Source organism: Myxine glutinosa, chromosome 1 (genome assembly GCF_964187855.1).
Source record: "Myxine glutinosa chromosome 1, kmMyxGlut1.1, whole genome shotgun sequence".
Lineage (NCBI taxonomy): Eukaryota > Metazoa > Chordata > Myxini > Myxiniformes > Myxinidae > Myxine > Myxine glutinosa.
In genome coordinates, this window is record NC_136261.1 from 445,225,123 (window position 1) to 445,297,211 (window position 72,089).

At 48.7% G+C, this 72,089-nt stretch overlaps 1 protein-coding gene across 3 annotated transcripts; it reads left to right on the forward strand.

Annotated features, from left to right (window-relative positions):
• Positions 1–7,517: 7,517 nt before the first annotated feature.
• On the forward strand, positions 7,518–41,237 carry LOC144889673 (E3 ubiquitin/ISG15 ligase TRIM25-like). Of its 3 annotated transcripts, none has more exons than XM_078770825.1 (8): positions 7,518–7,590; positions 9,494–10,159; positions 17,484–17,579; positions 24,409–24,660; positions 25,594–25,616; positions 29,313–29,440; positions 34,682–34,741; positions 40,573–41,237. In XM_078770825.1, exons 2-8 carry the CDS (start codon positions 9,539–9,541, stop codon positions 41,097–41,099), a joined length of 1,707 nt encoding a protein of 568 aa, XP_078626951.1. In that variant the 5' UTR covers positions 7,518–7,590; positions 9,494–9,538; the 3' UTR covers positions 41,100–41,237. The 3 variants fall into 3 exon arrangements, with proteins under 3 accessions (XP_078626951.1, XP_078626952.1, XP_078626953.1); XM_078770826.1 differs by having other exon boundaries at positions 24,409–24,642; XM_078770827.1 differs by lacking the exon at positions 24,409–24,660.
• Positions 41,238–72,089: the final 30,852 nt, after the last annotated feature.

A 72,089-nucleotide genomic window follows, 5' to 3' on the forward strand; every position in this document is an offset into this window, starting at 1 on the left:
ACGTCGTGGCAGCGCTCGGTTCCGCCACCGCGGCCCACGCCCTGAGCCTCCTCGAGCACCCGCCGGCTGCCGACATGTATGACGCGCTGAAGACGCTCCTCCTCGACGCTTTCGCCCTCTCACCAGCGGCACGCGCACGGCGCCTGCTCGACCTGCCCGAGCTCGGTGACACACGCCCGTCCGAGCGCATGGACTATATGCTCTCGTTGCTCGGTGAGCACTCTCCGGATTTTCTGTTCCGCGAGCTGTTCCTTCGCCAGCTGCCTCACCCGGTATGCCTCGCCCTGGCTGGCACGTCGATCACCGATCCCCGCGCCCTCGCCAGGGAAGCCGATAAGATCTCCTCGGCGGGCCAACACATCGGCGCGGCTACCTGGAGCCTGCTGCCGTCTGAGGCGACGCCCACGACGCCCGAGCGCCCTGCGCGGTTGGAAGCCGAACTGCCGGTGCAACTGGCGGCCGCCACGCCGTGCCGACCGCTTCCGACACGACGGCCGGGGCCTCCACCTGACCAGGCGTGGTGTTATTACCATGCCAGGTTCGGACACAAGGCTCGGACGTGCCGACCCCTGTGCACTTTTGGCAAGTCGGGAAACGGCCGGCCCGGCGTTCATTCCCAGCCATGAGCGCCGGCCACTCGGGCAACTTGCTTTTTATTCGGGACAAAGCGTCCGGGCGGCGTTTCCTTTGTGACACCGGCGCCCAACTGAGCGTCATACCCGCCTCCGAGCAGGACAGGCGGGACGCCGTTTGCAGACCCTCTTTGGTCACTGCTAATGGCTCGGCCATACGCACTTTCGGCCCACGCGACGTCACCCTCTGCTTCGGCAGCCAGCGCTTTCAGTGGACCTTTGTGACCGCCTGCGTCCCCATGGCTTTGCTGGGCGCCGACTTCCTCTGCGCGCACGGGCTGCTGGTCGACGTCAAACGTCGTCGCCTTGTCAACGCTGAGACCTTCAGCTCCCTGGCGTGCACGATGAGAAGCTCCACGCCGACCGAACTGGCGTGTGCCCTCCCGATGGCGAATGAGTTCGCTCGCCTGCTCGCGGAATTCCCGGCCCTCACGCGGCCGACGTTTTCGGCCGTCGCAGTGCGGCATGGGATCGAGCACCACATACCCACTACGGGCCCACCGGTCTATGCCAGGGCCCGCCGCCTCTATCCAGCCAAGCTCGCCATGGCAAAGGCCGAGTTCGACGCGTTGGAGCACCTCGGCATCGTGCGGCGCTCCAATAGCGCGTGGGCCTCACCACTGCACATCGTGCCAAAGCCGGGGGGCGGATGGTGCCCGTGTGGCGACTACCGCCGCCTCAACGACGCTACCACCCCCGACAGGTACCCGATCCCGCACATCCAGGACTTTTCCGCCCGTTTGGCGGGATGGGTCATATTTTCCAAAATTGACCTGATACGGGGATACCACCAGGTACCTGTCCGGGCGGCCGACGTCCCGAAGACGGCCATCATCACGCCGTTCGGCCTGTTCGAATTTTTTAGGATGCCGTTTGGCCTCAAGAACGCGCGCGGCCCAGGCGTTCCAGCACTTAATGGACGGCGTGCTGCGCGACCTGCCATTTCTTTTCGTCTATCTGGACGACATCCTCGTCGCCAGCACGTCCCGCGCCGAGCACCTCCTCCACCTCCGAACACTGTTCGGTCGCCTCAGCTAGCACGGCTTAATTGTCAACCCGGCCAAATGCCACTTCGGCACGACGACCGTTGACTTTTTGGGCCACCGCATCACCAAGACCGGGGCCGTGCCGCTGCCGACCAAGGTCGAGGCCATCACCACGTTCCCGCGTCCCCGTTCCATCAAGGCCCTACAAGAGGTCCTCGGCATGGTGAATTTTTATCACCGATTCGTGCCCCGCACTGCTCAGCTCATGCGGCCGCTTTACGAGGCCCTCCGGGGCAAGCCGGCCAAGCATGACATCGTTTGGTCTGCCGCCATGGACGCGGCCTTCGCGAGCGCAAAACGGGCCCTCGCCGACGCAATGCTGCTGGCTCACCCGGTGCTCAATGCGCCCATCGCCCTCACTACGGACGCCTCCAACTACGCAGTGGGCGCCGTCCATGAACAATGGGTGGCCGGGGTTTGGCAGCCACTCGCTTTTTTCAGCCGGCAGCTCCGGCCGAACGAGTTAATATACAGCACGTTCGACCGCGAGCTGCTCGGTCTATTCCTGGCCGTTCGCCATTTCCGACACCTCCTGGAGGGCCGCCCGTTCACGGCTTTCGTCGACCACAAGCCGCTGGTCTACGCAATGGCCAAAGTCATGGAGCCGTGGTCCACCTCGGCGTGGACTTCGCGCCCATGGCGGCCGACCAGACCACCGACACCTCGGTGCAGGCCCTCCGGGCGGCGGACACGGGCCTCCGCCTGGCCGACATCCCCTTCGCGGGCACCGTCCTGCTCTGCGACGTCTGCCAGGGCCAGCCTCGCCCCATCCTGCCCGTTTCCTGGCAGCGCCGCATCTTCGCCTCCATCCACGGCCTTTCTCACCCGGGCCGGAAAGCTTCTGAGAAGCTGGTGTCGGCGCGTTTCGTCTGGCACGGCCTTCGACGGAACGTCCGCGACTGGGCCAACGCCTGCACGGCCTGCCAGCGGGCCAAGGTCCACCGCCACACCCAGGCCCCACTAGCACCTTTCACCGTGCCTGCACGGCGTTTCGACCACGTCCACGTGGACCTGGTGGGTCCCCTGCCCCCATCGCGGGGATTCACCCACCTGCTCACCATGGTGGACAGACCCACCAGGTGGCCGGAGGCCGTGCCCCTCACCTCCACCACCACCGCCAACGTGGCGCAGGCGTTCATCGCCACCTGGGTCGCGCGCTTCGGCGCACCGGAGGACATCTCATCCGACCGCGGCCCACAGTTCACGTCCGAACTTTGGGGCGCGGTCGCCCGCTCGTTGGGAGTCACGCTGCACCGCACCACAGCCTACCACCCCCAAGCCAACGGGTTGTGCGAGCGGTTTCACCGCTCCATGAAGGCCGCACTCATGGTCGGCCTTCAGGACGATGGTTGGACCGACCGGCTGCCGTGGGTCCTTTTGGGCCTCCACACGGCCCCCAAGGAGGACCTCCGGGCATCCGCCACTGAGCTCGTCTACGGCCAGCCGCTCCGCGTCCCGGGCGAGTTCGTGCCCGACGCTACCAGTCCCTGGTCCGCCGCACACCAGCGCTCAGACCTCCAGGAGGCCGCCCGACGATTTGCCCCCGTGCCAACGTCCCGCCACGGTGGCCCCCAGTCCTGCATCCCCCCGGCGCTTCGCACAGCGGAGTACGTCTTTGTGCGTCATGACGCGCACCGGGGGCCACTCCAGCCGCCGTACGACGGGCCCTTCCGGGTCCTGCGACGGGCGACAATTCCTTCGTCGTCGACGTCGGCGGCCGGTCGGACCGGATCTCTGTGGACCGCCTGAAACCGGTGCACGTGGACGTCGACCGACCACCACGGTTGGCCCTTCCTCCGTGGCGAGGCCGCCCCCTGTCCACAGTTCCCCCCGCTCGACCACCAACCACCGGATCGGACCCCCCCCCCCCCCACACGACCCTCCAGGGGTCGCTTCGGCCGGGTCATCCGGACCCCCCTTAAATTGACCCTGCCGGTGCAGGTCGATTCTGGAGGGGCGTGTGTAGCGGTTACCGCGGAATGTACACAATCGCCTTGCACCTGCCAGGACGCGGCCAGGGCGCGATCGCCATGCCGGGCTCGTCCGGACGGGCCCAGACGCGCCTCTCCTGGGCATGCCCTGACTCGCTGTTCCCGGGCACGACCCGAACCTCCCGGGCACGCCCGGTCTTGTCTTTCCCGGGCATGCCCGCTCTCGCCTTTCCAGGGCTCACCCAGAGCGCCCGGGCACGCCCAGCCTCGACTTGCCAGGCCGCGTCCAGGACGCCCGGGCATGTCCAGACTCGCCTTTCCAAGGCTCGCCCAGAGCGTCCGGGCATGCCCGCTCTCGCCTTTCCAGGGCTCGCCCAGAGCGCTCGGGCACGCCCAGCCTCGACTTGCCAGGCCGCGTCCAGGACGCCCCGGCATGTCCAGACTCGCCTTTCCAGGACTCGCTCTTGATACCCGGGCATGCCCGGTCTCGGTTTTCCCGGGCAAACGCCCCGGCATAAATGTGTATATATATTGCTGCCCGATAAACGGGCTTGTGAGAATACCTGAGCTGTTTTGTTTCAATAAAGCACCTCGGACGAATTCCGTCTTTGGTCGCGTCAATTCTTTCGACTCGCGTTGGAGCGCAGCTCCTTCAGGAGCATGAAAACGGTTTTTTGAGGGTGTAATTTGAGGCCCTATCCACTGTGCGCCTGGTGCGTCCTCCCCCTCCGCCGCCTCCTCCTCCCTTCCTCCTCCGCCTCCTTTCGCCCCCGCCTCCTCCTCCTCCTCTTCTTCCTCCCACCGCCTCCTCCTCTTCCCCCCACACTCCTCCTCCCCCTCCCACGTCCCCCTCCTCCCCTCCCACGTCCCCCTCCTCCCCCTCTCACGTCCCCCCCTCCCCCCTCCCCCTCCTCCCCTCCCACGTCCCCCTCCTCCCCCTCCCACGTCCCTTCCTCCCCCTCCCACGTCTCCCTCCTCCCCTCCCATGTCTTCCTCCTCTTTCCTCCTCCGCCTCCTCTTCGTCTTCCTCCCACCTCCTCCTCTTCCCCCCACCTCCTCCTCCGCCCCTCCCACATCCTCCTCCGCCCCTCCCACATCCTCCTCCTCCCCCCCACATCCTCCTCCTCCCCCCCCACATCCTCCTCCTCCCCCTCCCACATCCTCCTCCTCCCCCTCCCACAGCCTCCTCCTCCCCCTCCCACACCCTCCTCCTCCCCCTCCCACATCGTCCTCCTCCCCCTCCATCATCCTCCTCCTCCCCCTCCCACATCCTCCTCCTCCCCCTCACACATCGTCCTCCTCCCCCTCCCACATCCTCCTCCTCCCCCTCCCACATCCTCCTCCTCCCCCTCCCACATCCTCCTCCTCCCCCTCCCACATCCTCCTCCTCCCCCTCCCACATCCTCCTCCTCCCCCTCCCACAGCCTCCTCCTCCCCCTCCCACATCTTCCCCCTCCCCCTCCCACATCCTCCCCTCCCCCTCCCATATCCTCCCCTCCCCCTCCCATATCCTCTTCCTCCCCCTCCCACATCCTCTTCCTCCCCCTCCCACATCCCACATCCTTTTCCTCCCCCTCCCACATCCTCCTCCTCCCCCTCCCACATCCTCTTCCTCCCCTCCCACACCCTCTTCCTCCCCCTCCCACATCCTCTTCCTCCCCCTCCCACATCCTCTTCCTCCCCCTCCTCCCCCTCCCACATCCTCCTCCGCTCCTCCCACATCCTCCTCCTCCCCCTCCCACATCCTTCTCCTCCCCCTCCCACATCCTCCAAATCCCCCTCCCACATCCTCTTCCTCCCCCTCCCACATCCCACATCCTCTTCCTCTTCCTCTTCCTCCCCCTCCCACATCCTCTTCCTCCCCCTCCCACATCCTCTTCCTCCCACTCCCACATCCTCTTCCTCCCCCTCCCACAGCCTCCTCCTCCTCCTCCCACATCCTCCTCCTCCCCCTCCCACATCCTCCTCCTCCCCCTCCCACATCCTCCTCCTCCCCCCCACATCCTCCTCCTCCCCCTCCCAAATCCTCCTCCTCCCCCTCCCACATCCTCCTCCTCCCCCTCCCCCTCCCACATCCTCCTCCTCCCCCTCCCACAGCCTCCTCCTCCCCCTCCCACATCCTCCTCCTCCCCCTCCCACAGCCTCCTCCTCCTCCTCCCACACCCTCCTCCTCCTCCTCCTCCCACATCCTCCTCCTCCCCCCCACATCCTCCTCCTCCCCCTCCCAAATCCTCCTCCTCCCCCCCCACATCCTCCTCCTCCCCCTCCCACATCCTCCTCCTCCCCCTCCCACAGCCTCCTCCTCCCCCTCCCACATCCTCCTCCTCCCCCTCCCACATCGTCCTCCTCCCCCTCCATCATCCTCCTCCTCCCCCTCCCACATCCTCCTCCTCCCCCTCACACATCGTCCTCCTCCCCCTCCCACATCCTCCTCCTCCCCCTCCCACATCCTCCTCCTCCCCCTCCCACATCCTCCTCCACCCCTCCCACATCCTCCTCCTCCCCCTCCCACATCCTCCTCCTCCCCCTCCCACATCCTCCTCCTCCCCCTCCCACAGCCTCCTCCTCCCCCTCCCACATCTTCCCCCTCCCCCTCCCACATCCTCCCCTCCCCCTCCCATATCCTCCCCTCCCCCTCCCATATCCTCTTCCTCCCCCTCCCACATCCTCTTCCTCCCCCTCCCACATCCCACATCCTTTTCCTCCCCCTCCCACATCCTCCTCCTCCCCCTCCCACATCCTCTTCCTCCCCTCCCACACCCTCTTCCTCCCCATCCCACATCCTCTTCCTCCCCCTCCCACATCCTCTTCCTCCCCCTCCTCCCCCTCCCACATCCTCCTCCGCTCCTCCCACATCCTCCTCCTCCCCCTCCCACATCCTTCTCCTCCCCCTCCCACATCCTCCACATCCCCCTCCCACATCCTCTTCCTCCCCCTCCCACATCCCACATCCTCTTCCTCTTCCTCTTCCTCCCCCTCCCACATCCTCCTCCTCCCCCTCCCACATCGTCCTCCTCCCCTCCATCATCCTCTTCCTCCCACTCCCACATCCTCTTCCTCCCCCTCCCACATCCTCTTCCTCCTCCTCCCACATCCTCTTCCTCCCCCTCCCACATCCTCTTCCTCCCCCTCCCACATCCTCTTCCTCCCCCTCCTCCCCCTCCCACATCCTCCTCCGCTCCTCCCACAGCCTCCTCCGCCTCCTCCCACTTCCACATCCTCCGCCTCCTCCCACTCCCACATCCTCCTCCTCCTCCTCCCACATCCTCCTCCTCCCCCTCCCACATCCTCTTCCTCCCCCTCCCACATCCTTCTCCTCCCCCTCCCACATCCTTCTCCTCCCCCTCCCACATCCTTCTCCTCCCCCTCCCACATCCTTCTCCTCCCCCTCCCACATCCTTCTCCTCCCCCTCCCACATCCTTCTCCTCCCCCTCCCACATCCTTCTCCTCCCCTCCCACATCCTTCTCCTCCCCCTCCCACATCCTTCTCCTCCCCCTCCCACATCTTCCTCCTACTCCTCTCCTCCTCCCCTCCGCCTCCTCCCCTCCGCCTTCTCCTCCCCCTCGAACATCGATCGGAGAAATCCGTGGATCGGGATTCGGGAATGATGTTTGTTTTGATAAATGATAACGAGATGAGAACGAGTTTGTTTATTAAACGGGATAATCAGAGATAACGGGTTTAAAATAAACGTTATCATCACATGAAAGGGTTTGAACTCCCGCGGAATGTTCCCTCATTCGGTTATTCATTCACAAGAAAATAAACTTCAGGTGAAAAACAAGATGAAAAATCCAGCTTGTGTTATTAAATTAATCACGTGACCTGCTGGGAGACTCGAATGTGCGGGAGTTCACACGTTCATGCTACGAGGCTGCGTCATCACGTTGTTCATGACGTCACTGAACGAGGCTCCACCCCCTATGACCTCAGTTCGCGGAAGTTTTTACGCGATTCAAAATCTTCATCAGCAGGAGAGGTAACATGTCCGTACTCGTACCCGGGTTAAGGAGTTATCAAGTTATTAATGTTGAAATGTTGAACAATGATCGTGTTTGTTTCACTCTGCTAATGAAGGAGTGTGTGGAGAGTGCGATCGGGAAGATCCGTGTGGTTCGGCAGGATGACGTCAGTTTTAGGGAGTGAGAGGCAGACAGAGTTCCAGGTTCATTCGTTTCACCACCGTTAGATCGATGGAGGTTTTGTTTTCATGTCTGTTTATCTATTTGTGAACAAGATATCTGAAAGAGTTGTGGCCGGACACGGACGAAACATGGTGGAGACGCTGGGTGTCGGACAAGGACGAAACATGATGGAGACGCTGGGTGTGGGACACGGACGATTTTATTTTATTCCAAGTCGAGGCTCATGTAAGAGCTAACATATGGAACATATAATAAAGGGAGCGAGAGGGTTGAGGGGGAAGTTCAATAACAGTGGAAAAGAGGAATATCGGGAGATTTGTGGAAGAGAGAGGGAGGGCTGGGTGCGAGGTTAAAGGTTCGAATCCGGCAAACGTTTGAATCCGTTAACGGTTCGAATCAGGTGAAGATTCAAATCAATTCAAGGTTCGAACCTGGTAAACGTTTGAATCGGTTAAAGGTTCGATTTCGGTAAACCTTTGAATAAGCTGAAGGTTCGAATCCGGTAAACGTTTGAATCGGTTAAAGGTTCGATTTCGGTAAACCTTTGAATAAGCTAAAGGTTAGAATCCGGTAAACGTTTGAATCGGCGGTCAATGGTTCAAATCCGGTAAACGGTTGAATTGGGTAAAGGTTCGAATCCGGTAAACGTTTGAATCGGTTAATGGTTCGAATCCGGTAAACGTTTGAATCGGTTAAAGGTTCGAATCCGGTAAACGTTTGAGTCGGTTAAAGGTTCGAATCCGGTAAACGTTTGAATCAGTTAAAGGTTCGAATCCGGTAAACGTTTGAATCGGTTAATGGTTCGAATCCGGTAAACGTTTGAATCAGTTAATGGTTCGAATCCGGTAAACGTACATGGGATAAACAAGATGGACACTACAAGGGATTTTAGGAAAAAAACCACGGAATTTGAAGGAGGTGGGTTTGATGTAGGTTAACGGGGGTAGAAAAGATCAAGGTTTTGGATGGGGGAAGATAAGAGATGGTGGTGAACACCTGTTTTGCAGACCCGGAGGGAGGAGTGGGTCTAGTTATACTACTTATGCTAGTTAAACTAGTTATACACCAAAACAAACAACAAAAACGACCGGGAAACTTATTTTTGAGGAAGTTGGTAGAGGTGAAAATCGCACATCCACAGCTCAGAGACTGGAACCGGAAGTGATCAGTGATGATACCAGGTGAACCTTTCGAACTTCGTTTTACGAAAACTCCCATTGAGTGATGGAGCAGATGGTTCCCTCATGAAATCTTATTATAATCTCTGTTTATGTGTTTGTCGACACTAGTACATTGTCATGAGACACCTGGCACTCTGTTGTGTTACCTGTTTGTGATGATCGAGTGCACCTTCTGATGATCTTCTTATCCAGTTTGTCATTTCATTTAATACCCTGAATGATTATTCCGAACGTTAACACTCGGGGAATGTTCTTTATGTGAATACGCAAGGAAAATCCCATCAAATGATGGATTCACCCATTCAACACAACACACAGGATTACAACAGATACAAAGTTATCGATTACATCCGAAAAATTATTTGCAATAAATAATGCAGTTCAATAAATAAGACTCTCTGGGGAAGATTGGCGGTGACAGGAGAAATTTGTCAACACATTCCATATTGGAATGAGAGCGTTGTAATTTCAGCATGCTACATTAATTATTTACATGTATATATATACTTGCTCTTCCATGACTTAAATATTTATAATTTTCAATCTCCATTTGCAGGTTTCAATTCAACCCTGCTCCACACTCTTCTCTCACCCCAAGGAAATGGCTTCTTCTTCTTCTTCTTATTCTGATATTGGAGTTATTTTGAATGAACTCACATGCCCAGTGTGCTTTGAACTCTACAAGGAGCCCATTTGTTTGCCATGCGGCCACTCGTTTTGTCGGTTGTGCCTGGAGACATCCTGGGAGAACAGGGAAGCAGATGCAGGTTATGTTTGTCCAAATTGCCGTGAGGTTTTTCCACAAAAACCAAAGCTCATGAAGAATATGATCATTGCCAACTTGGTAGAAAATGTGAAGTTGAAAAAGGGAAAGTTTGGATTGGAGGTCCGAGATACAGAACATGGTGATGTGAATGTTAAGGAACGAATGAAATCAGGGGACAGTGAGAGTTTCTGTGAGGTTTGTAATAGAGAGGCAGCCAAGAGGTGTGTACCTTGTGAGATCCTCTGCTGTGCGAAACACCTGAAGCCTCATCAACAGAAAAGGCACAAACTGGTGGATCCTGGAGTGAAGATTGAGGAACTAAGATGCATTGAGCACGGAAAGCCAATCCAACTCTATTGTAAGGATGATGGGAGCTTGATGTGCGTCACGTGCACAGGTGGACAACATCGGGACCACGACGTTGTTGCTTTGGAGATTGCTCATGCTGAACTGAAGGTGAGTAAATCAGTGAAAAAATAGTTATTGGATGTGTTATATCGATACTATTTTGGTTATTTCCGTGAAATAAGCTCATAGAATGTGTCCAGGTGCCCAGCCGTCCGTCCGTGTGTATATATGTACATCTATCAACATTTGACGAAAATATCTCCTCACAAACTACCCGACCAATTATGGATCGAATGTGTAACGATTTATCAGGCCAGCAAGGTCCCACCCATTGTGCTCACCATCTGTATGAGTGCCCCCTTTAAAGGAGGTAATGAAGGAGCCGTGCTCCCACGTCGATCGGAAGAATGGACGCGACAAAAAGCTGGAATTCGTCCGAGTTGCTTTATTCAAACAAAACAGCTCAGGTACTCTGAAAAGCCCGTTTATCGGGCAGCAAGATATATACACACATTATCCCGGAGCGTTTGCCCGGGAACGGCGAGAGGGGGCGTGGCCACGGCCTGGCAAGTCGAGGGCGGGCATGCCCGGGCGTCCTGGACGAGCCCGGCATGGTGATCGCTCCGCGTCCTTGGTAGGTGCAAGGCGATTGTGAAAACCCAGCGGCAGCCGCTACACACGTCCCCCCAGAATCGACTTGCACCGGCAAGGTCAATTTGAGGGGGGTCCTGATGACCCGGCCGAAGCGACCCCTGGCGGGTCGTGGGGGGGGGGTCCAGTGTGGTGGTGGGCGGTCGAGTGGGGGGCACCGTGGATGGGGGGCGGCCTCGCCGCGGCAGAAGGTCCAACCGTGGCGGTTGGTGGATGTCCACGTGTGCCGGCTTGAGGCGGTCCACCGCAATCCGGTCCGACCTGCCGCTGATGTCGATGATGAACGACTTGTCGTCCCGTCGCAGGACCCGGAAGGGCCCATCGTACGGCCGCCGGAGTGGCCCCCGATGTGCGTCATGACGCACAAAAACATACTCCGCTGTGCGAAATGCTGGGGGGACGTAGGACTGGGGGTCACCGTGGTGGGATGTTGGCATGGGGGCAAACCGTCGGGCGGCCTCCTGGAGGTCCGAGCACTGGCGAGCTGCGGACCAGCGACTGGTAGCGTCGGGCACGAACTCGCCCGGGACGCGTAGCGCCTGGCCATAGACAAGCTCGGCGGTGGATGCCCGGAGGTCCTCCTTGGGGGCCGTGCGGAGGCCCAAAAGGACCCAAGGCAGCCAGTCGGCCCAACTGCCGTCCTGAAGGCAGGCCATGAGCGCGGCCTTCATGGAGTGGTAGAATCGCTCGCACAACCCGTTGGCTTGGGGGTGGTAGGCCGTAGTACGGTGGAGCTTGACCCCCAGGTTGCGGGTGACTGTGCCCCACAGCTCGGAGGTGAACTGTGGCCCGCGGTCTGACGAGATGTCCGCCGGTGCGCCGAAGTGGTCGACCCAGGTGGCGATGAAAGCCTGCGCCACGTCGGCGGTGGTGGTGGAGACGAGGGGAACGGCCTCCGGCCACCTGGTGGTCCTGTCCACCATGGTGAACAGGTGTGTGAACCCCCGTGACGGGGGGAGGGGGCCCACCAGATCCACGTTGACGTTGTCGAAACATCGTTCGGGCACGGTGAAAGGTGCCAGCGGGGCCTGGGTGTGTCGGTGGACCTTGGCCTGTTGGCAGGCTGTGCAGGTGCTGGTCCAATCGCGGACGTCCCGTTGAAGGCCGTGCCAGACGAATCGCGCCGACACTAGCTTCTGGGAAGCTTTCCGGCCCGGGTTGGAAAGGCCGCGGAGGGAGGCGAAGATGCGGCGTTGCCAGGTAACGGGCACGATGGGGCGAGGCTGGCCTTGGGAGACGTCGCAGAGCAGGACAGTGTCCGCGAAGGGGATGTCGGCCAGGCGGAGGCCCGTGTCCGCCGCCCGGAGGGCTTGCACCATGGTGTCGGTGGTTTGGTCCGCCGCCATAAGCATGAAGTCCACGCCGAGGTGGACCACGTTCACGCTGGCCCGAGAAAGACAGTCGGCCACGGCGTTGTTTTTGCCGGCGACGTGCCTGATGTCCGTGGTAAACTCCGACACGGCGGAGAGGGGGCACTGTTGGTGGGCCAACCACGGCTCTGTGACCTTGGCCATTGCGTAAACCAACGGCTTGTGGTCGACGAACACCGTGAAGGGTCGGCCCTCCAGGAGGTGGCGGAAATGGCGAACGGCCAGGTGTAGACTGAGGAGCTCACGGTCAAACGTACTGTATTTGAGCTCGTTTGGCCGGAGCTGCCGGCTGAAAAAAGCGAGTGGCTGCCAAACCCCGTTCACCCATTGCTCATGTACGGCGCCCACCGCGTAGTCGGAGGCATCCGTGGTGAGGGCGATGGGAGCGTTGAGCACCGGGTGAGCGAGCAGTGTTGCGTCGGCGAGGGCCCGCTTTGAGCTTTGGAAGGCCGCGTCCATTGCTGCGGACCAGACGATGTCGTGCTTGGCCGGCTTGCCCCGGAGGGCTTCGTAGAGGGGCCGCATGAGTTGAGCAGCGCGGGGCATGAAGCGGTGATAGAAATTCACCATTCCCAGGAATTCCTGCAGGGCCTTTATGGAGCGGGGACGCGGAAACGTGGTGATGGCCTCGACCTTGGTTGGCAGCGGCACGGCCCCGTTCTTGGTGATGTGGTGGCCCAAAAAATCAACAGCCATCGTGCCGAAGTGGCATTTGGCCGGGTTGACGATGAGGCCATGCTCGCTGAGGCACCCGAACAGTGTTCGGAGGTGGAGGAGGTGCTCGGCCCGGGACGTGCTGGCGACGAGGATGTCGTCCAGGTAAACGAAGAGGAACGGCAGGTCACGCAGCACGCCGTCCATCAAGTGCTGGAATGCCTGAGCCGCGTTCTTGAGACCAAAAGGCATCCGTAGGAATTCGAATAGGCCGAACGGCGTGATGACGGCCATTTTATGGACGTCGGCCGCCCTGACAGGTACCTGGTGATATCCCCGTATGAGGTCGATTTTTGAAAAAATGACCCGTCCCGCCAGACGGGCGGAGAAGTCTTGGATGTGCGGGATCGGATACCTGTCGGGGGGGGGGGGGGGTAGCGTCGTTAAGACGGCGGTAGTCGCCACATGGGCGCCAGCCGCTCCCTGGCTTTGGGACGATGTGTAGTGGCGAAGCCCACGCGCTATCGGAGCGCTGCACGATGCTGAGGGGTTCTAAAGCGTCGAACTCGGCTTTGGCCACGGCGAGCTTGGCTGGGTCGAGGCGGCGGGCTCTGGCGTAGACCGGCGGGCCCGTGGTTGGTATGTGGTGCTCGATCCCATGTCGTACTGCGACGGCCGAAAACGTCGGCCGCGTGAGGGCCGGGAACTCCGTGAGCAGGTGAGCAAACTCGTTCGCCGCCGGGAGGGCGCATGCCAGCTCGGTCGGAGCGGAGCTGCTCAATGTGCATACCAGGGAGCTGAAGGTTTCGGCGTTGATTAGGCGACGCCGTTGGACGTCCACCAGCAGTCCGTGTGCGCAGAGGAAGTCGGCGCCTAGCAGAGCCATGGGCACGTTTGCGGTTACAAACATCCAAGTAAAGCGTTGGCCGCCGAAGCAGAGGGTGACGTTGCGCGGGCCGAAGGTGCGGATGGCCGATCCGTTGGCCGCAACCAAGGAGGGGCTGCAAACCGCGGACTGCCTGTCCTGGTCAGAGGCGGGTATGACGCTCAGTTGGGCGCCGGTGTCGCACAGGAAGCGCCGTCCGGACACTTTGTCCGTGATGAACAGTAAGTTGCCCGTGTGGCCGGCGCTCATGGCTGGTAATGAACGCCGGCCCGGCCGTTTCCCGGCCTGCCGAAGGTGCACGGGGGTCGGCATGTCCGCGCCTTCTGTCCGAACCTGGCATGATAGTTACACCACACTTGGTCAGGTGGAGGCCCCGGTCGTCGTGCTGGAGGTGGTCGGCTCTGCGTAGCGGTCGCCGATTGCGTCGGCAGTTCAGTCGTCGACCGTGCCGGGTGCATGGGCATTGCGACGGACGGCGGTGGGCTCCAGGTCGCTGCTGCAATACGTTGGCCTGCCACGGAGATCTTGTCGGCTTCCCTGGCGAGGGCACGGGGATCCGCGATCGTCGTGCTTGCCAGGGCAAGGTGTACTGGGCTAGGCAGCTGACAGAGGAACAGCTCCCGGAACAGGAATGCCGGAGAGTGCTCGCCGAGCAGCGAAAGCATGTAGTCCATTCGCTCAGACGGGCGCGTGTCGCCGAGCTCGGGCAGGTCGAGTAGGCGCCGTGCGCGTTCCGCCGATGGGAGTGCAAAAGCGTCGAGGAGGAGCTTTTTAATCGCGCCGTATTTGTCAGCGGCTGGCGGGCTCTCGAGGAGGCTCAGGGCACGGGCCGCGGTGGCTGAACCGAGCGCTGCTACCACATGGTGGAAGCGGGTGTCGTCGGCCGTGATGCCTCGCAGGGCGAACAGGGAGTCCGCCCGGGCGAACCAAACCACCGCGTGAGCCTCCCAGAAGGTAGGCAGTTTAAGGGCAACTGCCGTGTCCATGTCGGTAGGTCACCAATGAAGGAGCCGTGCTCCCATGTCGATCGGAAGAATGGACGCGACAAAAAGCTGGAATTCGTCCGAGTTGCTTTATTCAAACAAAACAGCTCAGGTACTCTGAAAAGCCCGTTTATCGGGCAGCAATATATATACACACATTATCCCGGAGCGTTTGCCCGGGAACGGCGAGAGGGGGCGTGGCCGGGCGTACCGGACGTGGCCTGGCAAGTCGAGAGCGGGCGTGGCCGGGCGTGCCCGGGCATGCCCTGGCGTCCCGGCCGAGGCCTGGCAAGTTAAGCGCGGGCCTGCCCGGGCGTCCTGGACGAGCCCGGCATGGTGATCGCTCCGCGTCCTTGGTAGGTGCAAGGCGATTGTGAAAATCCAGCGGTAGCCGCTGCAGTAAAAAGGATCTGCCTTAAATATTGGTATTTTATTTAAAAATCATCTTTTCAGAAACAATGAGACAGATCCGGACCAAACTTGTCAAGAGGCATCGGGACCATGCCCTAACCATAGGTTGTGCTCCTTATGGGAAATCTCACCTGGAAAAGGGGCCATGGGCCCCTCCCAAATCCATCATTTTCACGAAAACATCTCCACAACTACCTCAACGATTATGGACCAAATTTGGTACAACGCATCAGGGCCTGTTGCTAGAATCTCAGATAAGCCTGTCCTGTGGTTAAACCGCATATCCGGAGCATTAAATGTGTCCGCTGGAAAGGTTCCAGTAAGTAGGCCTGGGAAAGTAATGTTACCTTTATAGGGTTATCTAGAAATGCCGTACCACAGGGCAATGAAATACCATAGGGCCAGGTAGAATTGTATAGATTACCATGCTCCATATGTTGCAATGAAGAAGAAGAAACCCCATGTACCATAAGTATGGAGCCATTGGACCATATGCCGTGTAAGAGTTTATCTTTGTTCCCATGATGAGGGGTGTGGTTATGTTAATTAGTTAGGGATTAATGGTAAATTCCCTGTATGTAAATGGCCTCTGTACTTTTCCCCTTGTTCCTTATGACGCACTAAAAACATACGCTACACCTAATATAAACAGTAAATGAAAACCAACCGGAACAGGACATTAAACAATACTGCTGGCGCTGTCAGCGGCCACATCACAACATCATGCAGGCAGGTCCGTGAGGCCACACCCTGAAGAGCAGTGATTGGTCTGGTATTGTCGAGTGATGAGAGGGACTCGCTGATGGGAGCAGGCAGAGATGTCATCGCGATGACATGAGAACCTTGAGAACGAAAGAACGGGGTCCAGACATTTGTCCCTCTCTTGGTCCTGGCTTTGGTCATAGGCGGTCATGTTTTACCTGTGTGGTCGCCTGTGAGGAGATCGCTGAAAGCTTTTTGGGTGCCTTTTGGGAGCTTTGCAAGTGAAAGGGAGGAGTTTTTGGCAGCTGTGTTGTTCTTCAGAGGCGGAAGGGGCCGCGAGCGAGCCGTAGGTGGTCATGCTATCTGCTTGCCTCGCGCCGGTGGCCACTAAGGGCGCGGTGCCACCGCCATCTTGTGCGCTTCCCATGGGGTGCCTTCAAGCTTCAACGACCACCAAGCTCCCAAAGTGCTCGTCGAGACCAGAGCTGAGTGCTGGCAGAAACATTAATTATTTTTTGCTGCGACGAGCAGCTCCAGGAGAGGACCGCGTTGTTGTTGTTGTTGTTGTTGTTGTTGATGTTGGGGTACCTTTTTGAACAGCGCATGCACATACATGATACACAATGTGCATGCGCGCATTATTGCAACAGATATCCTCATGATTCTACATGTTGCAGCTGGTGACCACACTGTGGTCATTTTTCTCTTGGTATTTTATCATACCCCTTGTCTGTATACGAGTCCGTATGGAGGGTCCCTCAATTAGAATTTTAGTTTTACCATGCATTCTTTTGTTACCGACATTTCTTTCAATAAAGCCAGTATTTTTGCATTATAATTCCGTGTCGGGTTTGAGTTGATTATCACTGGTTCAAAGACGTCCAGTGGGACCCATGAAGGTAAGAGCTTCGTTACCCATCACTGCCCTCATCCCCCGCGCGTATTCACATCGCCATTAGATTGAACGCCTTGGAGTAAAAGCTCAATCGGCTATCCGTCCCCAGGGGTGCTCACCCTGGGAACGCGACAGTAAGGTCTCATGGGATTGTGCTCCTCATCCGGATCTGTCCCCTGTAAGAGGCTGAAAAGGGGTTTTTGCTTCTGTTGAACATGAGGTAATGTCGCTGATCCGACTTCTCTCTTTCATATAATTTTAGTATATCGTATTTTTCAAATTCCATCTGCAGAATTGGGCATGGGGAAATAACCGTCAGTCCCCCACGGCACCCCCCCCCCCCCAGCCATCTACTGTCAAGAGAGCTGAGAAACGGTTTTAGTGATTAATGTCATCCTGGGACTTTTTCTCGAACAGCTCTAGAGTTAAAGAGAAGAGATGATTTCAAAATTTTAATAAAATTCCCATCACATTAACTGTGCTCCTTATCACAAATGTATATTCCATCTCTATATATAGTTGTATTTTCTGTCTGTTTGTGCACCAAAATAATTGGCCCAACCGGTAGTAACCCCATAATATTGCATGCAAATCCTCTTGGCAGATGGAGATGCAAGAAAACATTTTCAAACCTACAGGTTAGGGGTTTCAAGGTGGGGGGCGGGGGGGGGGAGACCAAAATTCTCTAGATGTAAATGTGTATCGTATAGCACCACCCGGTGTCAGCCCGTATTACAATTCATCTTGTATCTTCTAAATTCCTTCCACACAAGGTGCGGTTACCTCTGCTAGTATTTATATAATCTTGTGCAGGATGTTCCTTTTTAATCCACCACCGGTTCACGATTCTTCACTTCTGTTGTTTCTTTATTTTGTGCAGGATGTTTTGGCTGCAAAGTATCCTCATGTGTCAGAGTCAATGGAGAGCGTTGCATCCCAACTACGGCATGTTCAGGAAGAGGAAGCGCAAGCAGAGGTGGGAATCACCAATAAGTCATCGTTGTTTTGTGAAGGGATGTTCGATGATGTCCTTCCTGCTGTCCTTTCTTCCTTCCGTGTCTGCGTCAGTTATCAATGTTTTTTTTGTTTTTTTTCCAACGATAACTGGAGAACCACTGAAGGGGTTTTAACCAAACTTGGCACAAGTATGGATTGAAATTCAAAAGATAAACTGATGGTATTTTTGGGTTCAACAGGTGAAAGTCTCATTTTACAGAGCACAAGTCGAGTTGCAAACATCAAATGTTGTTACTCTTCTCCTTCTCTGTTTCCTCTCTTTCTCTCTCTCCCTTCTGTGACTTTTAATTTTTATGGCATAGCCCATAGAGCAAAGCCGTATAGAACAGTGTTTGCCCGTCCGTATGTACGTATGTACGTCCCCTCAAACGTATACCAATCAGAGCTGAGGATCTGGTCATATGAAAAGGTGAAGTGATTACGTCTGACGTCATTACGGCGGTACGTGGCTAACTCCTCACACATTTTGACTCCAATTTCGTTCAGGCCGAACATATAATTGAAACGTTTTGCAGTTTTGTTTTTAGTTTATTTTAATTTATATTTAAATTTAGCAAACGTTGGAGTTCCAATGCTTCAATATGAATTCATCATGACTGTCCAGACACCTTGAGCTCCCTGCATTGTACGGTTCGGTGCTGGGTTCTGCCTCTGAGGCTTACTTGGTTATGCAGTGACCGATCCTCTGATGGTGTCGGTGCCGGCGAGGTGCACCCTCCCTCCCATGCCAGCATGGACTGTGTGCACCTTGCTGCATCTGATGTTATTATTGTTATCAAAATGCAGTATTTGTAAATTGACTGTAATTTAGCCTTTTGGCTTATATTATTGTATTAATATAAGACTGTAATCTTAAGTTACAGTTAAATCAATTAAATTGTCTGAAAAATGGCCTCGAAAGGTGTTTTTATTTTATTTTATTGCATTATTATTACTAGCAACGGGACCGCCCTAAAGGCGGGGCTTCAATTGGGAAGCCCAAATGAAAAGGCAAAATATCAGAAATTTAAGGCTTTTTCTTTATTTTAAACGATGCATATAAACATCCATTGAATCATATCACACACAAATCTTCAAAATCTAAACAGTACATGGCACCCATTTTGAAAAAAGATTGAATTCTGCAAAACGGAAGTGGCCGCTACACGTCTTTCTCAGTCGCACGTTTATGTGTGAAGAGTGCGCGCCAAATCTAATGGAAGCGGCCGCTTCACCTGTTTCTCAGTCGCTTTTCACACGCTGCCAAGTTACTTTGGAACCGCATGTTTATATAGGAAGAGTTCATCAGGAGTCGATCTACTCTCTCCTGGTATGTATAATTTCAACAAAAGCCACATCATTGTTCATATCGGTAAATATTATTCCATCGTGTTTGAAAAAACTGGAAAATTGGGAAAAAATTGGAAAAACAATATAGCCTATTTTACTCCAAGGGGTTCCAGGATTACCCACCCAAAATTTCGTTGCGATCGGTTCAGCCGTTTTTGCGGTACCTTCAAACGGACGGACGGACATTTGGTGAATTATAGTAAGATTATTATTATACAGCAGTATTGTTTTCTTAATAATAATAATAATAATAATAATAATAATAGCATTAATACTAATTATATAGTAAATATAATCGGAACACTGCAATCCTTTTGCCGTTATTGCAAAGTTTCTAGATTGAAGCGAAGTATGGTTGGTTCATTGTAACTCGAAACATAAAATAAACAAAGCAGTGTCTCAATGCTTCTGCTTCCGGTCTTCCTGGCGAGGTTTCGTTTATTCGCAGCTCTCCACGCTCTCAATCGAAATCGAAGTTAAGTAATTGTTCCCATTTGTATTTTCGTTATAACTGTATTTATTTTATGGTGTTGTACGTATAGAGTGTCCCGAGGAAGATTTTCGGTGCAAATCTTTCATACCTGTATAGAAAATCGTGTTAATTCGTGTCGTGTCTTTTGAGGCTTTGTACAGTGTCCAAACTTGAGGCTTTGTTTTTCTCTCAGCAGTTCGTCGTTTGTGCTCCAATAACTTTCGTTCTCTGTTTTCCCAGTCTTTTCACCCCATAGCCTACTTCTTTGTTTAAAATCTCAACTAAAAAAAAAACAAAAAAAACATTTCCTTCTCTGGTCTTATTTGTTGTTCTCATTCGTTTATTCGTTCTTATACGTTTGATCGTTCTTCGACCACGTGTTTCTCCCCCATTTCCCCAGATAGTTTTCACTGTTAAACTTTAAAATGTTTACACTTTCCCCTCAAGTTCTGTAATCCATCGTATATTATAACACCGTTTTCTTCTTCTTCTTTAAAAGGTAGCTTTCGACTTGCTCACCAAATCTATTCATCCCAAAAATAAAATTCCATCTCTTACAGTGCCTCTTTTCTACATTCCCTAAACTATCCTGCACTCCATCCTCCCTCCAGCGTCCTTAAATGTTTTTTTGACTCGAAGGTTACAAGAAACTCATTTTGCAATAAATGTTCGTTTCCCATTAATCGTACACTTTCTAAAATCCAATCTCACCCCTCCCCTCCAAATCTTCCCCATAACCCCTCCCCTCCAAATCTTCCCCATCACCCCTCCCCTCCAAATCTTCCCCATCACCCATCCCTTTCAAATCTTCCCCCTTGCCCCTCCCCTCCAAATCCTCCCCATCACCCATCCCTTTCAAATCTCCCCCCTTGCCCCTTCCCTCCTAAACTCCCCCCACACTCTCCCCTCCAAGACTCCCCTCACCCCTCCCCTCCTAGACTCCTCCCTCACCCCTCCCCTCCAAATCTCCCCCATATCCCATCCCTTTCAAATCCCTCCCCTTGTCCCTTCCCTCCCAAACTCCCCCCTCGCCCCTCCCCTTCAAATCTCCCCACCCTCATTTCTCCTCAATTTCCCCCCTCTCACTCCCCCTCCTCAAAGCGTCCTCCCCGCTTCTTCCCCCTTCCAACTCTCACCTCCATCTCCCCCAACCTTCTGCCTCGCTTTTCCCCCTCCTCAAATAACACCTCATTGTGCCTCACCCAATCACCATCAAAGCTTTTGTCCGCCCCATCCTTCCCTTTCTCCGAGCTATTCTGAAATCTCTGACACACCTTCAACAGCTCTCCCTACCTCTTCCACCTCTTCCACATCTTACCCTACCCCTCCTCCCCCCTGTTCTGTATCCGATGCTCCCCCTTCCTCGTCATTAACGGTATGGACCTCAAACATCCGGGGCCTTCGTTCAACTTAACTGATCTCTCCATACAGGTTGCTTCTGACAAACCAGACATGATCTGCTTAACAGAAACTTTCCTCCTTCATGATGTCTCTGATTCTTTGGTATCTCTCCTGGGTTACTCCCTCCTCCGGTATGATAGACCTGAGCCTCGTCCTGGAGGTGGGGTTGCTATCTTGATCAAAAACTCTCTTCCTCACTCGCCCTGCACTGCACTCTCTCCACCTCACCCCCAGGAATACCTCTGGCTACGGCTTCCCCTTCACTCCCACCTCTTGTTCATATGTGTAATGTACCGTCCGCCAAACAGTGATGACTCCATCTACATCTCGCTGTCTGATAATATGGACCAACTTCTATCTACTCATCCCAACTCTCTCTTCCTCATATGTGGTGATTTCAATTGTCACCATGCCAGTTGGCTGGGTGTGGGTACCTCTCTCACCAGCCATGGCTCCTCAGCAAAGGACTTCTGCGACTCACTGGGACTGACACAATCTGTCAATTTCCCGACCCGGATCTCAGTCAATGGAGCATCTTCTCTTCTGGACTTGGTTATGACTAACTTCCCTGAAAATGTCTGCTGCTCTTCTTCTGCTCCAATCGGCTCATCTGATCATGTGCTTGTTAAAGTGGACATCTCTCTGACCATTCTCAGGGAGCCTGCTCAGCGTCGACGAGTCTGGCATTTCACTCAGGCCAACTGGCACGGTCTTCAAGCAGCCATCAATCATCTGGACTGGTCTCCCATCTCTACCACCTCTGACATCAACTCATCCTGGGAATTCTTCCAAAGTAAATTGCGCTCTCTCATGCACAGATTTATCCCATCTCGTCTTCAGTTGTCATATCCTTCCTCCCATCCATGGTACACAGAATCTTGTGGTGAGGCTGTTGCCCAGAAACAACTTGCCTTCGTCTCCAGGAAAGCAAATCCAACGGAAGGAAATCTCATTTCCTTTCACAAAGCCTGAAACAAGTATGTGTCCACCCTCAGGAGAGCCAGGAAACATTATCTCTCCGTTCTCAAGAACGAACTCTCTTATCTGTCTCCCTCTTCCAAATCCTGGTGGCGTCTGGCCAAATCTGTTTCTGGTGTTTGTTCCCCCTCCATCCCCTCCCTTATCTCAAATGGCTACACAGCTGACTCCGCACGTGAAAAAGCTGAATGCCTCAACTCTGCGTTTGCCTCTAAATCTTGTGTCCCAAACCCATCCCTCTCTGTACCCACCGTACCCAGTCGTACCCAGCTGCTCCTGGACTCCGTGTCCTTTCCTCCCGACAAGGTGGAAAAGTTTCTGTCAACCCTCGACTCTGATTCTGCAACTGGACCTGACGGCATCAGCCCACGGGTCTTAAAATCCTGTTCTTCTGCTCTTTCACTCCCTCCCTCTGTTCTCTTGACCCTCTCTTTTGCTCAAGGTCAACTGCCATCTGCTTGGAAATCAAACAACATCACCGCTTTGCACAAAAAATGTGCAAAAACAGATCCTAGCAACGACAGACCAATCAGCCTTCTCCCAATTATCAGCAAAGTCATGGAATCCATCATTGCTTCGGATATGAAATCTTTCCTCTTCTCCAATGGCTTGATCTCTGATCATCAATTTGGTTTCAGACCAGGTCACTCTACGCTGGACATGCTGCTTCTGCTGTCTCAACAATGGATGGAGGTCCTCAATGCCAAACAGGAAATTAGAGCTGTCTCCCTCGACATATCACGTGCCTTCGATATGGTCTGGCACCCCGCTCTGCTCACCAAACTCTCCTCCTTTGGTATCCATGGAAATCTCCACGCATGGCTGGGAGACATCCTCTCTAGTCGTAGTCAACATGTGGCCCTGAATGGGTTTCTCTCATCTCCTCTTCCTGTTCAGGCTGGAGTTCCCCAAGGCAGTGTTCTGGGCCCTGTGCTTTTTCTGGTCTTCATCAATGATCTCTCTGACTCTCTTGAAAATCCTCTCTATCTCTTTGCTGATGACTCCACTCTCTGCCGCTCCATTCCTCATCCCTCAGATCGGCAGTCTGCAGCCTCCTCACTCTCTGGAGACCTGGACAAAATCACAGACTGGGCAAACAAGTGGAACATGTCTTTCAATCCTGACAAATCTCACACTCTTACGATGTCTCTCCGAAAAGACCGACTGGACAAACCTCCCATCTACTTTCTGTATAATCCTCTCCAAGAAGTTCTGTCACTCAAGCTTTTGGGTCTCACTATCTGCCATGATCATTCCTGGGAAAACCACATTTCCAAGCTGGCCTCCAAAGCCAGTCGCCGACTGGGCATCCTCCGTCGTGCGAAGTCCTTCCTTGGCACACCTGAGCTCCTCACCACATACAAGGCTTTCATCCGCAGCTCAATGGAGTACTGCTCTCCCCTCTGGGCTGGTGCTCCTGCCTCACACCTAGCTCGTCTTCACGCTGTTGAAACCAAAGCATTCAGAATCATTGGAATCTCCGGAGATGACGCTATCTCCGAGGGCCTTTCACTTACTCACCGCAGGCAGGTTGGTGGTCTTTCCGTCTTCTACTGACTCCTCTCCGGCCTTGCTCCCCCAGCTCTCTATGGGCTCTGTCCCACAAATATTCCTAAAGGTCGCACAAGATCTACCTGGAACCCTCTTATGGTTAAACTGCCAAAATCAAGACTCTCTGCTCACCTTGACTCCTTCATTCCTCTTTTCTCCCACCTCTGGAACAAACTCCGTCACTCTCTTCAATCCCACTCCTCCCTCCAGGTCTTTAAAACGGCTGTTCACCACCATCTCTTATCTTCCCCATTCCAAAACCTTGATCTTTTCTACCCCCGCTAATTTCACCCCAAATCCACTTTTTGAGGTGCCAACTTCTTTCCTGGAAGTCCTTGGTATCCTTGCGTTTTATACCTATCCTGCCCCCCCCCCAGGCCCTCTCCCTCCCACACATCTCCCGATGTCCCTGCTCTCAAATGTTGTGTTTGTGTGCTTCCTCCCCTTCTCTCGCCATCTTGTCGACCGCTCCCCTTTTTATATACTTTGTTTGCTTGTTTGTTTGATTTGTTTGTTTGATAAATGTTAGCTCTTTCACGAGCCTCGCCCCTGTATACAAAAAAAAAATCCTATATCCTACATTATTTGCTAACTGATATCCCCACCGAGGTCATACTATCCTCTTCAACTAAAGTAGCAAATAAGCCCGGCTATGCCACTGATAGACTTTCGGACTTGTTTATTCAACCTTTGCGATAAAACGTAACAGCGGGTTTACATCTAACATGGACAGAGGCATATCCATCAACACATTTGCTTTGGATTATATTTTCTAGTTTCACTTTTATCCTCCATGTGCATCAATTTTGAAAATAAATAAATTGCAACCCTGAACTGTTAATTCGGACATATTGGATGTTGCAATTTCCTATTGGATTCCTGCACTCAAAAATATTTTCAGAGAAGAGTGCCCACTTCATTTTACCTTCAAAACCCACTCCTGGTACCAGTGATCTGATCCTATCAGCCATAATCCATTATACTTTTTGTTAATTTCTACATTTTCTCTGAAAGTTTCTTATTGATTTTTGAATAATCAAACAATGATTCCTCCCAGAACTCCAGCAGAAATGCTGAGGACAGTTTGGAGGAGAAGCGGAGGTTGGTGTGTCAATTGGTGAATGAATCTGTGGATCTGATGAAGAGTGAAATCAACAAGAGGAAAATGGAGAAGCTTTCTCTTCTTGGGAAGCAGAGGGAGAAACTGGAGCAGCAGATGGAGGATCTACGTCAAGGAAAATCCACAATGGACGCAGCATTCCAGGATCTGGAGGCCATTTCTTTTCTACATGTGTGGTTTATCATAAACGTATTACAAAAGTTTTAATGTTTAAAATATACTGTTTGGGGGGGAGTTTGTCACTATTCAAGTATAAGCCTTGAGTTGAGACCTTGTTACATGTCACGGTCGATGGTAAAGGTGCAGTATACCATGCAATGGTTCAAAAATGATTAATGAAATGGACTAGAAAGGTGAGTGAATGCATTTCCAGGTGTGTTTATGTCATCATGAAGTGAGATTTAGGTTTTGTCACAATGAAGGTTTGGGATAAGAGTAAGTTCATGTCATGGTCTCCAAAGCAGTGATACCGCACGACTACCTGGTCACTGTTGAGGGTTTCAATCATTTCATCCAAGGATTTTATCCAAGTGATGCTCACAGTGACCTCCAGGTACCATGACATCATGGCTTTCATCATGTGCTGAATCATTCTTGAATGTTTTGATTTATCCAGGTCGTCAAAGTTACCTGTATTTAACCACCTGGAGAACGTTAGCATGAATTATGGTCAAACAACCTCTTCACATACTTTGTTCCTGAACGATTCAATGTTATTCATGTGAATACTGTTCGGGTTACAGATTTACCTTATCAGGTGTTTTCACCAAAGGGAAGTGAAGTACTGTTTCAAAATTAAAATCAAATTTATCTTTTCCTTCCCAAATTGAGAACGTCTTTCTTTGTTACCCCATGCATGCGAAGCCTCCATCTCCTAAACTGTGACTCAACGTCATCTTATTGCAGTGTACATGGTGATGTTCAAGATTGCTTCAGTAACACTAAACACCTGGATATTTTTAATGACGATCTTTAAAATCACTATTTTATTAAAATTGAAGAACGTAATTGAACACTGTGTGGGGTATCGTGTTCTGTGAACTCTCGAGTATTTAATAAATAAAAACAAACATTCATTTATTCAAATATCTTGATCTCATTCTTTGTTTTCTTCCTTTTCAGGGTTCCAAGGACCTACTAAAAAGGTGAGTGCATTGGTATCCGACACGTTATCAGCACATCCTGATGTTTTTGACCCAATCGTGTTTTAAACATTTAAATATATTTACTAAATAATAAAATGAGACAAAATAAAGGGAGACTTTGAGAAATGAGGATGAGGGAAAGAATGACGATGAGGGAAAGAATGAGGGTTCAGAAAAGAATGAGGGTTTGGGAAAGAATGAGGGTTAGGGAAAGAATGAGGGTTAGGGAAAGAATGAGGGCTAGGGAAAGAATGAGGGTTAGGGAAAGAATGAGTGTGAGAGAAGGACACATGGGGTGAACAAGATGTAACTGATTCAGGTTACTCAGTTGTCCTCATGAACTAGAGTATTTTCCTCCCGCGATTTCCTTCCCCATTTCTGATCTATAAATGAACAGTTTTGGGTTAATTTAGGGAGGAGGGTCATTATAAAGTTCATTTGTTTTATTAATTTGGACACAAACTTTAAAAAGCTCCTTAAATCCTCATTGATCCTCATTTGAATTTATCTTGTTTAGTTCATTCCTTTCTGTCCTTTTCTTTATTCTTTCCCATCCTCATCAACTTAAAACTATTGACTTCTAAATTGTCAAGATCTACTGTGTTCATTGATACACTCGAAGTCTCAAACATCCTTGAATATTCTGTTCTGCTAATTTGCCCGTGTTCCACTCGGTCTTATTGATTCTTCTCTCCATGTCCATCTGTGATCTCTGCTCACCTTCTTCTCTCCATGTCCAACCATGATCTCTGCTCACCTTCTTCTTCAACTGCTCTTTCTATTTATTCCTCGTTCCCTTCCAAACCATTTCTAAAGATAATTCATAAAACACCTTACCCCACACTGTCTTGAGAAAAGGGCATGGAAGGGTCTTTTCAACTCTTGGTTTGCGTTTCCAAGCACGATCTATATTTTTTGTCTGGATCTCGATATTTTCCAAGGTTGAAAGCATGAACGGCAAATTTGATTGGTCAATATAGCGGAAATTTGCGTTTCTCCAAATACTGCTAAACTGGAGGTTTTTGGAAGTGCTAACAAAGAGATTTGTGTTCTTGTGTTCAAAATATAAAACACAAGCTGAAGAACCCGGCGTTGCTCGGAGAAATTCAAAGTAATATGAATATTGATAAAAAATCATATGTATATTGACATATAATGCGGCGCCAATTTGATTCATACAGCTGCAAGAAGAAGCAAATGTATTTTATTTGGCAGATATAGGGTGCCCTTTATAGGAACTTTCTAGAGCATTTCTTGGTTCCTCCGAAGAACACAAGGGTAGTCCAGCATGCACACGAGATTTTTTCAGAATGTCCCTTCTTTACTATAATTTCCGCAAAGCACATACCATATAGAGGGGCCTTTTCTATGCTCCTGGCATTTTCCCCAAGAATACACTAACGGTCGAAAGTTTTAGAACACCTCAATTTTTCAAGTTTTTATTGAAATGTACGCACTTTAATGTCTCAATGTACTATGAGATTATGCATAGAACAAATAAATAATTGGAGATAAAAAAAGAAATCATAGAATCATTTTGTTTAACAACATTTAATTGAAATTTTTTTTACTCAGCAAAGTAGCCAACTTTTGCAGATATAACCGCCGAACACACTCGTGGCATTCTTTCTCCAATGGAAATCAAATATATTTCGGGAAGTTCTTCCCAACATTGTTGCAGAAGTTCCCACAAATGTGTTGCACTTGAAGGTTGCTTTCTTTCACCCTTCTGTGCAGTTCATCCCAAACCAGCTCGATGGGGTTTAAGTCTGGAGACTGTGCTGGCCATTCCATGATTTGAATCCTTCCGTCTTGTTCTTTTCCTCGAAGGTAGTTTTGACATAGCCTGGAGGTGTGTTTTGGGTCATTATCTTGCTGCAGGATGAACCCCTGACCAACTCGGCGTATACCAGAGGGTATTGCATTGCGATGCAAAATGCTGTGGTAGCCCTTTTGGTTCAGGGTGCCAGTCACTCTGTGCATCGCCGACTCTGGAGCCAGCAAGAGCCCCAGACCATCATGCTTCCTCCTCCATGTTTGACAGTTGGTGTCACACACTGAGGAACGATCCTTTTGCCTATTCGGCGGTGTACAAAAACCCTGCGTGATGAACCAAAGATTTCACATTTTGATTCATCGGTCCACAAGACCTTCTTCCACTTTTCCCGTCTTCAGTAGTCCACTGGCAGTGCTTCATGGCCCAGGAAAGCCTCTTTTTCTTATTTTGCCATCTTAGCAATGGCTTTCTTACTGCCACTCGACCTGTCAAACCTGCAGCTCGAAGTCTTCTCTTCACAGTTGAAACTGAGACTTGCTTACTTCGACCAGTGTTAAGCTGTGCTTGAAGCTGTTGTCCTGTGAGCCGCCTATCACGCAAGCTGTTGACTCTCAGAAACTTGTCTTCTGATTCTGTTGTGGCTTTGGCTCTGCCAGACTTCTTCCTGGCAGAGTTTCCTCCAGTTTCCAAGTGCCTTTTGATGGTGTAGGAAACTGTACTCACTGACACCTTGGCTTTCTTTGCAATTTCTTTGCAATGATTCCATGATTTCTTTTTTATCTCCAATTGTTTATTTGTTCTATGCTTAATTTCAGAGTACATTGAGACATTAAACTGTATAAATTTCAATAAAAACTGGTAAGATTGAGGTGTTCTAAAACTTTTGACCGGTGGTGCACCTGTCATCTTCCCACTCATCAACTTTCACAATGAACATCCCACCCAACAAACATCACAGAGTCAGAGAAAATAAACAATTTCTTACATATGGTATCATAGGTATGCAAGTGTCATCCATGCACGGAACATGATACACTGTCGAACAGTACAGAACAAATGCTTTAGTATATGGTGTACATCAACATGAATTACAAAGAGATTGATCTACAAAGGACATGGTTTATAACATTTGAACCTGGATACATGAATTACAAGGAGATTGATGGACAATGGACAAAGACATGGTTTATAACATTTGAACCTGGATACATGAATTAGAAAGGAGATTGATGGACAGTGGACAAAAACATGGTTTATAACATTTGAACCTGGATACATGAATTACATGGAGATTGATGGACAATGGACAAAAACATGGTTTATAACATTTGAACCTGGATTCTCTGCATCTTGTCCGAGGAGCTCAGATGGGAACACGAACAGATGGTAACAAACATTACTTCTGAGAATGGTGTTGTCCCAAGTCCCACCACAAACACCTTGTTGGATTACTCTCACCTAGGTCTTCTCTCTGCAGACAGACGGTTTTCTATCCCATCACATGGCCTTTGTTCTGTCCATCTCCTGCCAGGAAGCCGAGTCCATGACCAACTGACTCACCAAATCTGCTTCTTGCCTCGTGCTCTTCATCTCATCTTTCAATCATCTCATTCATCATTGATTTATTCTTTCTCCAACGCACACCTCATTCTCTACAACCCTCACTGACACTCTCTTTCCATCCTGTTCATCGTTTTTTCCCTACCTGTTTAGTTTATTCTCAATTCGGCTCCTCTAGAATCGAGACTTCTGACTAAAAATACAAATTAATACAAAAATTCACTCGATCTATTTTCTATTTTTAATTATTTACCATTCTTTTCCAGATTACTTGTTTTGATTTGTAAAAATGTATTATTTTAACAATATTCTCTCCTCCAAGAATTTCTAAAACTGATGTTTTTCCTTTTTATTCCAAGGCTCGAGACCATGTCAGACTTTAAATCCATGAAGAGGACACCGCTGCCAGTTCTGGACTTCACGAAGGAGGAGAAGAACTTGGACGGGCTCATCACGCTCAATAAGAACTTCCTGGAGAAGATACAGAGTGAGTGACACAAACTGGACATTTTATAAAGAAAATAATAAGGGAACACAAAACGTGGCATAAATATGAAAGAGAAACAGGAAGAGACTAGAACGGCACTCATGGGAGAGTATACCTCCGCCAGGTGAACACTTTGCGTTTTGTATCGCAGAGTAGACAAGGCAATCACAATACAGAATCACATTTAATCAAAATCATCCATCCACAACTTTTTGACATACCCTGCTATATATCGTTTTTGGCCCTATGTCCCAATGGTGAAGAATCACTTTAAAAATTCTACTAGCTGGATCCGGATCCGGACTTTCACCAAAATTGAATTGTTTCTTCCTTCTCATAAACACAACCTGTCCAACAAGTTTCGTCCAAATCCGTCCACAACGTTTTGAGATATCCTGCTATGTATCGTTTTTGGTGTTATCTCCCAATGGAGAAGAATCACTTAATAAATTCTACTAGCCGGATCCGAATCCGGATCTTCACCAAAATCTAATCATTTCATTGCTGTCACATACGCTACAGCTCTGCCAAATTTTGTTTGAATCCGTCCACAACTTTATTGAGATATTTTGTTCACAAACGGACAGACAGACAAACAGGGGTGAAAACATAACCTCCATCCACCTTTAAAGATTCTAGAAAAGGAAAAATGATAATATTTTAATTATGTTCCATATCATGGCTCACGATGAGTGAGGTTACAGAGGGAAAAACGCAAACATGGTTTCAGTGGGGAAACAGGTGAACACAACAGGTAGATGCAACAAGCAAGGTATCCAACAAACAGGAGAAAACTAAAGATGGGAGGGGAGGAAATATCTGAAACCACGGGGCCTGGGAGAGGTAGGGTTCACAAGCGCAGAAATATTTGCAGGTAGTGATGGGAGATGTCACAATATGTTGGTGTAACACGCACTTGTAGTTCCTGGAAGGAAAATTTGGATTGAATCGTCTCCAGAAAGCAGTTCCACAAATCAGATAAAATATCAGATATTTGCAGTAAGTCGAGATTTTGGGAGTTTGATCAGAAGGAATTACTGTAAGAAGGGATTCATCCTCGATATATTAGAGATGGTCGGAGATCGAAGAGAGCAGAGGGATCAAGAATGGAGGAAATGGGGTAAAAAAAATCACACAAACAACAGGCATGAAGAACTCATGTAACGTGTTAGATGGGGTGATGTAATAGACACTGGGGAAAACGGCGGTAAAACCCTGAATCAATTTATAAATATACCTTTTTCAATTAGAAACTTTAACACTATAATGAAGGAGCCCGTGCTCCAGCATGAGACGGACAAAATGATGGGCAAGGCACAAACTCGTCCGAGAAGATATTTATTGTAAAAACCAACTCGGGAACTCTGAAAAGCCCGTTTATCGGGCTGCATATATATCCAAACCAGAAAGCACAACCAAAACCGAAAGCCACGCCTCTCAGGCGAGGCGTGCTTCGGTGGTCACGTGACCGACAGGTGCAAAGGATTATAACCGCACGCGCGGCACGCTTTGGTGGTCACGTGACCAGCCACCCCGGCACCGCGGTTGACCGCCGGTGACGTCACCGGCTGGAGCAAGGAGATTCTGCTGCTGGTCTCGCTTGGGGGACCCATGGGTCGCTACAATAACACAAATCACCTTCATAATACTTCCAAGAACCATGTTATATGTCGACATCTAGCAAGAGATTAATTTTGGTCGTGACCCCGAAGCCGTTCTATGAAGAGGAAAATAAAATGGAAGAAAAAGAAAAGAATTAAAAGGAGGAAATATGGAATTTTTTATAATATGTAAATGGAGTGAAGAAGAAGAACCCTGGTTCCGTTTCCCTTCACTTCCAAAGATTTATCAAGTTGTTCTGATCCAGCTCCACCTTCTCCGGATGCTCCACCGGCCCCTCTGTGGAAATTATTAGAGAAGAACAAAAACTACAAGATGTGAAATTTTCTTGTTTCATGCTTTTGAAGATTGTTTTTATCTTTTAGCCAAATATCTAAACATTGGTGAGAAGGGGTACTGCATAAGTGTACTTTGTGAAACCCATCCATGGAAACAATCATTATGGGGCCATCGGCCCCACAAATATCAATATCGATGATGATGATGATGACGATGATGAGAGGGAGTGCCACGTGAGAGGGTGAAGAAGAGGCCACCGATATGCTTCTGTAAGATGCCGAGTGACGCTGTGTCCTATGGTGATCAATAAGGCCTCCATCTCCTCAACTGTGACTCATCGTCATCTTAGTACAGTGGAGTCATGCTAGTACAGTGTCGTCGTGCTAGTACAGTGTCGTGCTAGTACAGTGTTGTGCTAGTACAGTGTAGTCGTGCTGGTACGGTGTGGTCGTGTTGGTACAGTGTCGTCGTTTGTACAGTGTTGCCGTGTTAGTACAGTGTCGCCATGTTAGTACAGTGTCACCATGTTAGAACAGTGTCGTCCTGTTAGTACAGTGTCGCCATTAGTGCAGTGTTGTCGTGTTAGTACAGTGTCGTTGTGTGAGTACAGTGTCGTCGTGTTAGTACAGTGTCGTCGTGTTAGTACAGTGTCGTCGTGTTAGTACAGTGTCATCGTGTTAGTACAGTGTCGTCGTGTTAATACAGTGTGGTCGTGTTAGTACAGTGTAGTGTTGCATACAGTGTAGTCGTGTTAGTACAGTGTGGTCGTGCTAGTACAGTGTCGTTGCGTTAAACTTCCAGATTTTAAAAATGATCTTTAAATTGTTTATATTATTAAAATTGAAGTAAATACTTGAACACTGCATGGAGTATCATGTTCTATGAACTTTCAAGTTTGTCAAGTAATGAATTTGAGCGATGGATGATACACCGTCTGTAGCTTGATTTGGAGGCCATTTTGATTTGCATTTGCTGTTTGTCCCACCTAAAATCTCGTTTTAATGTTATCCTTTCCTATAGGTTGGAATTCCAGCATGGATTCAGGAAATCAAAGTATTGTGATTGGAAAAATCGGTGATGATGTGAATGAGGAACTAAAATATGTTCTACTCCGGAAATATAAATTTCCAGGAAATAACTTTCTTACATTCCACGTATTCCCTCTGCCTCTAAAGGTGGATGGAGGTTATGTTTTCACCCTTGTCTATGTGTCTGTCTCTGTCTTGTTTGTTTGTTTGTGAGCAGGATATCTCAAAAAGTTGTGGATGGATTCGGACGGAATCTTGTGAATAGGTTGGGTGTGTGACGAGGACGAATTCATCCGATTTGGTGAAGATCGGAATCCAGATCTGGAACAGAGAATTTTTAACTGATTTCACATCATTGAGAGTTGGGGCCAAAAACGATACACTGCATTCCACGATATTTCAAAAAGTTGTGAATGAGTTATGACAAAACTTGGTGAATGAGTTGGCTGGGTGCGACAATAACAAGTTGATTCGACTTTGGTTCAGGTCTGGATCCAGATCCGGTCTTTCAGGGGATACAAAACATAAACTGTGCAGCCTGGTGGAGGTATGTGCTCTACCAGGTGCCGTTCGAGTTAATTTCGTTATAATAAAGAAACATTATGGACCAGAAATACAAGACTAACATAATTTAAATCATTTTTCATCAATTATAAAATTCATAACATGAAATCCACAAAGTTGTGATCCGGGATAGAGGGGGATCGGCCCGTGGGGGAGAGAAATCTCCTTTTGTGCCGAAAACAAACATTTTAGAGGTGAATGAGGTCATTAGTTGAGATTGTGAGGAACCAGGACATGAACTTGGTGTTTGTGCAAAACTTAACATCCAAGTCGATGTTACTGATCATTCATTCATTGTTTTATTCTTCTCATGAACTGTAATTGTAAAAGTTTGGAAAAGTGAAGAATGTTTGTGTAAAAGTTGTTAAAATGAATTCTGTTCAGTGAAGTGTTCACGGAATATCACAAACGAATCAGAAACTTTAGGTTAATATTTCCAGGTGTTGTACATGAAACACACACACTGATTACACAGTGATACGTCACGTGGAACATGTCAGGTGAATGAGTTGTTCTCACTTCATTCTTCAAATAATTTATTCATTGTTATGATAAAAACAACTGATCAATGAACATTATGAAAGGCTGGACAAAATAATTCAGTCATTTCCATTTTGGATCGATCAACCATTGGGTGAATCCAGGGAAACTTAAAAAATAAATAGGACCGCGGGTCCTGAAGCTCACCTGGATCAGGAGCAACAGTCGCTCAACCCCCCACAGACCCTCTCAGACTATGATATGTTTAATGCTGTGAACAAACTTTGGTGCATCATGGGTGATGAAGGTTGTGATCACGTTTTTCAAAATTGTGTGTGTAGTTTCAGAGAAGAGAGCAAATACCTATTTTGTGGGGTCAAACCCCCCGTAGTTCCCCTTATTGAGCACAGATTTTGATGTGATTAATTCACCTTCATGAAGCATCAGATATGAAGCTCATGTCCAACTTTCATCAACATCATGTGTTTGGTTCAAGTGATAATGACTGAAGTGTTTACAGACTCAATCCCTTCCTCCCTCAATCCCTCCGTCCCTCACTCCCTCCCTCACTCACTTACCTTTGGACAATGCTCGATCGCATAAGCTCACCGCACTAAAGTCCAGGTGAGCTAAAGATACTGAGTTGGTAAAGGGAATTTTTCAATCAATAATTTTTTCACAGGTGCACTGACCTATCACGGAGCGATCAACAGATTAATTTCAACAAGAACGATCTCACATCAACATAAATCATTCACATGTTCCTAAAATCATTCACATGCATATTGAATAATTCGCATGTTGCTTCAATCATTGACATGTACCTGGAATAATTCACATGTTCCTTGAATCATTCACATGTACCTTGAATCAATTACATGCACATTGAATCATTCACATGTACCTTGAATAATTCGCATGTTTCTTGAATCATTCACATGTTTCTTGAATCATTCACTTGTTCCTGGAATCATGTGATGTTTAATTCCAGTGAAGAAGGAAAGATTCATTCTATCTTGTGGAGAAAACGAATTGGCGATCACTCCATTTTACTACATGAGAGGGAAGTGTAAGGACAATGTTGGGAAACTTCCTTCATGAATCGATGAAAATTATAATTTATTTAATACAAAATGGAGGTTCCATGTCTCTTCCCCCATGTTTGTTGTGTTTAGATTTTTCGTTAAAAGATAAAATAAATCTTCATAAACAAAAAAACAATAGAATTTCACATCTTGTAATTTTTGTTAATCTTTAATCATTTCCACAGAAGGATCGTTGGAGCATCCGGAGAAGGTGGAGCTGGATCAGAACAACTTGAGAAGATTTTGTAAGTGAAGGGAAATGAGGAGGGGGTTCTTCTTCTTCCTTCCATTTACAGATCATTTAAAATTCCATATTTTCTCCTTTTCATTCTTTCCTTTTTCTTCTGTTTTATTTCCCTGTTCATATTTTCCTTCACTCTATTCCACTTATTTATTTTCCAACTCGATTTTCCCTCTTGTCAAGTGTCACAAAACCCAAGGTTTGTTTAATTGAACGATGTCCAACCAGGAAGAGGGGATAGTCCAAACTTGTGTTTGCTGATTAAAGGCCTTTCTTAATCCCCACCCTCTCCTCCCTCCTCTCTCATCCCCCACCCCCCATCCCCTTCCCTCTCTCTCTCTCTCCCTTCATCTCCCCCATCCCCCTCTCTCTGCCTCCTCTTTCTCCCCCACAGCCCCATCCACCTCTCTCTCTTCCACACTGCCCCATCCCCCTCTCTCTCTCCCCCACTACCCCATCCCCTCTCTCTCTTCCTCACTTCCCCATCCCCTCTCTCTCTCTCTTCCCCACTACCCCACCCCCCTCTCTCTCTCTTCCCCACTACCCCATTCCCCTCTTTCTCTTCCTCACTTCCTCACTTCCCCATCCCCTCTCTCTCTCTCTTCCCCACTACCCCACCCCCCCTCTCTCTCTCTTCCCCACTACCCCATTCCCCTATTTCTCTCTTCCCCACTACCCCACCCCCCCTCTCTCTCTCTTCCCCACTACCCCATCCCCTTCCCTCTCTCTCTTCCTCACTTCCCCATCCCCTCTCTCTCTGCCCCACTACCCCACCCCCCTCTCTCTCTCTCTTCCCCACTACCCCATTCCCCTCTTTCTCTCGTCCTCCCCTTCTCACCAACGATGTAATCAGAACAAGATCTTTCTTGACAAATCCTGGTTCGTTCTGAAACATAATCCGGTATAAATTGCTCGTTCGTCACAGATAAAATTTACAATCCTGAAGGAACTTGTAACATATTTCCCAATCTCTCACATAAACATCTTACATCAACAAACATTGTGGAATCATAATATATCTATAATAATAAAAAGGTGTGTGTGTGTGTGTGTGTGTGTGTGTGTGTGTGTGTGTGTGTGTGTGTGTGTGTGTGTGTGTGTGTGTCCGTCTCCTCCATAACTCCAAAACCATGAAACGTAGCACCCCCAAACTTTGCATACATACCTCTCCACCTCCAATGGATTACATGAAGGAAAACTGTGTCTTTTCAAGATAATTTACACTAACAGGCTTATCTTTGGTCAGCCTCCGTTCAGGTCGCTCAGCTTGGGGTCTTAATTCCCCCCATTTTGTCCACTCAATTCCAGTATGCCCTGCGTCAGACAGAACAGATCGGTTTCTGTGTAATAAAGCTTGCTTGAGTGCTTGAGCTGCTTGGTGAGCACTCTCCAAGCAGCTTGGTAAGCACTCTCCAAGCAGCTTGGTAATGGGTGGAACACCCCTGCTCCCTCCTCAGATTGAGTCTATTTTATTTAGTTCCTTCCTTTAAAGAGTAAAAATATGGGCAATACACCTGGCGCTCACCTGGTAGAATAACCAGTATACTGCACTGACTAAAGGTATTTTAAACCAATTACAATGGTTGCCAGAAGACAGGGCAGCCGGGAGAATCATACTGACATAATCAATAGACTTCAAACAAACAAAACATACCTATTTTGGGGTCCACTCCCACATACCTCCTTTTGTAATGCCTTGAACAAACATTTATACATCACGTGTGGTGAAGGTTGTGGGGGAGTTTCATCGAAATAGTGTTTGTCGTTTCAGGGGAAAAAGCAAATACCTATTTTGGGGGGAAATATGGCTCCACGCAGACCCCCTGAGACCCCGTTTTTTTTCATTGCCGTGAACAAACTTTAGTCACAACACAACAAATATCATTTGTGCCAAATTTGGTCAAAATCCCATGAGCGGTTTTGCAGAAGAAGTTTCAAATGTTTACAGACAGACGGACGGACGCCGCGCCATCGCATAAACTCACCTGAACTTTGTTCCAGGTGAGCTAAAAAGTACGTATATCAACGAACGAAGCAGCCCCCCCCTCAACCCCCCCCCCCCCCATCCCTCTCCCCCCCCCACCCCCCGGTGCCTCGCCTTTGTTGTGCTATTTTATTTTCCCCCTTTTTGTGTGATCTTCTTTCATGATACGACGTCACTTCCACAAAAGTAGATACATCTACATACACTACTCAATAAGTTAGGGATATTGTGGGAGTGAGAGGGATATTGTGGGAGTGAGAGGGATATTGTTGGAGTGAGAGGGATATTGTGGGAGTGAGAGGGATATTGTGGGAGTGAGAGGGATATTGTGGGAGTGAGAGGGATATTGTGGGAGTGAGAGGGATATTGTGGGAGTGAGAGGGATATTGTGGGAGTGAGAGGGATATTGTGGGAGTGAGAGGGATATTGTGGGAGTGAGAGGGATATTGTGGGAGTGAGAGGGATATTGTGGGAGTGAGAGGGATATTGTGGGAGTGAGAGGGATATTGTGGGAGTGAGAGGGATATTGTGGGAGTGAGAGGGATATTGTGGGAGTGAGAGGGATATTGTGGGAGTGAGAGGGATATTGTGGGAGTGAGAGGGATATTGTGGGAGTGAGAGGGATATTGTGGGAGTGAGAGGGATATTGTGGGAGTGAGAGGGATATTGTGGGAGTGAGTTTATTTTTTTTATCGGGGTTATGGTATTGAAATCAAGAATTCTGTGTTTTTTCACACTCGTTAATAACCATCGAATTAGGACCAACAACTTTTTTCAACATAATTAATACTCAAAACCAACTACACCGATGAACCTGCCGATATCCCTAACTTATTGTGAGTAGTGTATATATACACCATTGTCTGTCCGCCATTGTTCCTTATCCACGGCCACATCTTTTTAGTTACAATCTCCAGACTCAGGGTACAAATACAAATTCATGAAGGGGAGAGGGTAACATTGGCAATGTGGCCATGGCATCACTTGTGGGTGTGGGCGGTAGGGTGGTGGGGAGGTGATATCGGCAATGTGGCCACGGCATCATGGGGGGGGGGGGGGGGGGAGGTTAACATCGGCAATGTGCCCTCGGCATCAAGAGGAAGTGTGGGGTCTGGTGGGAAGGCATTAACACTATGTAAATGTGTGGTGGCAGAGGTTATTACAATTTCTCTATTTACCTGGGCAACGCTGATGTTAAAGCTCTGTTTGCACGGGTAAATTTGTTCTCCTTTCCTTCTCCCCCAAATCGAGGGTCCTGTAAAAGCCCCCCCCCCCAAAATAATAATATATGCAGTACATCCCTTCCCCTCTCCCCTCCTCTTTCCTCTTCCCCTCCCCTCTTCCTCTTCCCCTTTCTCCTCCCTCCCCTTCCCCCTACCCTCCTCCTCCCATCCCTTCCCTCCATTCTCTTCCTCCTCCCTCTCCCCTGCCTCCTCTTCCTCCTCCCTCTCCCCTTCCTCCTCTTCCCTCCTCCTTCCCCTTCCAGCAGCAAGAGACATGATGACTAATTGGTCCATCAGTGAAGCGACAGGTCGACTCTTCCAGTATAAAAATAACGTCCATCGACCTCGTGTTGGATTTCGATCATGTTGGTTCGAGCTTTGCATTTCATACTCAACGAGAAACTTCTTATTCAAACTCGGAAAACATTACAGAGAAACGATCTGCTTCTAATAAATCTTCTTCTTCAAACTCGGAAAACATGACAGAGAAACTCAGCCATGATCATTCTTCTTCTTCTGGAGAAAGGGCGTAAACAAAGCACAGGCCCTTCACCTTCCTCTTCTTCTTCATCTTATTCTTCCAAGCAGAATGGAGAAACTCAGCTGTCAGTAGATTGCTAAACATCTATCTTATATCTATATTATAAAAGGAGTCATGTCTGTCTGTCTGTCTGTTTGTGTCTCTGTGTCTCTGTCTGTGTCTGTTTGACATGTTGTAACTTGAGAATGGATTAATGGATTTCAATGAATCAAACTACGGTGGATTCGGGTACCTCCTGGGAATGTTTGATACAAAAAAAAAAAAAAAAAATATTTTTTTTGTGTGGGTCCATGGACACGCGTGTCGAAACTGCAAATGCCAACACGTGACATTGGGTACACCTGCACGGAGAGCAGGATCTTCCAGGAAACCATTTTTTGTTCCCCCATAGATGAACCATCTCAGCAAAGATTGGTATTTTCGTCAGCGAAGCGATGGATCTTATATTCTCGTCAACATAAAACATCGGGGTGCTCACCTGGTCAAATAAACAGTATAATACACCGACTACAGGTATTTTAACCCAATTTCAATGGTTGCTCGAAGACAGGTTAGCATGTAGTATAATACTAACATAATCATAAGACTATAAAACAAACAAACAAAAAAATACATATTTTGGGGGCAAACCCCTACCACCCCGGGGCAACCCCTCCCACCCTGGGTAACCCCTCCCACCCCGGGGCAACACCTCCCACCCCGGGGCAACACCTCACACGCCCCACCCCGTAGATCCCCAAAGGAGCAGATTTTTTTTATTGCCCTGAATAAACTCAGGTACATCATGGGGGATGAAGGTTGTGGTGAAGTTTCATCGAAATCGTTTGTGTAGTTTGAGAAAAAGCAAATTCCTATTTTGGGGGTTAAACCTGGATCCACTTGACCCCCGGTAAACCCCTTAGACGGCGAGTTTTTTTTATGCCTTGAACAAACTTTAGTCACAACAAAGCAAATATCATTTGTGCCAAATTTGGTCGCAATCCCATCAGCGGTTTCGGAGAAGAAGTTTCAAGTGTTTACAGACGGACGGACGACGCGTCATCGCATAAGCTCACCTGAACTTTCTTCCAGGTGAGATAAATACACGTGTAAAACAATCAACGTCGAGTGCTAAAACCACTTGGTTTCCATGGTGATACGGTGGCCCGCTTCATGGAGACATCTCCGGAATGGGAAAGCAAATGGAGGATGAAAGTAACAGGACAAGCACGATGTCTGAGAGGTATCCACACTCGCTCTGAGGTGTCTAACCTGGGTTTGAATCCCGACCGAGCTATAAACTGTCATCCCGGTGTTTCACAGGTGCAGAGTGACTCATCAATGTGTGTGTCGATCTGTTAAACAGTGTCACACCTGCAAGATTTTCATTTCCCCTCCCCTCCTGCCTCTTCAACCTCTGACCCCTCTCCCCTCAACCTCTGACCCCTCTCTCCTCAACCTCTGCCGCCCCTCAACCTCTGTCCCCTCCTCATCCTCTCGCCGCCCTCACAGATCTCCTCCCTCGTCTTCTCCCCTCCCGATCCACTCCCCTCGAAGTTTTTCTCGGTGAAATAAATAAATAAATAATGTAAGTTGTTCATTGCGAAATAAATAAAGTTGTAAAATCGAAAAGTGAATAAACAAATAAAGTTGTTAAATCGTGAAGTGAATAAACAAATAAAGTTGTTAAATCGTGAAGTGAATAAACAAATAAAGTTGTAAAATCGAAAAGTGAATAAACAAATAAAGTTGTTAAATCGTGAAGTGAATAAACAAATAAAGTTGTTAAATCGTGAAGTGAATAAACAAATAAAGTTGTTAAATCGAAAAGTGAATAAACAAATAAAGTTGTTAAATCGTGAAGTGAATAAACAAATAAAGTTGTTAAATCGTGAAGTGAATAAACAAATAAAGTTGTTAAATCGTGAAGTGAATAAACAAATAAAGTTGTTAAATCGTGAAGTGAATAAACAAATAAAGTTGTTAAATCGTGAAGTGAATAAACAAAACAATTGTTGTAATAAAAGATTTTTTGTGATAGAGATTAATGTGTTTGTGTTTTTGTCCGTTTGTCTAACAATGTCCGTGACCCCGTGTCGTGTCCGCAGATGGACGGAGCCCGAGTCTCGACCCAAACTCTGCACATCGAGAGATCACGATCTCCGGGGATCTCAGGACGGCGACTCGAACCTGGACCGAGAATCAGTACCCGGAACATCCTGATCGGTTTGATGTTCATCCACAAGTTGTTTCCCGTGATTGTTTCTCCTCAGGTCGTCATTACTGGGAGGTCGATGTGAGGTCGAGTCGTTGGTGCCAAATCGGGATCTGTTTAAACTCCATGGGGAGAAAAGGGGCAGAGAGCGGGTTGGGAGGGAATCCCGAGTCTTGGTGTTTATATAAATCTAACAACGATTTCTCCGCATATCACAACAAACAACGAACCTCCCTGTCCGTCCCGGGGGATCATGAACGGTTTGGGTTCTTCTTGGATTGCGAGGCGGGAGAGTTGACGTGTTTCGGGGACTCGCGGGTCCTGCACGTGTTCAGGGGGAACTTCATGGTCCCCGTTAGACCCGCTATTCGGGTTTGGGATGGTAGAGGTTCCGTTCATTTTGTACATTTAGTGAAATAAACTTTCATCACGAACTGATCCGGTTATTTTGAGTTCAAATCAATCAAATCATTTACCTGTTCATGACGATGTGATTTACCTGTTCAAGTCGATGTGATTACTGATTAATGTTTATATTAAAATAAAGTTTATATAATTTAATAAGTTCATTGTTTATCTTATTTAATGTGAAATGAACTTTAACCCGAACTCTTCATTCTCCTCACGATACAATACGGATTCTTCTTCTTCAAACGTGTGATTGAATGGAATGTTTGACTGAAGAAAGTCCCTCCAGGTAGATGAAACCCTTTGTGTTTACCTGGAATGGAACACCGGCGTTTATCGTGAAGGTGAGAGTGGGTTTGGATCGGATCACAGGTAGAATGTGTAACCCTGGATGTAATTAACAAAACGTTCATCAGGTATCGCGAATCACACCGTTGGAAAAATGGCCAGGTGACCTTTTGGGTGTTACTGTCTCGTTTGGTCCGATGAAGGGTTCACACCTGAAATGTCAGGTTCTCATTGTTTCCCACAGAGGTTTTAATCTTAATCTTCGTGGAAATCTCTTCCATCCAATCAAAACACAGAGATAAAATAATTTAATAACCAGTGCAGTGACGTCACTAAGTTAATTTAGCGTCATCAGGTGAATGCAAATTCCAGAGAAGGCGTCGCATCAAGTACTGTGATAAACAATTCATATTCACCTGGTGGGAGGGAAACCGTGATCATACAGGTGCTGCCCTCAGGGCGACATTGCACTCCGTGAGGGGCAGGTTGGGGTTCACCCTCCAATTTCCCCAATTGGGGGAAACTCGACCCGGCAATTTTTGGTTGTGGGGACTTCGATCTCGCTGTACCTGGATATTTAAACAAAGAACAGGTAAACACCTTCATGTTAAACATTCACTAATTCACTTCTTCTTAATTTTACACGTCGACGCCATTGAATGTTGATATTACAACCTGTATGACGGATCTTCCCAGGTATTACGTTTGTATCGTGAGTGAAAAACCTGCGATAAAACATGTATGAAAAGTGTTTTCTGACGTCACAATATCAAAACAATGCGCAGTGGTATTGTAAACAAGGGTGTTTCACAGGTAGGATGATCCATCAATGCGTGGTCGGGGGCTCACCCCTGGGTTTCACAGGTAGGATGATCCACCAATGCGTGATATGGGGCTCATCATGGTGTTTCACAGGTAGGATGATCAATCAATGCATGGTAGGGGGCTCATCCAGGTGTTTCTCAGGCAGGATGATCCATCAATGCGCGGTATGGGGCTCATCCCGGTGTTTCACAGGTAGGATGATCCATCAATGCGTGGTAGGGGGCTCATCCAGGTGTTTCTCAGGCAGGATGATCCATCAATGCGCGGTATGGGGCTCATCCCGGTGTTCCACAGGTAGGATGATCCATGAATGCGCGATATGGGGCTCATCCCTGTGTTTCTCAGGTTGGATGATCCATCAATGCATGGTATGGGGCTTATCACGGTGTTTCACAGGTAAGATGATCCATCAATGCACGGTATGGGGCTCATCCCGGTGTTTTACAGGTAGGATGATCCAGCACTGCGCGGTCGGGGCTCATCCCGGTGTTTCACAGGTAGGATGGTCCATCAATGCGCGGTAGGGGCTCATCCCGGTGTTTCACAGGTAGGATGATCCATCGATGCATGGTAGGGGGCTCATCCCGGTGTTTCACAGGTAGGATGGTCCATCAATGCGCGGTAGGGGCTCATCCCGGTGTTTCACAGGTAGGATGATCCATCAATGCGCGGTAGGGGCTCATCCCGGTGTTTCACAGGTAGGATGATCCATCAATGCGTGTTATGGGGCTCATCCCGGTGTTTCACAGGTAGGACGATCCATCAATATTCAATTCGCGCTATGGGGCTCATCCCGGTGTTTCACAGGTAGGATGATCCATCAATGCGCGGTCGGGGCTCATCACGGTGTTTCACAGGTAGCATGATCCATTGGTCCATCAATGCACGGTATGGGGATCATCATGGTGTTTCACAGGTAGGATGATCTATCAATGCACGGTAGGGGCTCAACACCGTGTTTCACAGGGAGGATGATCCATGAATGCGCGATATGGGGCTCATCCCTGTTTTTCACAGGTAGGATGATCCATCAATGCGTGGTATGGGGCTCATCATGGTGTTTCACAGGTAAGATGATCCATCAATGCGCGATATGGGGCTCATCCCGGTGTTTCACAGGTAGTATGATCCATCAATGCGCGGTCGGGGCTCATCACGGTGTTTCACAGGTAGGATGATCCATCAATGTGCGGTAGGGGCTCATCCCAGTGTTTCACAGGTAGGATTATCCATCAAGGCGAGTAGCGTCCCTGTGATGAACATTAAACGATAATCCCGTCTAACGATATTAGTTGTTGAACGTAAAAGATCCCACGGTATCCTTCGTGAATAGTAGGTGAGCTATCGCCGGCATCCTGAACAAATTACAGAACAAATCCACTGTAACCTACACAGGTCATTGGTCATCAACGTCACAGGTCACTGCACTCAGTCAATGACGCGACCCCGACACCTTGTGTCACATTCAAAAGAAGAAGAAGAAGAATCCATGATTAAACACCATACCTGGTTCTGTTCTGAAGCCTCGTCAGTCCAAACACCATTGAACATTTCGCTAGTTTCACTCACAGTGAAATTTACCTGTTGGAATTATGTACCTGTATCTGGTGATAGATGCTTCTTCATCACCATCAGGTATTATGGATACCTGGCACGTGTTTACTGTGTCCAGTAGATATCAGGTATGGCAGCAAGTTTATTCCTCAAGGTGCTGTTCCCACCTGCCAGCTCTTTCACCTTCCACACACCTTTTTAGAACGGGGACCATGTTGATGTACACAAGACACATTGGTATCTCTTGGTTCTTGTACAACTTTCCGGCCGCACAAGGAACGACTTTGCTGTCGATCTCTCCAGGTTGGACCACTCACCTTAGTCTGGAAGAGCTGAATTCCTGCCCATGGAGCTCTCCAGGTGTCTTGGTTCATGGTCCTGATGTAAAAGCTTTCAACACCTCATCATCGTTACCTGAATGTTGTTAGATGTTGTGGGCGGTGCTACGCGTTGTTGTACCTTCCCGTGTGTTCACGGAAGTCCAGGTTACCAATGGCACTTTGAGTGAATTTTCCAACTTTAAGGTTTGTGAGAATTAAGCCTGGTGTTGGCTTAGCGGTTAGGGTGCCGGCTTGGGATCCTAGGATCCTGGGTTCGAATCCCGGTCGATCGCTGAATTAATACCAGGGGGGTTGACTCAGCCTGTTCATCCTTCCGAGGTCGTGCAAATTGAGTACCATGCTTGCTGGGATGAATGATCACGGTGTGTACACTGGTTTGCAACAGGTACACCGTATCCCTGTGCATCGTAAGAGGTTTGCAACAGGTACACCGTATCCCTGCGCATCGTAAGAGCGTGACTAATGGTTGGTGTCAGGAAGGGTGACTAATGGTTGGTGTCAGGAAGGGCATCCGGCCATAAAAACTGCCTCAAACAGGGAACCATGAGGTCATGGGGCCCGCCAGGCCAATGATCATTGATCAAGCTTATGACCAACGCTAAATGGCCTCAAAACGATCATTCATATTCGTTCATTCGAGGTTTGTGGGAACCAAGAGCTCACCTTGTTCCTGGTCCCCTAGTCCTCCTCACTAGTCCATGACATGGAAGCGATACATCTCTGGCTATTTGATACCTGATGATATTGATAAAACGGTTCAACATTTTAACCTGTTCTTTACTCCTGGTTTGTTTTAATGTGTGAAATGCTAGTGGGATACCTGCTGCAGGTGCACAAATATCTCCATCCATATTGAGCCCTTCTTCCCGATTTCTGTCATTCGGTTCAACTTTAAGTCTGACTCATTCATCTCTGGAGTTGGCATCATTCACCATCCAGGTCACGTGATTGTGGAATGACACAGGTACACATTCAGGTGCAGAATCAAAGCGATGAATAAACAGCGATGGATCACCTTCTGGATTCTTCTTCTTCTCGGTTTCTCAGAGGTGTCCTGCACATCATTCCGGAATGATTTAGCAGAATGGTGGAAGATAACGTTCTTTTCAAGATGAGCACCTGTGGTGTGGATTCGTCACCACACTCCTCTGCACTTTTCTTTAGGCAGGTAACCTTTGATAGAAGATAACCTGTTGACATATCTGATGAACAAATTATAGAAGATTTACCTTTTTGTGGTTCTATCATGACCTTTGATCTGCGGTCTGTGTCGTATTCTTCATTCCTTTTAGTGAACTAGGGCATGCCCGTACTATATATATATCTAAAATTATATCCCCCCCCCTCTATTTACATGAAATGGTTTGGTCCAAAGCGAACGGCTTGCGAGTACGGTGACAATCCCCCCCCCCCCCTCTATTTACATGAAATGGTTTGGTCCAAAGCGAACGGCTTGCGAGTACGGTGACAATCCCCCCCCTCTATTTACATGAAATGGTTTGGTCCAAAGCGAACGGCTTGCGGAGTTTGGTAAAGAAATCGCCATAGCGTGCACAAACGCGCAGGAAAGCGAAAGAATCGCAAAGTAGTTTTAATTAATTTTAAAACATAGTTTAACGCCAACATAGTTTGCCAACGTGAAATAAATGAATACGCTCTCAAATGTGCCGTCCGAGGCAGAGTCTGTTCGCCACGTTCGGCACACATGATAGCTCGCTGCTCTCTGATTGGTTGAATCGTTTTTTGGACATAGCTCGCTAACTACTTGTCCGATTAATATGAAACCTTGAAAAGGCACATCCTCGGGTCCCCAGCAATATACCTGGCAAGTTTAAAGTATATCGGACCCGTGGTTGTCGAGAAACAGCGGTCACAGACATACATACATACATACATACATACATACATACACACAGAGATTACTGGAATTATAGATAGACTAGGGCACGCCCGTACTATATATATATCTAAAATTATATCCCCCCCTCTATTTACATGAAATGGTTTGGTCCAAAGCGAATGGCTTGCGAGTACGGTGACAATCCCCCCCCTCTATTTACATGAAATGGTTTGGTCCAAAGCGAACAGCTTGCGAGTACGGTGACAATCCCCCCCCCCCCCCTCTATTTACATGAAATGGTTTGGTCCAAAGCAAACGGCTTGCGGAGTTTGGTAAAGAAATCGCCATAGCGTGCACAAACGCGCAGGAAAGCGAAAGAATCGCAAAGTAGTTTTAATTAGTTTTAAAACATAGTTTAACGCCAACATAGTTTGCCAACGTGAAATAAATGAATACGCTCTCAAATGTGCCGTCCGAGGAAGAGTCTGTTCGCCACGTTCGGCACACGTGATAGCTCGCTGCTCTCTGATTGGTTGAATCGTTTTTTGGACATAGCTCGCTAACTACTTGTCCGATTAATATGAAACCTTTAAAAGGCACATCCTCGGGTCCCCAGCAATATACCTGGCAAGTTTAAAGTATATCGGACCCGTGGTTGTCGAGAAACAGCGGTTACAGACATACATACATACATACATACATACATACATACATACATACATACATACACACAGAGATTACTGGAATTATAGATAGATGGAGCACCTGTATAAAGTGTTATTCACTATACCAGGTACGGACAACAAGCACCTGTATTTGTGGTGAAGCGAACTCACAAAGATAATTCTGTTCAGATCTTCATATAAGTTATCATCTTTGTAAGAGGTGAACTACTGCAGAGTATCATCATGTACTGGATCACAGGTGTTTCATCTGCAGGTGAGACTGTCATATTTGGACACAAACAGGACTTTGGAACCTGAACTCATTATCAATGACGTCAGCACAATTGTTACCATTTACCTGGATACGGTGTACCATATCATCATCACTGAGTACCTTTTCTTGCTCCCATATCACATTTTGTCGATTAATTATCCTTCGTACTCACAGGTCGTCGTTGATGCTCACCTGTGTGATCTCGCTCCTTCACACAAACGAAGCACTTATTTCTCTGGTCTATGGATTTAGTACCGGATGACCCAAGGTGGATCTACACCTGATGATCCCAGAGTTCGTTGCTGCATTTTTGTCACATGTGTTGGACACACGTGATGATTTCACTTTTTCATAATTTCCACATGTGACATGACATGCAGGTACCTTCTCAACAAATTGCTCTTCTTCTTCGTTCCATTCTTCTCACAAAATTCTGCATCATCAGTTCTGTTCTCCACTGCACAGGAGAGTGCTGGGATCCCTTTAAGGGTAACTTTTTGTAACGTCTCAGGGGTAACCTCTGACATGTGATGTAACGTTTCCTCGTTCGTACATCATCCATGATGTCACGTCCTCAATAGGTTACCTGAAAATATATGAAATGGACAAACATTAGACATTCATCCCAGTGATTCATTAAACTTGTATTAGAATGATACCTTACTGTTCGACAAGATAACAAACTGATCGACAAGATAACAAACTGTTCGACAAGATAACAAACTGTTCGACAAGATAACAAACTGTTCGACAAAATAACAAACTGTTCGACAAGATAACAAACTGTCCGACAAGATAACAAACTGTTCGACAAGATAACAAACTGTTCGACAAGATAACAAACTGTTCGACAACATAACGAGCTGTTCGACAAGATAACAAACTGTTCGCCAAGATACCAAACTGTTCGACAAGATAACGAGCTGTTCGACAAGATACCAAACTGTTCGACAAGATAACGAGCTGTTCGACAAGATAACAAACTGTTCGACAAGATAACAAACTGTTCGACAAGATAACAAACTGTTCGCTTAAATAAATTAAAATAGTAAATTAAACAAAACTGTCCGATTCACAACAAACTTACCGGAGGAGAATTTTCTGTTCACGTCAGGATGTTCACCTGATGGTATTTTCATGTCAACTGTGCGAACGAATCGCATACAAAAGATTATTGTGATGACGTAACAATCGAGAGATAAAATAACGATTCAACAACAATCATGGTGACGTCACAAAGTTAAAGGTCTCGACATCACGCGTGGACGGAATCCTGAGAAGGTGTCGCATCATGTCCTGTGATGAACAAATCATACTTACCTGGTACCTATCGGGAGACAAAACCGTGAACAAACAGGTAGTGCCCTCAAGGCGAGATCTGATCAATGACACTCCAGGTGGGTTACTTGCTCTTCGTGAAGGACACCGTGGGATATTTAACGTTCACCAATTAATGCTAGCACAGAGGACGTCCGGCTTTACGACCATCCGTGGAACGAAGATGAACACATTAATGAATCACCTGCCTGCGAAACACCTGCATGGCAGTTTATACCTGGGTCGGGATTCGAACCCAGCCGTCCAGGTTTGAACCTGAAACACATTTTGAAGATCGTTCTCAGATGTAATACTTCGGAATTTAAAAACCTCATAGGGATATAATCAACATAATGTATAAGGGAAGCAAATATGGAGGCATGTTCAGACACCAAGGCTTGTATCGATATGACGATGGACGAACACTATAAATGATAAACGATAAATTAGATTAGGATACCGAATGGTAAAAAATGAAGGGAAAATCGTGAAAAATACAATGATTAACAATAACAAGAATAAACAAATAAAAAAGAATGAAATAACAATAACACAAGACTTGCAAAATTGAATAATAAATGAACGAGTAGAAAGGAAACAAATGATAATACAAGATCAAAGTTTGTTTGAAGGAAGAGTGAAACCGACTCACAGCCGGCTGGGGCCTTCACTGCTCCATCAATTATATTCCAAACACGTGGCACAAAATAACGCGGAGTATTCATGGAGTAAGATGTGCGGGTAAAAGGTGGGAATAAGTTATGTTGTGATCTCTCGTGAAATGAGAGTGGATATCACGTGGATATCATGGACAACTGTAAAGTAAGATGAAAAAAATTGTGGAAGAAGTTTGTTAATTTGTTTATACATGAATATCCCTGTATGTAATTTATGAATGTGACAAAGTGTGAATGTGTTGAGTTTGGTCATAAGAGGTGCAGTTTGGTCACGTGGGTGAGAGAAGGTGCAGATCCTCATAGCGCGATTTTGAATAACTGAGAGTGAGTGCAGCTGATTGTAACTGGAGCGTTCCCAGACAATGTTACAATATTTCAGGTGAGGGAGGATTCAGGTATTATAGAGGGACAATAAAATATAAGGATGAAGGAAGGTTCGAAGTTTAGACAGAAAGTTCGTGTTTCGAGAAATAATCTGAGCAATCGATAAAATATGATTCGACCAGCAAAGTTTGTCATCCAGGAGAACACCGGGAAATTTCGTCGAATGAACAAAAGTAATGGGTTCATTGTCCATATAGAAAGAGGAAATAGTATCAGACAGAGGTTTGGTGGATTTCCTAAAAACATACACTTGGTTTTATTGGGATTTATAGAGAGTTTGTTTGATTTAAACCAGAAATAAACCTTAATGAGTTCATTATTGAGAATGTCGATCAAAGAGTCATGAGAAGGATTGCAATGGATGATCGTTGTATCATCAGCAAAAAAGGAAAAACGATAATGAAGAAGAACAAGTATGTAGGTCATGAACATATAAAAAGAAACTAGAACGGCACTCAGTAGAGAGCATACCTCCGCCAGGTGAACAGTTTACGTTTTGTATCCCAGAGTAGACCAGAAAATCACAATACGGAATTTACCTTTCATCAAAATCATCCGTTCACACCTTTTTGAGATATCCTGCTTTGTATCGTTATTGTCCCAATCTCCCAATGGTGAAGAATCACTTTAAAAATTCTACTAGCCGGATCCGGATCTGGATCTTCACCAAAATCGAATCATTCCGTCCGCGTCACATACGCTACATCTCTGCCAAATTTTGTCCGAATCCGTCCACAACCTTTTGAGTTATCTTGTTCAGAAACGGACAGACGAACAGACAGACAGGTGTGAAAACATAACCTCCATCAACCTTTGGTGGCGAAGGTAAAGAAGAGGCCCAAGTATAGATCCTTGAGGAACTCCGTGGCTGATATGTCTCAATGACGAATTAGAGATTTTTACACCTGTAAATTGTTGCTCTATTACAATAAGATTGTCTTTAAAGCATTCAAGACACAACCTGTAACACCATAAAAATCATGTTTGGAAAGAAGGATATTGTGGTCAATCGCATCAAAGGCTTTGGACAAATCAATGAAAACACCAGGGACGTACAATCTGTCCGAGAGGGAATTAGAGATGGAATCTGTCATATGAATAAAAGCCGTATCTGTGGAGTGTTTACTACGAAAACCAAACTGGAGATCAAAAATAATATTAGATTTCGAGAGAAATTTGCTTACACAGTTATAAACAAGTCTCTCCAAAATTTAGAAAAACACGAAAGAACAGATATGGATCTGTAATTGTGAACAACGTGACGATTGTTACTTTTGAAAACAGGAATAACTTTGGCGACCTTCAGATTCAAAGGAACAGAACCATAGACTGGACGGATTTCTGAGAAATGTGAATGTTTGGTGCATTTTTGGGTAAAAGTTTGGAATCTCACTTTTTAACATAATTAGGGTATTCTCCGAGCAAAAATAAACAACACGGAGGATTACAACAAATACAGTTATGGATTATATGTCCGATGGATTATTTGCAATAAATAATACATAAATACAGTGCAAGAAATGAGAGTTTCCCTGGGAAGGATTAGAGGTGAGAACAGCAATTTGTACAAACATCGCATGTTGAATAGAGAGCATTGTAACATCAGCATGTCCCTCCCCCTCCCCCTCTGCCCAACACGCGATCTCCAGCATCCTCTCCCCCTCCCCCGCCCAAAGAGGAGATTAAGGCGATCTCTTGCATCCCTCCTCCACCATGTTTTTAAAATAAATATATAGAACGAAATGACCCTTTATAGAACGAAATGAATTCTCAAAGGCCTGTAACTTCAAATCCATTAAGATATATATTTTTTAAATCGCGGCATGGTCAGTCATACACCGCCCGAAATAACAGACGGGAAAATGCCAAGATATATTAAAAATTCGTCCATTTGATGACAATCGTCACGATTAAATATTTAATTTATACGTCGTCACAATAATGTGGAGAGAGGAGCATAGCTTCGTTCACATGTCGCCACATACGGGAAATTGCAGAGATATATATTTTTTAAATCGCGATATGGTCAGTCATACACCGCCTGAAATAACAGATGGGAAAATGCCGAGATATATTAAAAATTCGTCGCCACACACGGGAAATTGCCGAGATATATTTTCACTTTATACAAAAATAACATCAAGTAATCGAATCAATAGGAATGTCCTGTGCCTATAACATCGACGTTATAGGCACAGCTGCATCTAGGCATTGTGTAACATCGACGCGGCTTTTGTTTTAATTAAAACTTTTTGTACTTGTTGGTTAATAAAAACATGGAGTTCTTGTGCTGAAGGTAATTTCACTTGAAGGTAAAATCATCTCTCCAGGACAATTAAACATTCATATTAATTGATACAGGTATTCGGTTTTGTTTACGTGTTTCGCAATTACTCGCAATTTGTTTTAGAACACAAATTATTCCCACACCGTGAACACCTGGACGGCAGTTTATACCTGGGTCTGGATTCGAACCCGGACATGTTCAAGATCGTCGGTAAAGAAGGATAATTTTAGCCATGAGGGTAAATGTCCAAGTGAAGTAAATGACATTCCCATTGCTCTCCCTCACACAAATCCCCTTTTCTTACCGGTACAGGTGCTTCCAGGTGTTCAAATCGAACGGTTGTTTTTTGTTTTTTTTGGATACAAGATCGAGGCTCGTGAAAGAGCTAACATTAATCACACAAAAAGTCAAACCGACACACAAAACACAAAATAAAGGGAGCGGTAGACAAGATGGGGAGAGAGGGGGAAGGACACAAAAACAACATTTGAGAGCAAGGACATCGAGAGGTCTATGGGAGGGAGAGGGCTTGGGGGGAGGTGAGAGAGGTATAAAACATATGGACACTGCATGGACTTCCAGGAAAGAAGTTGGAATTAAAAAAAATAGCATCTTGGGTGAAAATTAGTGGGGGTAGAAAAGATCAAGGTTTTGGATGGGGAAAGATAAGAGATGGTGGTGAACAGCTGTTTTAATTGTGGTGAACAGCAGCTGATGGTGGTGAACAGTTCACCAACTGTTCTTCATAAACGAGAGAATACTGTATCAAGGTCCAGGTAAATTGTAATGAGCTAAACATTGCACCGACAACCCCCAAGACATTCCACCTGGGAGACAAGATCACGTGTACCGATTGTTATCGAGTCGTGAAACGAACTGTTGAAACACCTGTCTGTGACGTTACAGCACATTATGACGACACAATCCACCGGCAACCCCCAAGACATTCCTCCTGGGAGACAAGATCAGGTGCACCGATTGTTATCGAGTTCGTTCGATCGAACGTGATGGAATTGTACAAGGACAGGGAATCGGGACTCCAGGTTACACTTCAGCCATTGTCCAGTGTACACGTTTAAACCAGGTATCCAACAAAGGACTTTGAACCTGTTTCACTTCGCTCGAGGAATCGACTCAGAAATGATGGGACACGCGTTATAAACCGGGTTACCTGGTGTGGAATGGGTTTTCAATCACACCTGAATACTCCATGTCGTCATGACGTTTTATCACGTGGGTTTTTGTACGATGACGTAATACGTCGGTGGAACTATTCTGGTGTCACGTATTCCCGATAATCTATCAAAAGCTCGTCGTCCCTTTACCTTATTTACAGGAGTGCCTCGTGGGTTTCAGCAGGAATGTGTAATTTATTCAGGATGCCGGCAATAGCTTGCCTTCTCTTCGCGAAGCAGACCGTGGATTCTTTAACGTTCACCAACTAATGCTAGCACACAGGACGTCCGGCTTCACGTCCATCCCGAAGGACGAAGATGAACACATTGATGAATCACCTGCCTGCGAAACACCTGTACGGCAGTTTATACCTGGGTCGGGATTCGAACCCAGCTGTCCAGGTTTGAACCTGAAACACATTTTGAAAATCGTTCTCCAGAATGAGTTCAGTTCAGGTTCAAATTGAACTTTCTGAACTTGAACATCGATCGGAGAAATCCATGGATCGTGATTCGGGAATGATGTTTGTTTTGATAAATGATAACGAGATGAGAATGAGTTTGCTTATTAAACGGGATAATCAGAGATAACGGGTTCAAAATAAACGTTGTCATTGAAGGAACTGCGGTCCAACGCGAGTCGAAAGAATTGACGCGACCAAAGACGGAATTCGTCCGAGTTGCTTTATTGAAACAAAACAGCTCAGGTATTCTGACAAGCCCGTTTTTCGGGCAACAATATATATACACATTTATGTCGGGAAGTTTGCCCGGCAAAAGCTATACCGGGCATGCCCGGGTATCAAGGGCGAGCCTTGGAAAGGCGAGTCTGGACCTGCCCGGGCGTGTTTGGCTGCGGCCTGGCAAGTCGAGGCTGGGCGTTCCCGGGCGCTCTGGGCGAGCACTGGAAAGACGATAGCGGGCATGCCCGGACGCTCTGGGCGAGCCCTGGAAAGGCGATAGCGGGCATGCCCGGACGCTCTGGGCGTGCCCTGGAAAGGCGATAGCGGGCATGCCCGGACGCTCTGGGCGAGCCCTGGAAAGGCGATAGCGGGCATGCCCGGACGCTCTGGGCGAGCCCTGGAAAGGCGAGAGCGGGCATGCCCGGGAAAGACGAGACCGGGCGTGCCCGGGAGGTTCGGGCGTGCCCGGGAACAGTGAGTCCGGGCATGCCCGGGAGAGGCGCGTCTGGCCATGTTCTGGCCGGTGCAAGGCGATTATGTACATCCAGCAGTAACCGCTACACACGCCCCTCCAGAATCGACCTGCACCGGCAGGGTCAATTTAAGGGGGGTCCGGATGACCCGGCCGAAGCGACCCCTGGAGGGTCGTGGGGAGGGGTCTGACGTGGTGGTGGGTGGTCGAGCGGGGGGAACTGTGGACGGGGGGCGGCCTCGCCGCGGAGGAAGGGCCAACCGTGGTGGTCGGTCGACGTCCATGTGCGCCGGTTTGAGGCGGTCCACAGAAATCCGGTCCGGCCGGCCGCCGAAGTCGACGATGAAAGACTTGTCGCCCCGTCGTAGGACCCGGAAGGGCCCGTCGTACGGCGGCCGGAGTGGCCCCCGGTGCGCGTCATGACGCACAAAGACGTACTCCGCTGTGCGAAGCGCCGGGGGGACGTAGGACTGGGGGCCACCGTGGCGGGACGTCGCCACGGGGGCAAATCGTCGGGCGGCCTCCTGGAGGTCCGAGCGCTGGCGAGCGGCGAACCAGGGACTGGTAGCGTCAGGCACGAATTCGCCCGGGACGCGGAGTGGCTGGCCGTAGACGAGTTCGGCGGCGGACGCCTGGAGGTCTTCCTTGGGGGCCGTGCGAAGGCCCAAAAGGACCCACGGCAGCCGGTCGGCCCAACCGTCGTCCTGAAGGCTGGCCATGAGTGCGGCCTTCATGGAGCGGTGAAACCGCTCGCACAACCCATTGGCTTGGGGGTGGTAGGCCGTGGTGCGGTGCAGCGTGACCCCCAACGAACGGGCGACCGCGCCCCAAAGCTCAGACGTGAACTGTGGGCCGCGGTCGGACGAGATGTCCGCTGGTGCGCCGAAGCACGCGACCCAGGTGGCGATGAACGCCTGCGCCACGTCGGCGGTGGTGGTGGAGGTGAGGGGCAAGGCCTCCGGCCACCTGGTGGTCCTGTCCACCATGGTGAGCAGGTGGGTGAACCCCCGCGAGGGGGGCAGGGGACCCACCAGGTCCACGTGGACGTGGTCGAAACGCCGTTCAGGCACGGCGAAAGGTGCCAGCGGGGCCTGGGTGTGGCGGTGGACCTTGGCTCGCTGGCAGGCCGTGCAGGCGTTGGCCCAGTCGCGGATGTTTCGTCGAAGGCCGTGCCAGACGAAACGCGCCGACACCAGCTTCTGAGAAGCTTTCCGGCCCGGGTGAGAAAGGCCGTGGATGGAGGCGAAGATGCGGCGCTGCCAGGAAACGGGCACGATGGGGCGAGGCTGGCCCTGGGAGACGTCGCAGAGGAGGACGGTGCCCGCGAAGGGGATGTCGGCCAGGCGGAGGCCCGTGTCCGCCACGCGGAGTGCCTGCACCGAGGCGTCGGTGGTCTGGTCGGCCGCCATGAGCGTGAAGTCCACGCCGAGGTGGACCGCGTTCGCGCTGGCCCGCGAAAGGCAGTCGGCCACGGCGTTGTCTTTGCCGGCGACGTGCTGGATGTCCGTGGTGAACTCCGACACGGCGGAGAGGTGGCGCTGCTGGCGGGCCGACCACGGCTCCGTGACCTTAGCCATTGCGTAGACCAACGGCTTGTGGTCGACGAAAGCCGTGAACGGGCGGCCCTCCAGGAGGTGTCGGAAATGGCGAACAGCCAGGAATAGCCCGAGCAGCTCGCGGTCGAACGTGCTATAGTTTAACTCGTTCGGCCGGAGTTGCCGGCTGAAAAAAGCGAGTGGCTGCCAAACCCCGTCCACCCATTGCTCATGGACGGCGCCCACCGCGTAGTTGGAGGCGTCCGTAGTGAGGGCGATGGGCGCGTTGAGCACCGGGTGAGCCAGCAGCATTGCGTCGGCGAGGGCCCGTTTGGCACTGGCGAAGGCCGCGTCCATGGCCGCGGACCAAACAATGTCATGCTTGGCCGGCTTGCCCCGGAGGGCCTCGTAAAGGGGCCGCATGAGCTGAGCAGCGCGGGGCATGAATCGGTGATAAAAATTCACGATGCCGAGGAACTCTTGGAGGGCCTTGATGGAACGGGGACGCGGGAACGTGGTGATGGCCTCGACCTTGGTCGGCAGCGGCACGGCCCCGGTCTTGGTGATGCGGTGGCCCAAAAAGTCAACGGTCGTCGCGCCGAAGTGGCATTTGACCGGGTTGACAATTAAGCCATGCTCGCTGAGGCGACCGAACAGTGTTCGGAGGTGGAGGAGGTGCTCGGCGCGGGACGTGCTGGCGACGAGGATGTCGTCCAGATAGACGAAAAGAAACGGCAGGTCGCGCAGCACGCCGTCCATCAAGCGCTGGAATGCCTGGGCCGCGTTCTTGAGGCCAAACGGCATCCGCAAAAATTCGAACAGGCCGAACGGCGTGATGACGGCCGTCTTCGGGACGTCGGCCGCCCGGACAGGTACCTGGTGGTAGCCCCATATCAGGTCAATTTTCGAAAAGATGACCCGTCCCGCCAAACAGGCGGAAAAGTCCTGAATATGCGGGATCGGGTACCTGTCGGGGGTGGTAGCGTCATTGAGACGGCGGTAGTCGCCACACGGGCGCCATCCACCCCCCGGCTTTGGCACGATGTGCAGTGGCGAGGCCCACGCGCTATCGGAGCGCCGCACGATGCCGAGGTGCTCCAACGCGTCGAATTCGGCCTTTGCCATGGCGAGCTTGGCTGGGTCGAGGCGGCGGGCCCTGGCGTAGACCGGCGGGCCCGTAGTGGGTATGTGGTGCTCGATCCCGTGCCGCACCGCGACGGCCGAAAACGTCGGCCGCGTGAGGGCCGGGAATTCCACGAGCAGGCGAGCGAACTCGTTCATTGCCGGGAGGGCGCACGCCAGTTCGGTCGGCGCGGAGCTGCTCATTGTGCACGCCAGGGAGCTGAAGGTCTCGGCGTGGACAAGGCGACGTCGTTTGACGTCGACCAGCAGCCCGTGCACGCAGAGGAAGTCGGCGCCCAGCAAAGCCACGGGGACGCTGGCGGTAACAAAAGTCCATTGAAAGCGCTGGCTGCCGAAGCAGAGGGTGACGACGCATGGGCCGAAAGTGCGTATGGCCGAGCCATTAGCAGCGACCAAAGAGGGGCCGCAAACTGCGTCCAGCCTGTCCTGCTCGGAGGCAGGTATGACGCTCAGTTGGGCGCCGGTGTCGCACAGGAAACGCCGTCCAGACGCTTTGTCCCGAATAAACAGCAAGTTGCCCGAGTGGCCGGCGCTCATGGCTGGGAATGAACGCCGGCCCGGCCGTTTCCCGACCTGCCGAAAGTGCACGGGGGCCGGCACGTCCGAGCCTTGTGTCCGAACCTGGCGTGGTAATAACACCACGCCCGGTCAGGTGGAGGCCCCGGCCGTCGTGTCGGAAGCGGGCGGTGCAGCGTGGCGGCCGCCAGTTGCACCGGCAGTTCGGCCTCCAACCGCGCAGGGCGCTCGGGCGTCGTGGGCGTCGCCTCGGACGGTGGCGGGCTCCAGGTAACCGCGCCGATGTGCTGGCCCGCCGAGGAGATCTTATCGGCTTCCCTGGCGAGGGCGCGGGAATCCGTGATCAACGTGCCAGCCAGGGCGAGGCGTACCGGGTTCGGCAGCTGACGGAGGAACAGCTCCCGGAACAGGAATGCCGGAGAGTGCTCGCCGAGCAACGAGAGCATATAGTCCATGCGCTCGGACGGGCGCGTGTCGCCGAGCTCGGGCAGGTCAAGCAGGCGCCGTGCGCGTGCTGCCGGTGAGAGGGCGAAAGTGCCGAGGAGGAGCGTCTTCAGCGCGTCGTATTTGTCAGCAGCCGGCGGGTGCTGGAGGAGGCTCAAGGCACGGGCCGCGGTGGTGGAACCGAGCGCCGCCACAACATGGTGGAAGCGGGTGTCGTCCGCGGTGATGCCTCGCAGGGCGAACTGGGAGTCCGCCTGGGCGAACCAAACAGCCGCGTGAGTCTCCCAGAAGGTAGGCAGTTTAAGCGTCACTGCCGTATCCATGTCGGTAGGTCACCAATGAAGGAACTGCGCTCCAACGCGAGTCGAAAGAATTGACGCGACCAAAGACGGAATTCGTCCGAGTTGCTTTATTGAAACAAAACAGCTCAGGTATTCTGACAAGCCCGTTTTTCGGGCAACAATATATATACACATTTATGTCGGGAAGTTTGCCCGGCAAAAGCTATACCGGGCATGCCCGGGTATCAAGGGCGAGCCTTGGAAAGGCGAGTCTGGACCTGCCCGGGCGTGTTTGGCTGCGGCCTGGCAAGTCGAGGCTGGGCGTGCCCGGGCGCTCTGGGCGAGCACTGGAAAGACGATAGCGGGCATGCCCAGACGCTCTGGGCGAGCCCTGGAAAGGCGATAGCGGGCATGCCCGGACGCTCTGGGCGAGCCCTGGAAAGGCGATAGCGAGCATGCCCGGACGCTCTGGGCGAGCCCTGGAAAGGCGAGAGCGGGCATGCCCGGGAAAGACGAGACCGGGCGTACCCGGGAGGTTCGGGCGTGCCCGGGAACAGTGAGACCGGGCATGCCCGGGAGAGGCGCGTCTGGCCGTGTTCTGGCCGGTGCAAGGCGATTATGTACATCCAGCGGTAACCGCTACATCATCACATAAAATAAACGTTATCATCCCCCCCAAATCCCCCCCAACCCCTCCCATTCAAATCTCCCCCCATACCATTCCTCTCCAATTCTCCCTCCACCCCCCTCCTCCTCAAAGCTGCCTCCTCCCCACTTCGTCTCCCTGCTATCTAATACCTCCACCTCCCCCAACCTTCTACTTTCCTCTGCCCCCCCCCCTCAAACAACCCCTCACTGTGCGTCTGTGCCTCATCCCTTCACCATCAAACCTTTCGTCCTCCTCATCCTTCCCTTTCTTGTAACTTCTGTAATCTCTGACACACTATCAACTGCTCTCCCTACCTCCCCCTCTCATCCTTCATCTGACCCTACCCCTCCCCTCCCCTGTCCTACACCCGATGCTCCCCCCCTCTCTTCATTGACGGTATGGACCTCAAACATCCGGGGCCTTCGTTCAAACCTGACTGATCTCTCCATACAGGTTGCTTCTGACAATCCAGTCTTGATCTGCTGAACAGTAACTTTCCTCCTTCAAGATGTCTCTGATTCCTTAATATCTCTTCCTGGTTACTCCCTCCTCCGGTATGATAGACCTGAGCCTCGTCCTGGTGGTGGGCTGGCTATCTTTATCAAAAACTCTCTTCCTCACTCTCCTTGCACTGCCCTCTCTCCACCCCACCCCCATGAGTACCTCTGGCTACGGCTTCCCCTCCGCTCCCACCTTTTGTTCATATGTGTTCTGTACCGTCCTCCAAACAGTGATGACTCCATTTACATTTCACTGTCTGACAACATGGACGAACTTCTATCCACTCATCCCAACTCTCTCTTCCTCATATGTAGCGACTTCAACTGTCATCGTGCCAGCTGGCTGTGTGTAGGCTCATCTCTCACCAGCCATGGCACCTCAGCAAATGACTTCTGCAACTCACTGGGATTGACACAATTTGTCAATTTCCTACCCGGATCTCAGCCAATGGTGTATCTTCTCTTCTGGACTTGGTTATGACAAACTTCCCTGCTAATGTCTGCTGCTCTTCTTCTACTCCAATCGGTTCTTCTGATCATGTGCTTGATAAAGTGGACATCTCTCTGGCCATTCTCAGAGAGCCTCCTCAGCGTCGGCGAGTCTAGCATTTCACTCAGGCCGACTGGCACGGTCTTCATGCAGCCATCAATCATCTGGACTTGTCTCCCATCTCCACTGCCTCTGACATCAATCCTTCCTGGGAATTCTTCCAAAGCAAACTGCTCTCTCTCATGCACAGATTTATCCCATCTAGTCTTCAGTTGTCTTACCCTTCCTCCCGTCCATGGTACACTGAATCTTGTGGTGAGGCAGTTGCCATGAAACAACTTGCCTTTGCCTCTTGGAAGGCAAATCCAACTGAAGGTAATCTCAGTTCCTTCCACCAAGCTCGGAACAAGTGTGTGTCTACCTTCAGGAGTGCCAGGAAGCACTATCTCTCCACACTCAAGAATGAACTCTCAAACCTGTCTCCTTCCTCCAAATCCTGGTGGCATCTGGTCAAATCCGTTTCTGGTGTTTGTTCCCCCTCCATCCCCTCCCTTACCTCAAATGGCTACACAGTTGACACCACACGTGATAAAGCCAAATGCCTCATCTCTGTGTTTGCCTCAAAATCTTGTGTCCCAAACCCATCTCTCTCTGTTCCCACCTTACCCAGTCGAACCTAACTGCTCCTGGAATCTGTGTCCTTCTCTCCTGACAAGGTGGAGGAGTTTTTGTCAAACCTCGACTCTGATTCTGCAACTGGACCAGACGGCATCAGCCCACGGGTCCTAAAATTCTGCTCTGCCGCTCTATCTCACCCTATCTCTGTTCTTTTCACCCTCTCTTTTGCTCAAGGTCATCTGGCCAGCATCCTGGAAATCTCAAACATCACCGCTTTACACAAAAAGGTGCAAAAACAGATCCTTGCAACTACAGACCAATCAGCCTGCTCCAAATTATCAGCAAAGTCATGGAATGCATCATTGCTTCGGATATCAAATCCTTCCTCTTCTCCAATCGCTTGGTCTCTGCTCATCAATTTGGATTCAGACCAGGTCATTCTACTCTGGACATGCTGCTTCTACTGTCTCCACAATGGATGGAGGTCCTCAATGCCAAACAGGAAATCAGAGCTGTCTCCCTTGACATATCACGTGCCTTCGATACGGTCTGGCACGCAGCTCTGCTCACCAAACTCTCCTCCTATGGTATCCATGGAAATCTCCATGCATGGCTTGCGGACTTCCTCTCTGGTCGTAGTCAACGTGTGGCGCTGAATGGATTTCTCTCATCTCCCCTTCATGTTCTGGCTGGAGTTCCCCAAGGCAGTGTACTGGGCCCTGTGCTTTTTCTGGTCTTTATCAATGATCTCTCCGACTCTCTGGAAAATCCTCTCTATCTCTTTGCTGATGACTCCACTCTTTGCCGCTCCATTCCTCTTCCCTCAGATCGGCAGTCTGCAGCCTCCTCACTCTCTGAAGACCTGGACAAAATCACAGACTGGTCAAACAAGTGGAACATGTCTTTCAATCCTGCCAAATCTCACACTCTTACTATGTCTCTCCGAAAAGATCGACTGGACAAACCTCCCATCTACTTTCTCAACAATCCTCTCCAAGAAGTTCTGTCACTCAAGCTTTTGGGTCTCACTATCTGCCATGATCTTTCTTGGGAAAACCACATTTCCAAGCTGGCCTCCAAAGCCAGTCGCCGACTGGGCATCCTCCATCGTGCGAAGCCCTTCCTTGGCACACCTGAGCTCCTCACCACATACAAGGCTTTCATCCGCAGCTCAATGGAATACTGTTCTCCTCGCAGGCCGGTGCTCCTGCGTCACACATAGCTCGGCTTCACGCTGTTGAAACCAAAGCTTTCAAAATCATTGGAATCTCCCGTGATGAAGCTATCTCCGAGGGCCTTCCACTCGCTCACTGCAGGCAGGTCGGTGGTCTTTCTGTCTTCTACCGACTGCTCTCCGCCCTTGCTCCCCCAGCTCTCTCTGTGCTTTGTCCCCCAAATATTCCTACAGGTCGCACAAGATCTGCCAGCAACCCTCTGATGGTTAAACTGCCGAAATCTCTGATCTCTGCTCACCTTCACTCTTTCATTCCTCTTTTATCCCGCCTCTGGAACAAACTCCCACACTCCCTTCAATCCCACTCCTCCCTCCAGGGCTTTAAAACAGCTGTTCACCACCATCTCTTATCTTCCCCCATCCAAAACCTTGATCTTTTCTACCCCTGCTAATTCACCCCAGATCCACCTTGTTTGAAATTCCAACTTCTTTCCTGGAAGTCCTGGCAGTGTCCATATGTTTTATACCTCTCCCACCCCCCCCCCCACCCCTTCCCATGCCTCCCCCCCAAAGCCCTCTCCCTCCCACAGATCTCTCGATGTCCCTGCTCTCAAATGTTGTGTTTGTGTCCTCCCCCCTCTCTCCCCATCTTGTCTACCGCTCCCCATGTTATGTGTTTTATGTGGCGGTTTGTCTTTCTGTGTGATTAATGTTAGCTCTTTCACGAGCCTTGATCTTGTATCCAAAAAAAAAGAAAAGGAAAAAAAAGGGTTTAAACCTCCACGGAATGTTCCCTCATTCGGTTATTCTTTCACAAGAGAATTAACTTAAGGTGAAAAACAAGTTGAAAATTCAGCTGATGTTATGAAAATAACCACGGGACCTGTTGTGAGACTCGAATGCGCGGGAGATCGCGCTTTCGTTCTACGAGGCTGCGTCATCACGTTGTTCATCGCCATTTTGGTTAAAGGGAATCTCCAAACTCGACAACACGACCAAACACGCCTGCCCGGTAACCCCGTACCAGCCCTCACCCGTGGGTGTAATACACATAGTGACGTGACCTCTTCTTTCCCCGCCACATCCTTTCATTGTTGTACTCGTACCTTTAAGACAGTTCTCGAGGTTATACATGTAGAAAACAGGTGAGAGTAACTGGCGACTAACATTGATGGCTGAGTACAATAAAGAGTAATGATCACCGACAATGTTGGAGGTCACGGATATTATGGACCAATATATTGAGCACACAGGGTGAACAAAACCCTTTACAGGTAACACATTGAAAAACAAAACCCACTATAAACCAGGGATAAAGTACAAATAACAAATAAATAAGCAAAACATTTGGCAAATTACAATCTCACATACAGTCAACACTTCAAAAATGTACCAATTAGTCATGTACAGTTTATGTAAGTCCATTACAGGGGTAGACTCCCCTCCAACCTCAGTGACTGCTCTGCCCCATTACAATACTTAGGCAAGTATTATGACCATCATATGACGATCCTACGCATCCAAAATATAATCATTCAAGTACTTGGGATGGTGTCGTGGGCGGCTGGAGCATCTTGGTGCACAGTCGCTTGGAGACATTGTTGGATGATCCACACTGGTGTCACCGATGGCCTCAACAGATTGGGAGTGATCTGGTTAACGGGTGTTAAGCTTTGGGGGTGTAACGGAGATGTGATCCGGTGCTTGGCTGATAGGGATTGGTAAGGATTCAGAACTGTCGGCAGGTGTAGACAGCTCATAGTGGATATATGGGGGGTCTGGTGGTTTTGATGTTGGTTGGAGGCAAATGTCTTCAGTGAACAGAGAACCTCCATGTACCCCATTGTGAGAAAGTGCAAGCATATCTTCCCAGTACTTGGATATCTTGTGGCATTCTGATTTTTTTGACCCGATCCGCTGCACTCCTCAATCGGGATCCTAAAAACTTGCGTATGTTACAGCAGGGTCCATCGATGGCCGAAACGAGGTAGCGGTTTCTTGCACATGACTTGTTACGGTCAGAGTACAGAGAGACTAAATCACCAACTTCCACGAACATGTTGGGCCTGACAGACCCCTTGGGCGCCTTGGACTTCTCACTAAATGGGTGGTTTGAAGAACAAAGCTGGTGTTGGGTTTCTATGATTTGCAGGTCAGAGAATGGGATTTGTCGATTTGTGAACTGATCCCGCTGGCACCACATCTCACGGGCTGAGAAGCCCCGGGCACGAATTCGTGAATTCAGACTGGCAGTGCCCAGTGCGAGGGTGAGTGGGGTTGCTGGTCCTCCCATCGGCTCCTGTAGTGAAAGTTCACCCTCAAGTTCACGAACTGCCTTCTCTGCGACGGGATTCTTGTTGGGATTTTTAATGCGACCAATCTCAATGCACATGCGATGATGTTTAAGAAACTCGTCATGAACCAAATGTGTGAAGCCGGAGGCCGGATCGGTGCTGATGACAGCAGATGCACCATCCAATGGCCGGAGCTCTCTGCAAAAACGGACCAAGTTATCGCGGAGTGTGCTGGGTTGATCATTGCATTGTCCACGATACATGATGTAGTGTAATAGGAGGTACATTCTCACAATACAAGAATCAACTGGTGATTGCATTTGATTACATCTGCTGCGAATCTGCTGCGAAGGACACACCGACTGCACCAGGAAGGTCTCCAGTGGACTATTTGATGATGGTGTGGGTTGTGTTGCGCAATGCAGCTCACTGGTGGCAACAGGAGGGTCTCCAGTGGACTGTTTGATGATGGTGTGGGGTGTGTTGCACAAAGCAGCTCACTGGTGGCACTTGGAGGTCACCTGATCAACTGCTCCATCCAAGTCGAGAGCGTAGAAACAGCGGTGAATGACGGAACTAAGATGATAACGACTCGGGTGATCCAACTGAATGTGTCGTGCTGTTAGTAGGCCATCGAGTACCTAACGTAGGACAATGATGCACTCATGTGCTGAGGACAGGGGCTCGTTATGACCAACTACTACTAGGCCATCTTTGGACACTAAAACGACCTGGAGGTATCGTTTGACATCCTTGATGTTGGTGGCTTTCATTGATGGATGGGTGCCCTGAACGAGGTGGGCATGAGTCCACCTTAAGTCTGTGCACTACACCTGCACTGCCAACCAAGCGGCTCTGTTGGTGAAGAGCAGTTTGGCACGACCGGAAATAATGTCCTGAGCTGATATATGCAGGACTACGGATTCCTCTTCGCTTCTAATGAAGGCACAAATCTGACAGGTGGTATCAGTGCAGTTCGGGGCATTGCGCATGGCAAAATCAGATGGAATGTTGGTGGACACTGCAAGGTGACGAACAGTTGCCTGATACCGGCTGACAGTGGACAGGAATGAGGATATACGAGGGCTCGCAGAGAACTCACCACGACACAGCTTCCCGTACGCTTGTACGCACGGCTTGCTATCAGTGAGGATGGAAGCGTCATGCTTAGACTGGATAATAAAGGGACTGAAGTGTTTTACCCAGGTGGTAATGGAAAGAGCCTCCACCTCACAAGGCAACCAGGTAGGTTGGCGTCCACGTAATTTCACACTAAAGAAACCCACCAGGTGAGGTCTTCCACTGCGTGTTACGTACAAAGTCGATCCAATACTATGTTGTTTTACTGAACCGTCTGTTACAATCCACAACTGATCATTCGGACGAGGAAGAACAACAGTATGGGTTGAAGTAAGAGCGGCTTGGGCTCTGCGGAAGGCATCATGCAACTTGTCAGTCCACATAACTCTGTCCAGTGTTTGGCATCCGGCCACATCATCATCCAAGGGGGATAGCAGTGTTGAACAGCAAGGGATAACACGAGCCTGAACCTTATATGCCCCAATAAAAGATCTCATTCCTTTGACCTTCTCAGGAGCCGAGCACATGGAGAGAGTAGCCACGCGATGTGTGCTGGTCTGGATAGTACCATTAGACTAGATCCAGCCCAAGATAGTAGTGCTCTTCGGGCATATAACAGTCTTTGGATCAAATAGGCGGAGTCGACATTTATACAGGGCATGCAAAACCATTCACCAGTTTTGGAAGAGCTCATCCAATGTGCTGCCACCACCATAGAGGTCGTCGCGAACTTGGCGACGGTTCCCTTCTCCAAGAGATCACCAAGGACGCAGCATGTGAGTTCTTCAAGAGCCGTTTCTGATCCAGGCATTCCCATTGCGGATCTGGTATACATGCAGATCAAGATTCAATATTTTATTACCACATCAACTTGACAGTTTTTAGGAATTTGAGGTAGTGTGCTCTTTTAGACAAAAAAACAAGAATGGGGCATGGTAAACCTCCAAACATTCATTGGTCGTTGTATACACTAAAAGTTCAACAACAAAAAAAAACACACATGAATAAAGTATGGTAAACATCCAAACATGCAGTGCTCATAGTATACATTATAAGATGCATATAAGAGCATTTAAATGGCCTGTAGCTAAAGTGCTAAATGCATTATAAGCTCATGAGTAGTTAATAGTTATAGGAGTGGTACTGTGCATTCAGAATGTGGATGGCAGTAGCATGGGTACCGTTCATGAACCTGGAGGGCTCTGAGTCTTTTCCCTGAGGGTAGGAGTTCGAACAGGGGGTTGGTTGGATGAGAACCATCCTTAAAGATATTCAAGCCAACCTTATGCATTCGGGACTCGTGGATGTAGGATAGATAGGGCAGGTCAGTTCCAATGATTTTGAACGCGGTATACGTATTACTTTGTCCAACTCCTTTTTTTCCTGGGCTGTGATACTGCTGAACCAAACAGTTATTGAGAAGGTAAGTGTGGATTCAATGACAGCGTGATAAAACTGGAGTATGCCCTCCCTTGACACTCTGAACTTCCTGAGTTGCCTCAGAAAGAATAGTCACTGGTGGGCCCTTTTTACGATAGAGATGGTGTTATCCTCCCACTTCAGAGAGGAGAAGATGGTGGTGCTGAGAAACTTAAAGTTGCATACCTGCTCCACCACTTGGCCGTTGATGACCAGAGGCGAAATCTCCATCTCGTCCCTCCTGAAGTCCACAACCATCTCTTTGGTTTTCGTGATGGACAGCTGTAGATTGTTGTTGTGACACCAGTTTACCATGAGGGAGATTTTGGCGTGGTGGGCTGATTCATCACCAGAGGAGATGAGGCCCACAACTGTCATGTCATCTGCGAACTTGAACATTCTGACAGAGTCCTGAATGGAGATGCAGTCATTTGTATACATAGAGTACATGAGAGGAGAGAGCATACATCCTTGAGGTGCTCCTGTGCTAATACTTAGGCATTTAGAGTATCTGTTATTGATTTTAACCACCTAATAGTCAGGTTCACTATGTTTTTTCGTTCAAAATTTTGGTAGATTAGCAAAACTATACATTTTTGGAATATTCAGAGCATGAGGAATCCAAAAATTAATGTTTGCATTTGCGTCGACACCTTTGCGAAAATGACACTCAGGACAGTGATGAAGATGTGTAAAAGCATATTCCTGAACGGTATAGACCAAGTAGATCCTGTGTATAGGACTTATAGTTCCATCTGATACTAACAAGGCTGCGTTCTTGCTTTATAAACCCATACCTATAACTTCAAAGGACTTGCAATATCATGTATTATGTAATACAGTTATATCACAAATATAAAGACAATGGTTTTCAATTACCTTTGTTTGTTGCTTTTCTATAACCCTGCGGACTATTTTGAGGCCTTTATTGGATTCCTTGACCCAGAAAACATAGGATTAGCATATTTAATTAAGTTTCTAGGTTGACTAGAAGCCGAGATAGCGGAAAATATGTATTTTATGGCGGCCATTTTGAAAATCCAAAATGGCGGCCATGCAGGTGTCTGTGCAAATGCCAACATTGATTTTCGGATTCTCCACGCTCTGATGATTCCAAAAATGTACAGGTTTGCTAATCTCCCAAAATGTTGAACGAAATTATATTTGTTAACACAGTGAACCTGACTAGTCAGGTTCACTATGTTTTTTCGTTCAAAATCATGGTAGATTAGCAAACCGATACATTTTTGGAAACGTTATTACATCGAAAATCTGAAAATCAATGTTTACATTTGCGGTGATACCTGTATGGCCGCCATTTTGGATTCCCAAAATGGCCGCCATACAGGTATCTCTCCAAATGTAAACATTGATTTTTAGTTTCCTTATGCTATAACCTTTCCAAAAATGTATAGGTTTGCTAATTAGTCGGGTCAATGTAAGGTTTGACCCCAAAAAAATTTATAATAAAGGTTTTTTTGTTTTAGGTGTATCATTAGGTTGTACTAGACCCCTGAAAAAAAGTTTACCAAAATTTGACTCCGGGAAAGTGGTTAATTAGCATATTTTCAAAATGGCACCCCCCCCAAATTTTCAATGTACAGGAAACTTTTTTATAATTCAAATTAGACCCTATAAATGTATTACAAATAGATAGAAACATGGTTGGTTTACATAATGAACACATCAGAAAACTTCTATGACGTCATTATGACGTCAATGATGACGACAATGAATAATACATGCATTTTTATCAACTTTTTTCAACAAATACACACTTTGTGAAAAAAAATTTTTGAAAATTTGATCTGCCTATACAATACAGTATTTTCTGAAAGGTCTGTGAATAATACATGGTTATTGGTAGTGACGTCATGACACCATGCAACCTAGGAACAAATCCCTGCATCACCGTATGACCATATGAAGGGAAATATCATGTCAGCTGGTTGTCCTTACAGAAATAGGCAATGAAATCAAACTCGTCCATAACACACTGAATGTCAGAAACCACTAAGAGCCTTTAAGTTATGACTGTCACATACCATTAGTCATCATCGTCACTGTCTTCTGTGTCATCTTGATCCATTGGACGAACGTTGTTTGGGTTTTCACAGGATTCAAGTTGGCATTCTCCACAAGCAGAGGTGCAAGGTAAACCGTACCTCCTACATGTACAGCGCTGTGTTGTGCAAGCGGTCGTGCAATTGCAATGCACAATCTTTAACAAATTGTCCGGCGCAGGGTTTTTTGCGGTCATAACTGGTGCGAATTGATTGTCCTCAATTTTCCAACCCCAGTCAGTGGCATCCAAATTGCTCTCAAGTCCTAGCCATGTCATTATTTGATAGTACGCACGCAGGGAATGGAATTTTGTCGCAGATGCAGTTGGTGGGAGTCTAGCAGGCGCAACAAAGGATGATGCTGAAACCACTTTCTTTTTAAACACCGAATGTCGCAAAGAAGCAAGATAATCCGTTTGCTTTCCGGAAAACAGTAAAACCATCGACTGGTTACCATGCTGTTCTATTGTGTCCGCTGTCTGGCCAGGTTTGGTAAAAGCAAGTGCACAGGATTTTAACTGTTCATCCCCTTTGGCAACTTTCTCAAAGAATGTTTTCTTTCCCATCCCGAAAACCCGCGATGTTGTATCACATCCCGTCAACGCGTGGATAAACAGCAACTGAGAACATAACTGTTGTCCAAGGCACTCCTTTAGTGTGTTGATGTTGTACACCCTCTGATCTTTTGACTTCTTGTCTGAGCGAAAATACAGAGTTTTCTTCTGACTGTCCATATGATGGAGGAGAAGGATCAACAGGTCTGTATCCTCTCCGATTAGGGTCGTGGTCTTGTATTCAGAAACTGCAATAGCTGCCTGAACAATATCATAATCGGCATCCCCTTCGGCATTTATTACTGTGCAGCCTTTCTCGCGGAGTCTGTCGCTTATCATATTGATGAGCCCTTGCTTATTGCTACCTTGAGACAGGAAGTCCTCCTTCTTTCCTGTGAACACAGTTGTTGGAGTGAAGCTCACTTTTGGATGGTTTTTCTGCTGACGGCGCTGGTGGGTACTGTCCTTCACTGATGGTTGATCATGATATCCGTCAAAAACGACTGTCGCCATTCCATAATTGCGTAAGGTGAAGTCAACGTAACAGTCCGCAATTGCACCGTATGTGCTTCCTTTTGTCCACTGTACGCGATGCATGAGGGAACCACCGTCTAGGACATAGCTCTCGGTCTGTGGCACTTCGTTCGTAACAGCCTCATCTGACAGGCTACAGGCATAGTCATCTATTGCTTTAGCAAGTTGTGTTTTTTCTGGCTTCCTCATGATGTAGCTTGCCTCGAACAAGGCTGGGGGAAATGGACTAAGTTCATACTCTAGAACCTCCTCTAAAGAACAGTCGCCTGCATTGGAAATGACAAGAAGTCTCTGAAACAGTAAGGCAGGATCAATAGATCTGTCTTGCGAAACTTTCACTGAGCATGAATCGCCTAATGTTTTCACTTTATCCTTTCGTTTGCTTGCATACGTGAAAATTGGCTGACCCTCCATTTTGTCTATGATTTGTCTCCCGACTTTCTGATAGTCGTCAACATTTACGCCATCCTGTGCAACCACTCCTGTGATGATGTTCCTCAATGTTGGATCAGCAGAGAATGGACTGCATGATTCGAGCTTTTCTTTGATTTTTGCAAGGTCGGCCTGATCTCTCTTCATCCTTGCTCCACTCATATCCTTATGTTGCACACTCGTTGAAAAGGCACGCTTGTTGAAGTCCCCCATCGCATGATTGTACTCAGAACAAACCGGTGATGATAACACCCACAAGGCTCGCTGCTCTTCACTCATCCCACTTCCCCGTGTCAAGCCACCGGTTGACTTTAGCGAGCGCATCAAGGTCTGCTCAATCACAAGGTCGGAACCCAGGCCAGCCCAGAATTTGTCTGAACGCCTGATTACATGGAATCCATCTTGAAATTTCCTGAATACAGCAGGATCCTTTGTTTCAAGGTTTTGCATGTTTTGCAAGTACAAGTGTGCTGATTTTAGGTAATTGTAGTGTCCTGTTGCAGCAAATATTGGCAAACATTCGGCAACAGCACTAAGATGTCTTTCCCATGAGCCCATTCGATCTGCCATCAAAAGCATTCTTGCACTTTTTACCATGTTCATGTAAGCAACCCAAAGCTTACTTGTCCTGGATTGGTCAGACAACTCAAGTTTCTTTTTGTCAAGTGTTTGCTGAAGTTTTGCGTTTTTCTCCGAGGTAGCTACTGTTTCTAATGTGGTCTTGCCTTCTAACAACGAGTTGTACATGTCCTCACACGTCTTCACTGAATTAGCGAACTCGGGATCGCTTTCCATCATTTCACAGACCAGCATTCCATTCAAGCATTTTTCAACCAAGAGATGGCCCCGCAATGCTCTCTGCACAGCTTTACCACCAATCATATGCTTTACTGCATTGTCACCATAAACAGTTTCGAGGCTGTCCGTCAGACCCGAACCTTGCATAAGTGTGCCAATAGCACCGAGCACGTTCATCAACGTATGGAAACTTCCTAACATCAACGTAATGTTCTTCAGGTGGCTCCACTCTGGTGAATTGTAGATTATTTCCGAGGCCTTAAAGAACAAGGGTTGGTCGAATGTCACGATTGGCGCAATCTTGTGTTTCGCTGCTAGGTCACAAATGAAACTAAGTGTGGAGAGTATGCAAGTTGGCTCACTTGGATACATGTCGATCATTGGTAGGAATGTGACAGATGATTTTCCAGGGTGGTCAGATACGCTATGAACTATGTTCATCATTCCCTGCCAGTTGGGTGTGTCCATGTGGAAACAGAATGAGAGCTCCCATAGAATGTCTACAACTGGGACAGGACAGTGAAGTTCTGGAAGTTTTTCAAACATAATGTTACGACGTGCAAATGTGGAGAAGCGATAATCAATGATATCAACCCGTGACATTTCTTTCACATTCAATTTGGAAACGTTTTTCCTATTGACAACATGGGTTGTCACCTGTCCTGGTGTTGTTGCTGCCACCATTCCCATTCCATGGAAGGTTCCTTTTCCATCCAGAGTTATGATATTGTGGTCAACATTATCAGCAGCGAATAATACTGTACCAGATGATCCTTTCCCAAGTAACTCTGGTGCAACCACATCAGCAGCATTTTGCAAGAATCTCTGCACCTCCCCATAAGAAGAGCTAAACCCCATCACAGACAAGGTGTCAATGAGAAATCGTGACTTATAGACATGGTGTAGCTGAGTAGCAAGTCCTATTTGAAGTGGCACTACAAGTGCCCGCGGGCGAACACCTTGTATTATTGACTGCCCGATAGCAGCAACTTTTTCATCTTTATCTGTCCCCACAAACAGTTTATTCAACATGGTACGCAGTGAAATCGGCAAGTAATCTAATGTAGTGTCTAGTTTGAGGCTCTGCGAAGAAGGATATCGATCAGTGACTGATGGGATTTCAGTCTTGATATCGCACTTCAGGAGCTTGGCAGCTGTAGCAATGATTGCACGTTTCTGACTTTCGGAATCACCATCTTTTGAAGTCTCGAAATAGGTACGAAGTATTTTTGCAGTTTTCCCCCTCATCGTCACTATATCCTGAAGCCCTTCTACTTCCGCTATGCATATAGAATCATTGTAGCGTTCTATCAGTTTTTGCTTCAAATATTGACTTCCATATGGCACAGAGTCTTCTTCAAGTAAGTATTCACCCATTTTGCTCACAAGTTCAGATATCGTAATTTGTTCTTCATCATTGCTTTCCAAATATTCACAAACTGTCACAAATGCTTGTCGCTGGTCCTCGTTTGTGGGCCGCCCGATGTGTTTTGGTTTTTGCACTGCCTCTGATCGAAACTGGTCTGGCATTTCCTGCCCCAATCGAAAGTAGGTATTGCAGCGTTTATGGTAAACACAGTCAGAAGCTTGCAAATTTGTACCAAGATATTCAATTCGACCCTGAACAATATGCGCCCAATCATCGTGTCTTTCTTTGCAATGTTTAACTATCGTCTGAGGGAAACAGTCAGTGAGA

Bases quoted from the DNA above. Each gene is read 5' to 3' on its own strand.
- LOC144889673 (XM_078770825.1), top strand. From the start codon at position 9,539: ATGGCTTCTTCTTCTTCTTCTTATTCTGATATTGGAGTTATTTTGAAT. The intron at 24,661-25,593 runs GTATTACAAAAG...CTTCCTTTTCAG, and splicing joins ATGTGTGGTTTATCATAAAC to GGTTCCAAGGACCTACTAAA. The intron at 25,617-29,312 runs GTGAGTGCATTG...TTTTATTCCAAG, and splicing joins TCCAAGGACCTACTAAAAAG to GCTCGAGACCATGTCAGACT.